The following is a 72,089-nucleotide window of genomic DNA, read 5'->3' on the forward strand; positions in this document are numbered from 1 at the left end:
TCGTTTTTCAAAGTTGCATTGAAAGGATTTCCTTCGAGAAAACCGCAGTCTGCTCTGCACTCATGCGGAAGAATAGGACACACCCCGCTGTGATATGATTGGCTCCTGGCTGCGTGGAGCACTGTCATTGTAAATGATGGCAACGAGGCTCTTGTCTTGTAACACGTTTTAATGGCGATACCACTCCAACAACTCCCCACTTGCATGAACAATCTCGCGAGACCCCTGCGAGACAATTGTGACACTCACTTACCGTAAAGATGCAACACAGTCGCAAAGACAAATTTAGCACCATTACATGACATCTCCCCTCATTTGTGTTATTTTCAATAACATCAAACAAGCACACATATTCCCCAACTGGGCTGCAAAATGCAAAAAAGTAAAGATGCCTCTCAGAAATCAAGTTAACCTGAAATATGCATCAATCAAACAAATCCCAACAGCATGAGAATTTTTTTCTTTTTCCATTTTTCCCATTTTTTTTTCTTTTCCTTTTCTCCCCAAAGACCATGAGTCTCATTCTCACAGGTCAAGCCTGTCGACTGGTTTGCACACCCGCCCAGAACAGGTCACCAACCGAGTAGGTGGGGAAGTCGAGGATGTCGACTCGCTCCGGCATACAGAACCGGTGTCGTCTATGCCGGTGTTGACAGGATGGACATCCGTCAGCTTGTAGTCTTCGGATGCCGCTGGGACTGACTGGGGAACTGGCCCAGGTTTGAGGTGACGGCGGTTCCGCCTCAGTTCTGCTCCTTGTGGTGTCCGGATGAGGAAAGACCTAGGTGTTGTGCACTCGCATGAAACCACAGCTGGCAAACACTATGACTTCTTGTGATCCAATTTGGAAAACACTTGGTCACCTGGATGTAAAGAAGGCAAAGTTCTGGCTCCATGGCGACGGTTGAAGTAGTGAGTCTGTTTAGCCTTTTCCTTCTTATCTGTCTCCTCCACATCTGTCCTGCTGGGCCACTTAGGTTTGAGGTTCTCCTCCAGCGTTGGAAGTGTCGTTCTATTTTTCCTCCCCATCCACAGCTCAGCTGGGCTGTAGCCTGTCGTGGAACAGGGAGTACCTCGATGACACATGAGAGCCATGACAGGGTCCTCCTGCTTCAGGATCCTTTTAGCTGTCTGCACTGCTCTTTCTGCATGTCCATTTCCTTTTGGATGATGAGGGCTGGACGTGTAGTGTTGGAAGCCGAGCTGTTTAGCGAACTGCTGGAATTCAGCACTTGTAAACTGGGGACCATTGTCACTCACTATCTCACTTGGAATGCCGAATCTAGGGAAAACGGTTTTCAAACTTTTATTATTTGTGCACTCGTTCTAGATGGAAGGTGTAATATTTCAATAAACCTTGAGTAGTAATCCGAGATTACAAGGTAGTTATGTTGTTTAAATTCACAGATGTCCATGGCTACTCTCTTCCAAGGTCGCTCCGGAAACGGTGTGGATAGGAGTGGCTCCTTTTGTTGACTTCTTCTCATTTCGTAGCACACTTGACATGATGCCACGAGCTTGCATATTTCCGATGAAAGTCCGGGCCACCACACGGATGAACCCGCTCTCTGTCTACATTTGATGAGGCCTTGATGTCCCTCATGAACTTTCTGAAGTACTTCCCCTCTCATTGATCGTGGCACAACAATCCTACACCCTCTCAGTATTAGGCCATCGTGCACTGACATATGCTCTAGCAACTACTGGCACTTTACTGATGTGCTCAGGCCATCCTCTCTCTATTAGTCTTGCAACACATTGAAGTTCGGGGTCAGCGGCTGTCACTACCCTAATTTCCTCCAACTTGCCTGTAGATGCCGGGATCCCTTCCACCACACTAGCCACATAACAGGCCACATCGCTATGCGTTTCGTTTACAGTGTTTGCGTTAGGTAGCGGGCTGCGTGACAGCGCGTCCGCAACAATCAGGGTTTTCCCAGGAGCATATTCTGCGATAGGGTTGAATCTCATTCGTATCATGAGAAGACGCTGGCAACGTAAAGGTACATTGTCCAAACTTCGATTGTTGATGAGAGGTACAAGTGGTTTGTGATCAGTTACCAACTTGAACTGTTCCAGTCCGTTAAGGTATCTGTCGAACTTCTCGCACGCCCAGACACCAGCCAATGCTTCCTTTTCTTATCTGTGCGTAGCGAGATTCTGCATCGCTTAGCCTTCGGGAGCAATAAGCTACGGGTTTCCAGTGATCTCCATGGAGTTGCAGTAACACACCACCCAGTCCATAACTGCTCGCATCAGCCGACACAGCAGTTGGCATCCCCACATTGTAGTAGGCAAGCGCCGGTGCAGTTGTTAGCAATTCCTTAATGTTCTCAAAAGCTGCTTGTTGAGCGTGACTCCAAGTCCAGACGGCATCATTCCTCAGGAGCTCATGCATTGGCTGACCCACCGTTGAGAGGTTTGGAATATACCTTCCTAGGTAATTGACCATTCCCAATATCCTCTTCAGCTCTTTCAAATCACCTGGTGGCGACAACTGCCGTATAGCTTCCACCTTCTCTGGGTCTGGCCGGATGCCAGACCTGTCGATGAGGTGTCCAAGGAATCGCACCTGGCTCTGTTGAATTGAACACTTATCTTTGTTGAGCTTCAGGTCAGCAGTGTTGATGCGTTGCATTACCTTCTCCAAGTTGTCGTCGTGCTCCTTCTCAGTAGCCCCGTACACCAGGATGTCATCCATGAAGACCTCAACCCCTTCAAGGCCCTGTAGAGTCTCCATCATCTTTCTCTGGAAGATCTCTGGTGTACTTGTAATTCCAAACGGGAGACGTTTAAAGTTGAAGCAGCCAAAACGAGTGATGAATGTTGTGAGCCTACAGCAGTCTGGATGGAGGGGTTTCTGGAAGAACCCGCTGGCTGCATCCAAGGAAGAAAAGACTGTAGCTCCGCTTAGTTTCGCTATGATGTCATCAGCTGTGGGCAAAATGTACCGTTCTCGTTTAACAGCCTCATTCAGCCTTTTGAGGTCGACACAGATGCGGGCTTTTCCTGTGCTTTTCTTCAGGACTGGCACCATGGGTGCACACCAGTCAGTGGGCTGCGTAACCCTCTCTATTATGCCATTTTGTTCCATCCTCTATAACTCTTCTTTCACCTTTTGCAGCATGGACAGAGGAACACGTCGCGCTGTGTGTACGGCTTATGGTTGAGCGTTGTCTTTTAATTGTATTCGCACCGGTTCAGACTGAGAAACAGTTTCTTTCCGAGAGCCATCTCCATTCTGAACTCTCACACACACACGAGAACACCCTTACCTTGCAGAACAGCATTGTGATGTGTTTTTATATACCCTATTCAGTACTGAATTCCTTTGCACTCTCTTATTTATTTATCTAATTTATATATTTGTCTGTATTATTGTTGTTTTGCACTGGAGAGGGGAGCCCTCTAATCTCGTTGCACACTTGAGTACAATGACAATAAAGGGATTTCTAATTCTAATTCTAATTTTCACAGACATTGGCAAGCTGAGGAGGTTATTCACCGTGCGACCACGAATAACATAAACTGCGAGAGGGTAGGTTTTGCCTTTATAGGTAACTGTGCTTTGGATCAGACCTAAGCACTGCAATTCACCACCTCGACTATCAAGTGGAATGTCAGCAGGCTGCAATTGTGTTTTGGGGCTGAGCGAGCGATAGGTCTGTTCGGAGATGACGTTCACGTCTCCCCCTGTGTCAATTTTAAATTCTGCTGGTGTAGATCCCAGCAACAACTTCACGGCCCATTGCTGTGAAGTCCCATTTGCTTTTCTCACTGACCCAAGGAAATACGGTTGCTGTTGCTCCGGTTGCTCTGTGACTTCACTCACCGCCGCTTTTTTATTCCTACACACTCTGCTCCAATGTCACACTTTGTTGCACGAGTTACATGTAGATTTCTTAGCAGGAAACATTTCATCCTTATTATTGCTTGGCTTTCCCACATTTTCCACATTGTCCATAACAGCTCTCCCTCTGCTTGAAGTGTTGCTTGGTACGCTTTTTAAACTTGTTGGTCACCTCATGTACCATCCCAGCTGCTTCTCCTTGCATGCTAATTTGGGACGTTACCTCCTCACACTGCCTGACCGTCTCAATCGTCCGCGCCAGTGTTAGGTCGTTCATCAGCTGCAGTTTACGTGAAACCTCCTTGTCCAATATTCCCACGACGATCCTGTCGTGAATGTTCTCCTCTCGGGTCGCGCCGAAGTAACAATGTTCGGAGAGCTCGTACAACACCCGAATGAAAGTCTCCGCCTTCTCGCCCGGCCGTTGTGCGCGCTGGTGGAAGCATGCGTGTTCATGTATCACATTCCGTCGTGGCACGAAATAGTCATCGAACTTGCAGAGTACTCGGTCAAAGTCATTTCTGTGTCCATCTTCGGCGAATGTAAACGACTTGTAGATGTTCTCGGACTCGCTACCCATGGCGTATATCAGGCTGCTCACCTGCACCGCGCCCTCTTCTCTGTCGAGTTTAGTGGCGGTCCTAAATCTCACAAATCGCTGCTTCCAGTCCGGCCACTCTCCTGGCTTATCAAAGGGGAAACCCGTCGGGGGATTAAACTTGGCCATTGTTTCGAGTTTACTTCTGTTAGGATATGTCACCAATTTTGTGTATTCATAATCATGTTTCATACACTATTTGTATCACTAATAACTGTATACACACAGACACTCATTTAGCACACATGAGCACAGCTTGAACACACACACACACACACACATTCGGTTTCAAGTTTCTGAATCTTCGAGCTGAAGTTTTAAACTGACTGTTGTGATTGGTTGTTTCCTGCCTGCCTGCTAGAATTCCAGAAGACAGCCCCCCTCTTTGTCTCTTTATGTCCGGAGGAGAGTCAGAGGAGGGGGTCAGATGAAGGGAGTGTGTGTTCGGCCTCCGGCTCTCTCTCTCTCACCAACTCGCAAATTGGAAAATAAAACTTTGCTTGATTGACTTTGGACATGCAGCCATCATTATTTAAATAATTCCCAGTGTAAAAAAGGCGTCAGGGCCGTTTTAAACCTGACATTTATTTGGTGGAGAATGCGGGCAGCCGCACTCGGACGGGCGTCGTCGTTGGATCTTTTGGACGCCATCGAATCTGACGTCAGCGCTTCAACATTGAGAAAGCGAGGCCTCCAAGTTCCTGCGACGGCGCACCGCCCGGATGCCGGTTGCCGATAGGACAAGGCTGATCCAGAGGAAATCAGGTACTGTTTTTCAAATTATTTTGTGCCACCATTTTAAAATTTAAAATATTAACACAATTCGTAAGGGGTGATTTATGTGGGTAAGACAGCGCGCGCAGAGGCCGGGCCTCGACCGTTTAGTCAGTACGGTAACAAAAACTGCATCGTGCTAGTCCAAGGAGTTATGTAAAAATAATCGGTAGCGAATTAGGCCATAACTCATTGGTAGCGAATTGACCATAACTCGTTGAAACTGAGCAAATTTTAGACACGGATAGCACGGTGAACAAATTGATTTGTTCCTCGGCGTCGATGGTAGCGAATTTGGCCATAAACTGAGCAAATTTTAGAGATTGATCCGCCTAGAGAAGGGAGACAAAGTTTCCGCGAAAATTAAAAGGTTCCCTCCGGTGTCGACAATGGAAAAGAGTGGCAATCAGGAGAAGGTCTTACTCACAATTTCACATTGAAATTCAGGGAATAATAAGGCATTATTTTCGGTGGTTTTTATTTGAAGTGTTTTGGGGGCTGTGCAGCTGTGTGTGTGTGAACAAAGGAACAAGGGTTGAGTCAGTGAGAAAGAGCGTGCGTGTGTGTGTGTGGGTTTGGAGAAGTAGCTGACCAGACAACAGCAAAAGAAGAGGTCTGGCTGGGCCAAGCCTGAAGGATCAGGTTTCAGGGTAGTGAGAGAAGAATTTGCAGAGAAGCTGAAGAAAAAAAAAAAAAAACCCACACACACACAACGTCAGATGTGGAATGATCGTTTTGCTTGTGGATGTTTGCGGAAAAACTGTTTGCAAAATGAATGAATGGTGTGATTGGGGATTACAAATACCATTTGGTATTTTATCCCATGTACTGCAGTAAGGGTAATAAACAGGACCAGTATTTGAGAATGACAGAGAAAGTTGTTGGCTGCCAGGATGGCCGAGTGGTCTAAGGCGCCGCGTTCAGGACCCAGTCTCCCCAGGAGGCCTGGGTTCGAATCTCGAATTTCCCCATTGTGGGACTAATAAAGGGCATCTTAAGAAGGTAAAGAAGGGGGAGGGGGGTTGCAACTGCCCCCTGTATCCTGAGAAACCCCCAAAAAAGACAGATAAACCAAAAAAGCGCTCACCACAATGTGCTGCGTGTATAAGTGGCAGTGTGCTTTTGTGGCAGAGGCTGCATTGGCCCTATAGGGCTGCACATACATAATTATGAGAGATATTAGTTGAATTAAAGGACTTATTATGGGCAAAAGATAAAGATGGATTGTGTTGCTGTTATTACTAACATGTTATTCTTGTTTGAAGTTGTTCAGTGTTGATAACTGTGTGTGTCGTTTTGTGGGCCCGTGTATATGTCTGTGTGTCTGTCTGTGTGTCTAAATATCAGGGAGAGTGATAAAAGTGGCTGGAATTATGCTAAAAGGATTGATGAAGTAGAGATAAAATGGAATCAAGGATTAGTAACCAACAAAAGGCTACTTATGAGTGACGAGATCTTATTGAGAAAAATAATTCCCAAATTTACAAAAGAAGTTAATAAAGAAGATGATTTGAGGAGATAAATTCATTTAAATTTGAAATTAAATAAAATAACTTATACAACGGGATAGGCTTAAAAGAAAAGAGAGAAATAGCCTGATGTGCGTTTTCTGAAAAATAAAAAAATTGAACCCAGATGCCTAGGATGGTTTAAAAAGATGAGTGAAGATAAGGAAGTTCATAAAAAAAAACAGGTTCCTGATAAAATTCAGTATTTAGACAAATGGATAGCTGAACATGGCTTTAATGGTCAGTTAAAAACACGAAAAATAGCCGCATTGCAGAAATCAATTCATAGCAAAGACAAAGAAAGACCCCAAAAAGATGAAGACAAATGGCTTTGAGGAAACAGAATATTGGATGAGGGTAGCCTTAAAAAGAGAAGAGGGTGACAAGAAACAGAAAAGATGAGACATTTGGGCAATACAAAGTGAGAATGACAGCTGTGTTTTAAAACCACAGCGGGCTGCAGGAAGATGGTGATGTGGATGGGGCATTTCAACAGCAGTTGAAGAATGCTTCACATGCAGGATCAAGAGAGGAAATTCATAAGTGGGTGAATAAACATAACATTTGCCTGCCAACAGGTACCCTGGAGGAGTATGTAAATCACGCCCTCCATGCTGAGAAGATAGAAAATAAAAAGAAACAGAGGTCTATAGACACTTTTTATCAAAATAAAGGTCAGAATGTCTTTTATCAAGGTGGAAGAGGCTGAGACAAGGATGCCTTCCCACCGGAGATGATATTTGTTACAATTGTGGCAGATCAGGACACTTTGCCAGAAACTGCCGTCAACCACACAGGAAGACCACACTAAAAGAAGGCCAGATAGCAAGAAATTGCCTTGAGAAGAAGCAGCCTTCAGCATGACTAAGTTTTTAAATGAAGAGGTTTTCCTAAATTTACAAAACATATTGGCTTTTGATTAAATGATTGAGTTGAAATAACCGTATTGGTAATGGGACACCAATTACCCTTTTTATGTGACATTGGTGCAGTTAGGATTGCTTATAATAAATCAATTTCAAATGACAGGGCAAGTGAGAAAGGGGCCATAGTCAGATTTGCAAGTGGAAAAATGGAACAGAGTAACAGAATTAGAACCTGTGTGGTTGAGGGACCCAGAAGGCCACTGAGTTGGTTGCATGAATTGAAATTAGTTTTATTTTTACAGAATAATGAGAGCCCAAGTTGTGGGGATGTGATTAATTTACAGAAAAAGTTTAGTGATGAGAGAATTTATACTTACATGATTCAATAGACAAGATATATCATTTTGATGATGGTTTTTACTTAATTGTATACTTGCGTCTCCTTCAGAAAGGGAGAAGTAGGTGTTATGAAATTTTAACAATTGGATGAAGCTTTTGAAAGTGAACATGAGGAATTTTTGCAAAAACATAGGTGTTTCTTGATTTTTTAAATTTTGATTCGAGACATTGGTAGGTTTGAGTGGTTGTGGAAAAACTACAGTGAATTTGGAAATTAGGAGCAGACTGTGGAGAGGCTCCTGTGAGGAGGAGGAAGAGAGAGAGTTCAGTGAGAGAAGGAGGATAGAAATTAGATTTTGCTTTTTGGTGAATTGAAGAAATAAATATTTTAGATTTCATATTCCAGTTGATGATGTTTATATTAAAGTAGGCCAGAGATGCAATGAAATGCAGAAATATAAATGATACAGGAAAAATTTGGCAAGGGCTATAATTTTCATTAAAGCAGAGAAGAAATTAGAAATTACAGATAACATTAATGTGTACTTGTCCACTTTAAGGTAGAGCTGGTTAAAGTGAAATAAGTCACAAGATTAGAAAATAGGAAATAAAATAGAATTAACAAGTTCACTTTTGTGATAAGAAATTTGTGATTAGGTGAAAAGGGGAAAAAGAGAATTACAGGCTTTTCAAATAAAACAACCTAATTTAAATTGGCCAACTTGTAAAATGGAAAAGAAGATTCTAAATTATGCACAAAAAGCTTGAACGTGTTGAGCAGAAGGAAGAAAAAGAGAAAACATTTAAAAAAAAAAAAAAAAAAAGAAGGAAGCAGAGAGTCTTGTGATAAACAATAACTTTTCAGGACGAAGAGAGAAGCAACAGAGGATCACATGGCGAAAGAAAAAAACTAACATAAAAAGTGTGTGTAGAAGGACTTCTACATCAACATGCGTTTTGCTTATTAAGCCGTGATACACTGACAATTGGACTTTAATATCAGAATCAATAAGCAAGGGCGAATTTAAACAAAAGTCAAAACTTTAAAAGGTCGCATTGTCAGTGATAAGCGGGAAGAAAAATAGTAATAAAACTTTGCCAGACCACTTTTGTGTAAACGCCTTCCTTGGGACTTTCATGACCTCCATTAAGTCCCTGACCTTTCATAGATAAAGTTGGAGCCCAAAGTCTCTCAGGGCTGTAATTTATGCGGCAGAGAAAGAGCCCAACAGGCTTAGGGTGAGTTTAAAACAACAGTATCATGGCCATAAAATGGGTTGTGTATGTTGGAACTTGTGGAGATACACTGCAAGATTGTATTTACAAAGCATCTTAATGCACTACCAAATTATTATTATAAGCCATTTGGGCAAACAGTGACTGCAAAAAAATGGCTTCATGGACTTGTGTTGCTGCAGAAACACAGGAAAGTGAACCCATTTGCATATTAGTCACAACAATTTGGATTTCGTGGCAGAGAACCACTTAAGAGTGTGATCAAGAGCTTTCACTGCTGCTTTAAGGAATGAAAAAATGACATTCCATCACACGACATTCACATTGCACGGCGATTTAATTGTAACATTACATTAATAAGGTGCGATGCATTTAAGCCCAGCGTCATTCTTTTTCCACGCACCATTTAGAAGGCGCCACACGACTGTGGAGCCGTCCAAATTTTCACCAAACCCAGGACTTGACTTTTTGACATTTTTTCCTCCCGACTGGAGGAGTTAAGACGTGTGAAGACATGAAGACCAGGTGCACCTTCCAGACTGATAAGAAAGTGTCTGATAACCAAGGTTGTAGGAAGAAATCACGCTGACTTTTATGCGATGGGAGTATTAGTAGTGTGATACCAACAGATAACTTGTAAAAGAGAGAAATTGTTAGGATAAGCAGGAAGAGCGTAGGCGGTTGTGAGCTAATTAAAATTTGGAGTTTCCCATCTTGTATGAGCTGTATGGTTACAATGGGAACTCACAGTCAAGATAACATGTTCTTGTGTTCTGTTGATTTTGGGCGAACGGGTGCTTTAAAAATCACAAAAGATAAAAGAAAAGTTGCGCATAAAGCACGTCTAAGTAAGTATTTGTAAATAAAAAAAAAATTATCTGAACAGAAAATGACACGATTACGATTGAATAAAGGCTGGAGCCAAGCCATAACCCCAGAGTCAACAAAGCACAAGAGGTTTAATGAAAGCACACACACACACACACACACACACACACACACACCCACACACGCACCCCCCCACACACACAGTAAATCAACTTGACAAGTTGATCTCAGGCCAGGGAAAAAGGCATCACTAATTGAACATGCACATGTGAGAACAAAGGTGCAAACATTGCTGAGGACAGGATCAGCAAATTGGCAGATGGCAAATCCTGGCTGCCTAATTCATTGATTAGAGGAATAAGATGATTGACACACGAGCAGATAGTCGTGTGTCAACAGGGGGAAGTATGATATGAAATTGTTCCCACATATAGACTTTTCAACAAAAAACTTTTTTTTTTAGACAAGGTGTTAGTTGTTTGGGTTGCAATATTGTTTGGTTATAATTAAAATGTTTTCAAAATGGATTAAGTTGTTTCCATCAACACATGCTGATGCTAAAAACGATTGGGAAAAGTGTTGTGTAATCAAATTATCCTGACATTTGGAATTTCAAGAAGTGATTTGAAGTGAAAATGATGCATTTTGTGAATGATGTTGTAACAAGTGGGACAGTTGTTAAAAAATGGACTCAAAGCGTCACTGTGCATACAGTCTGCAGGACTTGTGGAACGCACTAATTGAACTGTTATGGCCAGACTTATCAAGACAATGAAAAAAAAGAGACAATGGCCAGACTGTGTTTCAATCACAGCAATGAGGACAATGCCAGCCGAAGGAAGGACACTATCCCCTATAGACTCTCAGGTTCATCAGAACCACCAACGAAAAATATGTTTGACCGAAAAAGATCCAAAAGACGCCAATACTGGTCAAGTGTTGTTCTGATTTACAGAAATTACGTCCGTGTGGGAGACCAACTCTTCTTCAAGGTGTTGAAACGACTTCGTTGGGGGGAAGTGAATGCTGAGATGGCCCTCGCCAGATGATGGCGGTGACCCCGACGCAGCAAAGGTCGCGGGGCGTGGCAGCTGGATCCACCAGTTGCAGTACAAACTTCACCGGTTTCCAGCTAAAGGCCTAGCAACGCGAATCCCTCGAACAGGAGTCCACCTGAGTCACAATCTCGGACCACACGCACATCAGAACCACACCACCAGCCACAGATACGAATGTTGAAGCCACAGAATAAAAAGATTAGATATGGTTTGGAAATTAATGACGTACATAAAGAAATTTTAGCCTTGATTGAAGAACATAATTGCATTTAAAGTTTTAAAAATGAAACAATTATTGATATTATGACCACTATGAAGAATTTGAAAGACAATATATCGGGATAATTATGGTTTTCATTTTTGTTATGTGTAGACTGTTTTTGTTGCTTTATTTTTATGACAAAAATGATGATTAATTGCATGTTTGTTGTCCAAAAGTAACATTATAATCTGATTGATGTTGAGTATGACAAACTCGAACTGGACAATGACGGACTCGAACTGGACACTGAAACGTAAAAAGAATATGGACTTGTCGCTCAAGCCCCACACGTGCATACACATACACCACACACGAAGATCCGGGAGGTAAAGACGGCTGTCTCCTCCTACAGCGAGGCAAGGGGCCTGCATCAAGTCACCCCAGGGACAAGCTCTGCGTGGAGACAGTTTTGTTATTTTTCACTAGGCACATTGAAATGTATTTTTATATGTTTTATTCCCTGATGGTCATCAAATGATGAAGATCTCGTTCCACGTCGGAAGAGAGGAGAGGAATTTTTGTCCCTACTGAGGGTTTTTCGCCTCTCCACGGATGACCACACTGTTGTATGATTTCATAATGATGATCTGTCCTAAAGCCGTAGGGCCATGATTTTGAATTCACAACAGGGGGGAATGTTAGGATATGTCACCAATTTTGTGTATTCATAATCATGTTTCATACACTATTTGTATCACTAATAACTGTATACACACAGACACTCATTTAGCACACATGAGCACAGCTTGAACACACACACACACACACACATTCGGTTTCAAGTTTCTGAATCTTCGAGCTGAAGTTTTAAACTGACTGTTGTGATTGGTTGTTTCCTGCCTGCCTGCTAGAATTCCAGAAGACAGCCCCCCTCTTTGTCTCTTTATGTCCGGAGGAGAGTCAGAGGAGGGGGTCAGATGAAGGGAGTGTGGGAGGCCGAACAGGCCTGTTCGGCCTCCGGCTCTCTCTCTCTCACCAACTCGCAAATTGGAAAATAAAACTTTGCTTGATTGACTTTGGACATGCAGCCATCATTATTTAAATAATTCCCAGTGTAAAAAAGGCGTCAGGGCCGTTTTAAACCTGACAACTTCTGACACCATGTAAATGATGGCAACGAGGCTCTTGTCTTGTAACACGTTTTAATGGCGATACCACTCCAACAACTCCCCACTTGCATGAACAATCTCGCGAGACCCCTGCGAGACAATTGTGACACTCAGTTACCGTAAAGGTGCAACATAGTCGCAAATATAAATTTTGCACCATTACATGACACGCGCCTGCCTGAGAAGGTCAGCCTTGGACGTGGAACGTAGGAGCAAGGACAACCGATTCAACCTACATGACCCTTGACATAAAAAAACCTCCTATAAAATGTGAGGCTGGGCTGAGATCAGCGCGCCATTTTTCGACTGTGCTTGCCCGAGTGCAGTTTCTCGTGAGATTAAGAAAAAGCCGCCCAGATATCTGTCTTTGTACTATTTCCTGAACGCCAGAAATTGAAGAAACTAAAATATAGAAACTCTAATCAGTTGTTGTTGAGTCTTTATTTGACCCTATTCTTCTTGAGTACAAAAAACGAACACGCATTGGAGTAAGTTTGGCTTTTAAGGTTCATCAACTAAATGATTCTCAATTTCTCTGTGGCTCAACTCCAACAAACTCTCTCTGCGTGGGTTCCACAAAAAGAGCAACTCTTCCAGCTTCTCTCTCCTCTTCGGTACAAAGCAGTTTTACGCTTACAATGCAAACTATGCCCCAATTATTAACCAATCAGGAGTCGGAACCTTGGGCTGATTCTGATTGGCTGTTTACTGTCCAATCGCATCTTACAACAGTGCGACGTCCGGGAAGACTCAAACACAGTCGATAGAAGGGTCTACTGCATTCTAATATGCTGCCCTTATTGTTTTTGTAATAATTCAAAATATTTTTTTGTTTTCAAATATCATTGTTTGGTTCAATAACATTGTCCTTTGAGTTCTATATGCTTCTATAAACGTTTTTTGTTTGTTTTATTTATTTATTTATTTATTCTCATAAGCAAGCGCCACCACTCGGAGTTCTGCATTTGCGTCTTCGTCATGGCGCCATGGTAGTTTTTTTTCTAAAAATACATTTTAAAATATCCATATGCAAACAACTATGGTACATATTGGATACAAAATCTGCATAGTTGAACAAAACAATTAGGAAAGGAAGAAAAAAAAGAACAATTTGAGGATGAAGAATATATGAATAATATATTTATTTATGAGTGAAGGATTGTATTACGATTACTGGCATTATTTTAAACACATTCGGGACAGAATGTCGATTATTAAAGTTAGCAGGTTCATATTTACAGAGTATGTTAAACATTGATTAAACAAGAAGCAGTTATCAAATGAAGCTAGAGGCACCAGTCATGAGAATGACTGCGGTTGGAGTCCTGATGGTTACTGATCTATTATTATATTATCCTCATATGCTAAATTTAGAGTACTTAGTTTAAATGTGTGAACTTTATTGAAATTTTGGGTAGTGAGAACAAATTTGCACACATAGCATTTCCATGACTTGCATTCACATTCACAGCACTTCATGGTCAAAGATGACGAAGCACATTCTACACATTGGCTGTAGAGATGCAAACATATCAAATTGGGCACTGGAGGACGCACACAGACGCTATAAAAAACACATTCCGAAAGACATAACAATTGGAGATCGGAGCACATGCACATACACACGCACACATGCACACCGACAAGATTACAGAAGAATGCCAGCGGAGAGACGGAGGGATGGCCCGCTGGAGAAGGCCAGCCTTGGCGTGCCAGTCTTGGGGACCAGACGGGAATAAACTATCCAGACGATGACTAACCTGGGGAGGACCTTCCCTTGGACGTGGACCCGTGCTGTGGGAGGGAGCGAGGATGACTTATTCAACCTACATTACCCTTGACATAAAAAACTCCTATAAAAACTGAAGTTGGGATGAAAGATGGTGCGCATTTTTTGACTGTACTCGCGCGAATGCAGTTTTCTCGTGAGATTAAGAAAAAGCCGCCCAGATATCTGTCTTTGTACTATTTCCTGAACTCCAGAAATTGAAGAAACGAAATATAGGAACTCTAATCAGTTGTTGAGTCTTTATTTGACCCTTTTCTTCTTGAGTACAAAAAAACTAACACGCATTGGAGTAAGTTTGGCTTTTAAAGGTTGATTTACTAACTACTTCTCATTTCCACGGTGACTCAAGTCCAACATGACCCAAGGGATCTTTGGTAGACGAGTCGGCGTTGCAATGGCGTGGTGAGGGAGGCTGGAAAAGGAGCGCTTCCTGAATTTTCTGGAGGTCCGCACTGTGAGGGCGAAAGCAAAGGCAAGACAAGGGAAGTAGATCTTCAAAATACTTAATAGTGAGGACTGTAGTGTCAGCCGAGGTACCACTTTGAGAGCGGGAATCATCTGGCACCTGCATGATGGTCTGACTGGCTCTTAAACAGTGTTGATTTGAGGATCGCATGCACGTGCGAATGTGTGGCCTCCGGAAAGAGCCACGCCCATCCGGAAATGTGAAGCCCTACAAGACAGACAAGGTGGAGCACAGGAACCAGTCTCCGCCAAAATAAAACACCACAGGTAACCTCCTCAAATCATCTACTTCCTGTTTGCCCAAACAGTGCCTAAATGGTTGCAAAATGTGTGTAGTAATTATTGTGGGGCTATATTTGCAAGATTACATTATTAAAAAAAAATAATATTGTGAGAGAAATTGTCTTAATATTACAATTCTCAAGTTCATTACAGATTAATTGTCATGTTCTGTATTGGTTGCTTTTGGTTTAGTATTTAGTTTCATGTTTTGTCCTTATGATCCTGTGTCTTCTGTCCCGTCAAGTCGATTGTGTCCACCTGTGTTCGTTTACCCAAGCCCTTGTGTTAACCAATCAGGTCCTTCCAACCCTCTGTGTCTATTCCAGGTGCTCCTCGTTGTCTTGTTACTTTGTTAGTATTTAGTTCCCTGGTTGCTTTCATTTCTTGTTGGTCCATTGTCGCTTGTCCCTGTCGCTGTCGTAGTTGTCTGATGTTTATGTTCCTGGTTTCATACCTGTCTCGCAGTCAAGTTTAGTTTTGTCAAATCGTTATGTTTTGTTCGTGCCTGTTGTTTTATACTTTTTGATATTTTATTTTTTCCAAGTTCTAGGTTTGCCTTTTGTTTTTGTTTAATAAATACCCTTTAAGTTTCCCACTCTTCGCTTCCCTGCGTTTGGGTCCTCCTCAACCTCCAGCGCAACATGACAGAACCAACAACGGACCCAGCAGGAAGCACACGCCGACGAGTTCGCCGTCGCCGCTCTAGCTGGTACCCCCCTCAGCCTGCCGACCAACCCCAAACCCTTCACGTGCTTTTTATTCCACGCCTGTTTCTCCCTCTTCGGCTAGTTATGACTCACAGCACCCAGCCATTTCACCTCCCCACATTTTTGTAGATTCTGATTTTGAATACATTTACAACCTTCTAGACTCCCAGTGCGACACAGATTTTGTTAGGCCCAGTCAGTTTCCTACCCCCTATTAGTTTTTGTTACCGTTTTCTTTTGATTCCTTTGAGTCTAGCCCATCAGACCTTTACTTGGGCACACGTTTGGCCATCTATCCCGGACCTCCGCGGGGTGGTCAACGACGGTGCCCAAGTAAAGGAACTGCCACCAGTCATCGGAACACCCGCTTTTCACACCCTGAGGCACATTCTTCACAGCCACTTTGTTCACCTCGTCCACTATCATTTTCTGCACCTTGTCCCGTTCCACCCACATTTTGTAGATCACGTTCATCAGCACCTGTAGTCTCGGTCCCTCGTTCCCCTAAATCCCTATGGCGGCAGACTGATAGGGATGAGGCCCCCAGTGCCGTCTCCTCGGCAGCTGCAGTCTCCCGTTCCGGCTCCTCGACAGCTGCAGTCTCCCGTTCCGGCCCCTCGCCTGCTGCCGCCCCGAGTGCCAGCCCCTTGCCAGTTCCTCAAGCTCCTACTCCGGCGGTGCACGTTCTGTGCCACCCCCCCCTGAGTTGCCCAGGATCATTTATACATTTCAACAAACACAGCAAAGACATCCTACTACTCTCCTATTTGCTATGTGTCATCTGCAACTAACTTTAGCTTTCTCTTATTGGTTGTCTTCCCCGCAGGATGGCGTGTCGGCTCTTCCCATGTGCGCGCCAAGGCAGTTGTTTGTGCTCAACTGCCAATGAGCCACTGGATCTGTTATTCTGCTTTTGCGGTCGACCATTTTACCAATCTCACACAACAGCGCCTTGATGTCCTTGATGTCTGGAACATTCTGCGTCAGCACACCCAGTTCTCAGCAGTGCAGCTCGTCCTGTACAAAACATCTGCCACCTATGCATTTCACACAGCCTGTCCTGACCTTTTATTGTACGTTGAATTAATGCCCAGTCAGTAAATATCTTTATTGCATTAAACTGAATACATTTAACTTGTAGTCAATCGTATAAAATCCTTTATAGTCAAATGTATCAAATCCTTTACTATGCTGGCAGTTTACCAGGAAGGCACAAAACAGATGCACGTCTTGATCCGTTTTCGACAGGAAACCGTTTAGCTCGCATTTAACAGAAGTGTGACCCAAACATGTCTTGTAAGCTGAAACCGTTCGAACAACTGGAAGCGAGTGGACGGGTGTGATAAAGTCAAAGTGTTCATGTTTTTCCATTCTTCATGAGTTTGCATATTCAAATTGCTTTTGTTCCAGGCCCCAGGTTGGCAGGCGTGTTGACAGATAATAATCCTGCAAATGCAGGTAAAATGATGAGAACGGAGATCATTGTTGCCTTTTCAACGGATCTTGTCAGAATCACGAACTCATAGAAACTACGACACAACGCCACTTTACTGCAGCCTGTTGTGAAGATACAATCACATCGCTGGTACTGTGCTGTTCCTTTACTGCCCTCCGCTGTCGAAACACGCACATGTTTCAAATCAACCTGGAAAATGGATTTCCCTTCACATCAACCATCCCAAATGAACCGAACTGTGACCACATATTTCGTGGGTCACACTTTGCTGTGCTTCAATAAAACGCTGCACAGGAGTGGGAAAGCTTTTCTCTGGACCTTCTCACTGAGAGGTTTGGCGGACCACTCCTCGCAAGTGACAAAGACAATCTTGGCTGGTTGATTCAGTTGTACAGTCAGAGGCTAGTCCGGTTGTTTTGCAGAAACTTCTTTGACAGTTCCCAAATATGAATTTGAAAAACGTATTCAACTTAACTGCCTTTGAGAGAAACTGAGACGATTTGCGTTTCTCTGTCTTGTTCTTTTTATAGTTCAACTTCTAGTTCAGTTTTTCACCTTTTCACACAGCGTAATGAAGGCCAGTTGACCAAGTGGAACAAGTGATTTTATTGATTGTGGAAGGCAACGATTTCATAAGCACCATTTCTTCTCACACCTTTTCCATTAAGTACGATGAAAAAGACAACTGAAAAGCATAATGTTAAAAAATGTTGTTCCAGGCAAAGGCAATTTTATTCATAATGTTTGATGTAAACACCAAAACAAATCATCATCACTCAGACACATTGCTTCTTCTGACACTGATCACATTGGCTTAGTGTCAATAAAAGAGGTTTGCAAAATTAAATTTATATTTTATTCAAAATCACATTTACATCTTACCACAAAGAGTCAGTTCCTTCAGTTTTTTTGTCTTTTTTTTAAGCTTGAACGATCGCTGCAATTCTCACCAGCACAATTGTGTCTCTCAGCATTCTGTTGAGTGGAGAATTTTTTAGCACAAACGCTGCAACTGAATGGCTTTTCTCCACTGTGTGTTCTTGTGTGGATTGTTAAATTTTCCTTTCGAGAGAAACATTTACCACAAACCAAGCAGGAAAAAGGCTTTTCTCCACTGTGTGTTCTTGTGTGGCTTGTTAACTGTGAATTTTGAGAGAAGCTTTTACCACAAACTGAGCAGGAAGAAGGTTTTTCACCACTGTGTGTTCTTGTGTGAATTATTAAATGAGACCTTCGAGAGAAACTCTTGCCACAAACTGAGCAGGAAAAAGGTTTTTCACCACTGTGTGTTCTTGTGTGCCTTGTTAAATGACACTTTACAGAAAAGCTTTTGCCACAAACCGAGCAAGCAAAAGGTTTTTCACCACTGTGTGTTCTGGAGTGATTTACTAAATTAGACTTTTGAGAGAAACTTTTTCCGCAAACTGAGCAGGAAAAAGGTTTTTCACCACTGTGTATTCTTCTATGTGTTGTTAAATCTGGCTTTTGAGAGAAACTCTTGCCACAAACTGAGCAGGAAAAAGTTTTTTCTCCACTGTGTGTTCTTATGTGCCATTTTAAAGAGAATTTTGAAGTTAATGATTTCCCACAGTGAGAACATACCCAACTGTCAGTGTGACATGCCCTTTCACCTTTGGCTTGCCAATCATCAGCATCATCATCAGTATCATCATCATCGTCATGAGCATCTGATAATGTGTCCTCATTATGTGCTTGTGATGGCGCCCAGTGGTCGCCGTCACCTTCTGTTGTCACGTGATGACTTGAACTGCTGCTTGTAGGCTCCGCCCCTCTTTTGTCCTCACTCTCATCCTTGTTTTCAACTTCAGTCTTTATAGGGACAAAGTTCAGTGGTGACTTGTTGATCTCCTCCTCCTCCTTTTTGATGTGAGTCAAGTCTGGCTCCTCTTTCACAGAACGGAGATCGTTTTCACTGACGTCTGTAGGACACAGAAAGACAAATTTGGTTTGGTGAAGTCAAAGCTCATGCGGCGACTTTGTCTTATATTGTTTCTATCGTGCTACCTTGACTTGTGTCAGCTGCACACGGACCAATGCTTGGATGTGGTGAAACTATGCACATGTGCACAAAACTGTGCAGGGCCACCGGAGGTTCATTGACCGAGCCAGTACAAAGTTCATAAATAAGACGAATACGAACTTGATTTTTTAAAAAACGTAATAATTTGTGTTTTACTCACGAACATTGATCAACCTCCATTGATCTTATTGCCGCAGTGTGCAGTTTTTAGAGTCAGGTTGAATCATTCCATAAGGAATTGCTTGAACAAGATATGTCAGAGTGTTTGTCAAAAACGAGACAAGCCTTCATAAATGAATCACCCAGCCAAGATTGTCTTTGTCACTTGCAAGGAGCAGTCCGCCAAAGAGAAAAGCGTTCCCGCTCCTGTGCGGCGTTTTATTGAAGCACAGCAAAGCAATTTGAATATGCAAACTCATAAAGAATGGAAAAACATGAACACTTTGACTTCCGGTTCCGGCGCCGCGCGAGTGGCTGCCTGTTTACAGCAGCGTGGCTCACTATTGAGCCTTTTTCGTGTGTTTTTTCCCTTTATCCTTTTTTATTTTATTTTTACCTCACCTCAGCAATGGACATCCAACTTGCGGTGGTTTTACTGCTGTTGGGGGCTGTTTTTTGCGCGATCGTGTCCGGAGACGAAACTCGGAGCTACGGATCGATCGTGTACACAAGAGATCAGCTGTTAGCACTCCGTGCTAACCCCGCGTGTGCTCCCGGAGCGAGACCCGATATTCCCCGCGAGCTGAGGAGGAAGAGACGGGGATGCCGTGCGGGGGCTAAACGCCAGGCAAGGAGGAGACGATATCACCCCGTCCTCCCGTCCGTTATTATGGGGAATGTTCGATCCCTCCCCAACAAAATGGACGAGCTAACAGCGCTAACCCGGCACGAGAGGATTGTCCGGGAGGCTAGCTTGCTGGTGTTCACGGAGTCGTGGCTAACAGAGCTAACGCCGGACGCCGTCGTGGAATTGGACGGCTTCCAAATACTACGCGCGGACAGGACACTGGAGAGCGGTAAGAGAAAGGGGGGAGGGCTGGCTGTGTTTGTTAATGATAGATGGTGTAACCCTGGGCACATAACTGTTAAGGATCAACTTTGCAGTCGGGACATTGAGCTGATCGCTGTTAGCATGCGTCCGCTCTATTTACCGCGAGAGTTCAGTCATGTGATCGCGGTGGCGGCGTACGTGCCTCCCTCTGCTAACGGTGAGACAGCCTGTGATGTACTGAATGCAGCTGTGAGCAGGCTACAAACACAGCACCCAAATGCCTTGTTCCTTATCTCTGGTGACTTCAATCATGCTTCTCCTTCCTCCTCTCTGCCTTCATTCACACAATATGTAACATGCCAAACCAGAGACAATAAAATATTGGACCTCTTCTATGCCAACACCAAGGAGGCGTACACATCACTGACCCTCCCCTCGCTGGGCACAGATGATCACAACTTGGTTGCTCTCCTGCCTGTGTACAAACCTCTCGTCCGCAGGCAGCCAGCTGTGACAGGCACAGTTCAGAGATGGTCCGGAGAAGCCGAGGAGCCCTTGAAGGACTGTTTCAACACAACTGTGTGGGAGGTATTCAGCGAAGCTCACGGTGAGGACATTAATGGTCTAACAGACACAGTTACAGACTATATTAACTTCTGCATGGAGAACACCATTCCCACCAGGACTGTAAGATGTTTCTCCAACAACAAACCCTGGATCACACAGGACATTAAAGCTCTCCTGAAGGAGAAAAAGAGGGCTTTTGCGTCAGGTGACAAGGACGAGCTGAAGAGAGTGCAGCGTCAGCTGAGAAGGAGGATCCGAGAGGGGAAAAAGTCCTACAGGATGCGGATGGAAGAACAACTGCAGCGGAACAATGCCAGGGATGTCTGGAGGGGCCTGAAGACCATCTCAGGCCACGGACAAGCAGGTCAGACCCAGAAGGGTGGGGGGGGCTTCAGTGGGCAAATGAGTTTAACCTATTTTTCAATAGGTTTGATCAAATGTCTGACCCCGCTCAGGCTTCCCTGATGCAGCCCCCACCCACCCCTCCTGCCACTGCGAACAAGACCCTCTGTCCCCCTCTCTCGCCCCTCTCTCTCTCCACAGGCTCCAGTTCCCAGCCTCATCAGACAACCACCACTTCCTCCTGCTCAGCCTTGTTCCTCACAACATCTCAGGTGAAGAACCAGATGAGGAAGATGAAGGCGAGGAAGGCAGCAGGCCCAGATGGGATCAGCTCCCAGCTCCTCAAATCCTGCGCAGACCAGCTGTGTGGAATCGTCCAGCACATGTTCAACCTGAGCTTGAAGCTGGGCAGAGTCCCCCAGCTGTGGAAAACATCCTGCCTGGTTCCGGTTCCAAAGACACCCCATCCGAAGGAGCTCAACAACTTCAGACCAGTGGCGCTGACGTCTCATCTGATGAAGACCCTGGAGAGACTGGTCCTCGTCCATCTGCGCCCCCTGGTCAGCTCCTCAATGGACCCACTCCAGTTTGCATACCAGCCTGGCATCAGTGTGGATGATGCTATCATCTACCTGCTCCACACTTCATTCTCCCACCTGGAGAAGGCGGGGGGCACGGTGAGGATCATGTTCTTTGATTTCTCAAGTGCTTTCAACACCATCCAGCCCGCCTTATTGGGAGACAAGCTGGAGCAGGCGGGAGTGGCCCACCACCTCATCACATGGATCCACGACTACCTCACAAACCGGCCACAGTACGTGAGGACACAGGGCTGTGTGTCTGACGTGCTCCTCTGCAGCACGGGAGCGCCGCAGGGAACTGTTCTGGCTCCCTTCCTGTTCACCCTCTACACCTCGGACTAGAAATACAATTCCACAACCTGTCACCTGCAGAAGTTCTCTGATGACTCCGCGATTGTCGGCCTCATCACGGACGGTGACGATCGGGAGTACAGAGGGGTTACGCAGGGGTTCGTGGACTGGTGTCAGCAGAACCGCCTCCAAATCAACGCTGGGAAATCCAAAGAGCTGGTGGTGGATTTCCGCAAGCGTCGGCACTCTCCACCTGCACCAGTGAATATCCAGGGAACAGACGTTGAGAGGGTCTCAACTTACAAGTACCTGGGTGTTCATCTGAACAATAAACTGGACTGGAGCGACAACACAGACGCTCTCTATAGGAAGGGTCAGAGCAGACTCTTCCTACTCAGGCGGCTGAGGTCCTTTGGCGTTCGGGGAACACTCCTCAGGAACTTCTATGACTCTGTGGTTTCATCAGTCATCTTCTATGGAGTGGTCTCCTGGGCAGGAGGCATTTCGGGCCGGGACAAAAAGAGACTGGACAAACTAGTGAGGAGGGCCAGCTCTGTCCTGGGCTGCTCCCTGGACTCTGTGGGGGGCAGGAGGATGACGGCAAAACTGTCATCAATGCTGGACAAACCAGCCCACCCACTCAATGACACTCTGAGAACACTTTACAGCTCCTTCAGTGACAGACTTTTACACCCTCGCTGTACCAAAGAGAGATTTCGCCGCTCCTTCCTGCCGACTGCTGTCAGACTTTTTAACAAGAACATTGGGTCAGGCCTACAAACAGGAGGGCATTAGTGCAATTGTGCAGTCCTAGGATGCAATATTAACTACTACTGTACTTTCAGCCAAGGGTGTACTTAAACAACGACCAATGATGTATTTTGTTTACCATTACAGTATTCTTATTACAATACTTCTATCACTGTAGTATTTCTACCACTGCAGGATGTTCACTATTACAGTACTTTTATCATTGCAGTACTTTTACTATTACAGTACTTTTATCATTGCAGTATTTTCTATCATTGCAGTACTTTCCTGTCATTTCAGTACTCTCACCATTACAGTACTTTTATCATTGTAATATCTTTATCATTGCAGTATTTTCAATCATTCAGTAGTTTTTATCATTACAGTGTTTCCCCCTCTGTATAATGGACAGGCATTAGGAGTGTTTCCTTACACTAGATACGTTTATACTGTGTATATTTGCATGCTTTTTATGAATGTCTGCTGCTAATGTTACACATTAACGGCTACATTACGCCGCCGACTCTGTGTGATCTATATCTTTGCTGCTGTAACACTTCAAATTTCCCCATTGTGGGACTAATAAAGGACATCTTTATCTTTATTTACTGAGTTCCTATTAGGGCTGGGCGATAAACCGAAAATTTACCGTTACCGAAATTTATTAGAATGACCGACATCATTTTGCCCATGTCGGTAAATTCGGTGTCTAAAAAAAAAAAAAAAAAGTCTTTTCTGTCTGCGGCGATGCTCATGCCCCTTTAAGACGGCTCCAGCGCGTGTAGTCACGTGACTCCTCCCTTCTGAACAAGAATGTAAACAAGACGAGTTCGTAGCTGGCGATTCAAATCCTGAAGCGGCTGACACGGCTGCGGACGAAGGAACGTTAGTTGAAATTGTTCCTGTCGCACTTGTCCCGAAAATAAAGTGGACATCTGTCGTTTGGAAATGTTTTGGGTTCCATTAAGACGATGTTTAAGCAAAAAAACATGAACTACAAAGTGCATCGTAAGCACCTGAAACAGCGCGTCCAACCTTTTCTTTTTCACCACCCACAACACAACCATGCTGTTGACTTGGAGCTTGTGCTAAAAGTTCAAAGTGAGGAGCAAGTTTGGACAAGTGACAACAGCCCATAACGGAGGCGACACCATACGAGAGAACGTCTCAGAGGTGGACGCGATAGCCGAGCACATAGCTAAAGATAGAGCTCCTCTTGTTACAATGGAGCGGACAGGATTCAAACGCCTCATGAAAGTAGCCGACAAGAGGTACGAAAATATTTGTTGCAAACAGCACTTCCGACATGGACAACATCGGGACGGGAGCGGAGACATGTCGAGCATTTTGCATCCACATCCGACTTGTGGTCGAGTCGCAACATGGATCCCTGTTTGAGCCCGACTGTGCATTACATAGACGACAAGTGGCGACTGCGCACCGGAGTACTCGAGACGGCACATTTTCCTGATGAAGCACACTTGTTTATTTGGCACTGGCATTCCATTGACATTTTTTTCCATTTTATTTAGCATTTTGTTTACAGGCGACTAGCGCCTTTGCACCTGGCATTATTTAGATTGTTTACACGATACCTTTACACAAATCTAGGCCTTTGCAAATGGAATTACAGCATCTCGGCACAATATATTTACATAAAAAGATTTTGTGAGAGGTACCCTTTTTCTCCTGTTCTTTGTGACATTGTTCAAGTCACGCAAAGCAAGCTAGTTTGAATGTTTATTCAAATGATTTTTGTACTTCTATTTTTCATTGAAAGTAATGCGCACCAGTTGGTCAATAAAAAAAGCAGTTAATATGCATTTCCTGCATTTATTTTGATTTTGGTCCTCAGGGGGAATTTATCGCGCATTTATCGTTATCGAGGTAAAACTGCCTAATTTATCGCGATATTGATTTTAGGTCATATCGCCCAGCCCTAGTTCCTATCATATTTTTTTCATTTATTTATTTTTTCTAAATACTTTTTCTAATGTTCTTTCATAGTGCGGTTACTTTGACACATTTTAATGTCTTAATCATTATAGAGGCCTCTTGTTTAAACAATAATTGAAACTAACACAGGGACATTTTCCATGACCAATCAGCCAGCAGACCCACACGCACAAGCTCTCTTTAACGACCCCAAAAGCCCCGACCGCTTGGACACAGGCGCACAACACCCATTGTGAGTAAAAGCATCTCACCGAAAGTTCAGCCGGCCAGCTGTTGAACGCCTGCGCCCCAGCACCTTGAGACCCTCAATGGAGCAAAATGCAAAAAATGTGGTATATTTTGTTGTTGATGTGTGGGTCTGGCTCAGCTTCCCTCCGGACAAGTCGCCGAGCATGGCAGAATTGGTGATGGAAAAAGATTCTCTGACACAGTCATTTTGGTTAGAAAGAGATTTTATTCTCGTCACATGCTGATGTCAAAAGAAGTCTCCCCAAAAAGAAAAAAGGGAAAGGTGTCCCCTCTCTCCGGCCTTCCCTTCTTATCGGGAATGGCCACACCAGACATGAATATGCAAGGTTTGTATTACGATTGCTGGCATTATTTTAAACACTTACGGGACAGAAGGTCAATTATTTAATTTAGCCGGTTCATATTTACTGAATATGTTAAACATTGATTAAACAAAAAGCATTTATCAAATGAATGTAGAAGTACAGTGCATCGATAAGATTGACTGGGATTGTAGTCATGGTGTTCACTGATGCATTCATATGCTACATTTATACGACTTAGTTAAAATGTAAGACCTCAAAATTGCACACATAGTATTTTCACGACCCACACTCTCATTCAGAACAAACAGATTCAGTCTGCTCAGGTCAAACTGATGACAAACCAGATAGCACTTCATGGACAAATACGACAAAACACATTCTCCACATAGGCCATAGAAGATACAAACATCAAGTTGGGCAGGGGAGGAAGTCACAGGGACACTGTCAAGAACACCAAAAACATAATTTGATCTGTGAAAACATACACCACACAATCTGGACACTGACGAGATTACAGGGGAATGAGAGACGGAGAGACTGCCGCCTGCCTGAGAAGGTCAGCCTTGGACGTGGACTGGGGAGGGAGCAAGGACGACCGATTCAACCTACATGACCCTTGACATAAAAAACCTCCTAGAAAATGTGAGGCTGGGCTGAGATCAGCGCGCCATTTTTCGATTGTACTCGTCTGAGTTCAGTTTCTCGTCAGATTAAGAAAAAGTCGCCAAGATATCTGTCTTTGTACGATTCCCTGAACTCCAGAAATCGAAGAAACTAAAATATCGCAACCCTAATCAGCTGTTGTTGAGTCTTTATTTGGCCCTTTTCTTCTTGAGTACAAAAAACGAACACGCATTGGAGTAAGTTTGGCTTTGAAGATTCATTCACTAAATGTTTCTCATTTTCTCGGTGGCTCAACTCCAACAGTGGACAAACTTAATTTATTTCACACCATTTAAAAACCGGAATATGTAAAATGTTAAAAAATCAGTTCAAATTTTAAACTGGGGAAAAAAACATGGAGTTTACCCCCCACTAATGGTTATTCTTTGGCATCCATTTTCTGCACTGATTTCATTTGGCATAAACAAATGTTCAGCAAACCGGCAAGTAAAAGGCAATATTTAAAAATAAAGCGGCAATAACCTTGGACGCATTTCCCCAAACAACTTAATGTTGTGATGCATATTTCTAACGATAGAAAGTCGTTCTTTACAAAGCAAATGAGAGTAAAACGTGTACAAACCTGCTTTGTGTGGCACAACACGAAGCTGCTTGTAACCTTCGCCCAGCAGTTGAAGATGTTGCTCGTTCTCTTCTTTTATTCCACAAAGTTCTTCTTTGCACCTGGATGTCGTTCTAGCACACATTTTCAAATGATAATTCCAAAAAATCCGCACTTGGTCTTTGCTTGGCGATAACTCGTGTGCTTCTCTTTGTTCGACGAGATGAAAGAAAGTCCCACTGAAAGGATTTCCTGTTCCTCACGAAAGCGGAAGAACAGGCCACACCCCGCTGTGATTTGATTGGCTGCTGGCTTTGTGGAGCACTGTCACCAACTCACCGACAGATGTCACCATTTGCGATGCAAATCATCGTTATCTTCTAAACATAGAGAAAAACCCAAGATGCACATGAACAAACATATTAGTTCCCAAATATGAACTTGAGAGATGTATTGAATTTTACTTTTGTTGCTGGTTTTATTTATACATCTGACACCATGTTGTTGGTTGGATAGTATTCCAAATGTATTTCTCTATTATTAACAGTTGACATGATGAAGTGAAACTTTATGTCAACATGTTTGCCTTTTTACAGGGTTTTTCGCCAGCGACATGGTTGCGAATTTTAAATTAAAATACATCACTGTTTTATTCTCTAAATGTTAGAGTCTTAAAAAATGTTTTCAGTGTTTATAACTTAACTAACTTAAATATTTCATTATTCGTTTCAGTATTCATTAAACTACGGTGATTCATTATTTATTTCAAGATTCATTGAACTGTTTTAGTAATAATTTAGTATTCAATGTTTACTCGTTACTGTAGTTACTTTTTCAATATTTGTGTCACTATTTTGTTCAATCTTAATATTAATATTAATAAGGCTTTGGCCTTACAGCAAGCAAACCAACTTGGTGTCAGGCCTCAACCGCAGAGAGAAGAAAAATGGTCGTGGAGGAGGTGCGCCGCCAGGAAGAGGCTGAAAGGTCTGCAAAGGCTGTCTCGCTTGCCAAGCAGGGACAGTGGATGAGGTGGGAAGGCCTGGAGAAAAGAAAGCTTGGCTGGAGGGATCTCTGGGAGATGGAAGCTAGCAACATCAGCTTCATCATCAGAGCTACCAATGACTTGCTCCCATCCCCAAAAAACCTCCACCAGTGGTATGGCGAAGATCCAACCTGTGCCCTCTGCCCAACACCAGCAACTCTCAAACACATCCTGACTGGTTGTAAGACCAGCCTCACACAAGGCCGCTATACCTGGAGGCACAACCAGGTTCTCAAGAGCTTGGCAGCAGTGCTTGAAAGCAAGAGAATTACCATCAACTCCTTGCCCTTAAGAGCCACCACTACCATTACAGCACCAAAATTTGTCAGAGAGGGACAGAAAAAGCCCCACCATCCTTTTCTCAAGACAGAAGTTGGTCAGCTAACCAAAGGCCCGGGATTGGAAGATGCTGGTCGACATAGGTCAGCAACTAATCTTCCCAGCAGAGATTGCAGCCACCACCCTAAGGTCAGACTTAGTGCTGTGGTCCCCTTCACTGAAGGCTGTCTACATTGCAGAGCTGACAGTCCCGTGGGAAAATGCAGTTGAAGAGGCCTATGAGCGTAAGAAGTTGCGCTACACTGAACTGGCGGCGGACGCACAACAACGAGGGTGGAAAGCCAAGGTCTATCCCGTCGAAGTTGGATGCAGAGGGTTTGTGGCCTCATCAACCATCAAGCTGCTGAAAGACCTGGGCATCCATGGACAGGCTCTGCGGCACACAGTCAGATCACTCTCGAAAGCGGCTGAAAGAGGCAGCCAGTGGATCTGGATGAAGAGGAAGGACACCTCATGGGCTCATAGATCAGCAAAATGACCCCCGCACCCCCTCCCCATCCCACCACTAATCTCCGTCATCCCACTTGAGTACCCAGGGCAGAACCATCCACCACAGTTGATTGGGCATGGGGCACAAGCGCGGGCGTGATCAACCCGCCGCTGGCCACCATCGATGAGGGTGTCTAGTGATAAAGGCCGAAACACCCAGTGATTTGATGGAACACTACTGACGATGTGTCCCAAATTGACATCTCTCCCATCCCAACCATGAGACACAAGCCCCATGCCACTCTCAACAGCAAGCCTAACCTCATGCGAATACCATCTATCGGCACAATGGACAGTTTACCATCACGTGCAGTGTTTTATGATTCGATATATATATATATATATATATATATATTTTTATATATATATATATATATATATATATATATATAATTTTTGGGGGACGAAGAAATATATTTCAGAAATACGTGATTAAAGCGTGACATCATCAGAAGGCGCGAGGGCCACCGAAAAACCCTTTTTTATCTCATCTTTTGGCGGATCATATCAAATATAACGAACTAAGTGGTATCAACATTTTAGGCTCAGAGCTGACTATCACTCAGTTAGCAGACACGGGGAGGACATGCAAACTCCACAAAAGATGGCCGAAGCCGGGATCGAACCCGATAAGCTCCGGCCATCTTGTGTGGAGTTTGCATGTCCTCCCCGTGCCTGCGTGGGTTTCCTCCGGGTACTCCGGTTTCCTCCCACATTCGAAAAACATGCATGGCATGCCGATTGAACACTGTAAATTGCCCCTAGGTATGAGTGTGAGCGCGGATGGTTGTTCGTCTCTGTGTGCCCTGCAATTGGCTGGCAACCAGTTCAGGGTGTCCCCCGCCTACTGCCCGAAGATAGCTGGGATAGGCTCCAGCACTACCCCCACCACCCCCACCCCCGCGACCCTAGTGAGGAGAAGCGGTTCAGAAGATGGATGGATATATATATATATATATATATATATATATATATATCTGTATATATATATATATATATATATATATATAGATATATATTTAAAGACTGTACTCCCAGAGTTTCACCAGCATGTCAAGTGCCCGACGAGGGGAGACAACACTCTCGACCATGTGTACTCGAACATCAAGCACGCATACAGAGCCCTCCCACTCGCCCCCCTCGGCCAGTCAGACCACCTGTCCTTGCAGCTCGCACCTGCGTACACCCCTCTCAGGCGCAGATTCAGGCCTACCACAAAGACTGTGAAAACCTGGCGTGACGACGCCATGAGTGAATTACAGGACTGCTTTCATGACACAAACTGGGACCTCTTTGATCATCAGGACCTTGATGTCTACACGCATTGTGTACTGGACTACATCAAGTTCTGCATGGAAACTGTGTCCCAACAAAAGACTATACGGACCTTCCCAAATGCGAAGCCCTGGATGTCCAGCAGGGTTCGCGCTCTCCTCAAGGCCCGGGACGCTGCCTTCAGGTCAGGCGACAAAGCCCAGTACAGGGTGGCCCGTGCTGACCTGAGCAAAGGCATCAAGCTAGCCAAGGCAACCTACAAGGGGAGGCTGGAGGCCCACCTTGCCAGTAACAGACCACGGGAGGTGTGGCAGGGTCTACGGAGCATCACCAACTTCCGTGGCAGCAGCACGACCTCTGTAGACCCGAGTGCATCGCTGGCAGAGGAGCTTAACTGCTTCTTCGCTCGCTTTGACTCGCCCCAACCGTCACACCCCCGCACTTCAAGCTCCAACTCCCCCCCACTCATCGTAGAGGAACACGATGTGAGGCGCGCGCTCCTGGCGGTCAACCCCAGGAAAGCTACTGGACCCGACGGAATACCAGGCAAGGTCCTCAGAGCATGTGCCCACCAACTGTCACATGTTTTCTGCAGGATCTTCAACCGCTCCCTGGCTCAGGCAGTCATCCCCTCCTGCTTGAAAACTTCCACCATTATTCCTGTCCCCAAAAAGTCACCAGCCGTCCACCTGAATGACTACCGTCCTGTTGCTCTCACACCAGTCATTATGAAGTGCTTCGAGAGGCTGGTTCTCCAGCACATCAGGGACTGCCTTCCTCCCACTCTGGACCCCTACCAGTTTGCATACCGGGCTAACAGATCCACTGAGGACGCCATCGACACTGCTCTGCATGTTGTACTGGGCCACCTGGAACAACAGCAGAGCTATGCAAGGATGCTCTTTGTGGACTACAGCTCGGCATTCAACACGATCATCCCAGACATCCTCGTCGCCAAACTGGACACTCTCGGCCTCCCTGCCCTCACACGCATCTGGATTAAGGACTTTCTGACCAACAGACCCCAGACTGTGTTGCTCGGCCCCTACACGTCCTCCACCCTCATGCTGAGCACCGGTTCCCCCCAAGGATGCGTGCTGAGCCCTCTCCTGTACGCCCTCTACACCTACGACTGCAGCCCGGCCCACGGCAACAACACCATCGTCAAGTTTGCTGACGACACGACAGTGGTCAGTCTGATCTCGGAAGGTGACGAGACAGCCTACAGAGAGGAGGTAAAGAGACTGACAACTTGGTGCAAGGACAACAGACTGCACCTTAACTCTGCTAAAACAAAGGAGATTGTCGTCGACTTCAGGAGGAACAAGACGCTGCCACCCCCCCTCTGCATCGAAGGCGTGTGTGTAGAGAGGGTCCACACGTTCAAGTTCCTGGGAGTACAGATCTCCGATGACCTTTCTTGGAGTCACAACACCACAGCAGTGGTAAAGAAGGTCCGCCAACGTCTGCACTTCCTGAGAGTCCTCAGGAAATTCAACCTGGACAGGAAGCTGCTGCTGGCCTTCTACCACTCGTCCATCGAGAGCCTGCTGACGTACTGTGTCTCCACCTGGTACAGCGGCTGCACTGAGGCGGACAGAGTGAGGCTCCAGAGGACGGTCAAAACAGAGCAAAGGATTATTGGCTGCCCTCTCCCCTCACTGTCGGACATCAACACCGCCCGGTGCCTCAGAAGGGCTCTCAACATCGTCAAAGACAATACCCACCCAAACTCACACCTGTTCGACCTGTTGCCCTCTGGCAGGCGCTACAGATGCATCAAATCAAGGACCAATAGACTGAGAAACAGTTTCTTTCCGAGAGCCATCTCCATACTGAACTCTCACACACACACGAGACCACCCTAACCTCGCAAAACAGCATTGTGATGTGTTTCTATATGCCCTATTCAGTACTGAATTCCATTGCACTGTCTTATTTATTTATCTAATTTATATATTGTCTGTATTATTGTTGTATTGCACTGGAGAGGGGAGCCCTCTAATCTCGTTGCACACTTGAGTACAATGACAATAAAGGGATTTCTATTCTTTCTATTCTATTCTATATATATATATACATATATATATATATATATAAGTGGTGTCAGAAAAACGTGTTTAATCCAACACCCCTCTTTAACGGCGTCAATATTTTTAACGAGCGATTACGACCCATCTTGGCCTAATAAACAAAGTAGTCCTATGACGTAGCACTGACGCTTGCGAGACGGGAAAAAAAACATCAAGCACGCGAAATTTAGGACACGCCTGCATGGGCTTGCTGTGGGGATTTTTCGCCGGTTTATAGAACTAAAAGCATCATGGCGATTGGTAAAAATGACGCAAATTCAATTCTGAACGGCAATTTTTTTTTTAACTTACCTCATGGTGTCATTGATAAGAGCAAAGTCATTTATGTGTATTGCCATCGTGAACTGAACTCCTATCGCAGCACGTCCAGTTTAAAATACCATTTGATTGCCAAGTACACCGCTGATGCCAATTCTCCAGCCCCTTGTCAAACCCAGGCATCCATGGATAATTTGCAACTGAAACCGATGGATGGATCAACTAAATTGAGACTCACCAAAGCCATAGCGAAGTCGGTGGCCACTGCGTGTAAGCATCGTGGAGGACGAAGGTCTGTCTGAAATACTTCGCATTGCGTCTATCGATATCTTCATTGTAACCCTCATTCAAGATTTGCAGGAAGCGGGGAAGGCGGAAGCGGTCGCGCTCGCGCTCATCGTCAGGAGAACGTGATGATGTGACCTCATTATGTGCTTGTGACCCCCAGTGGTCTTCATCACCCTGTGATAACTTCAGCTGCTGCTTGGAGGCTCCGCCCCTTTGGCGCCCTTTGTTGTCCTCACTCTCACCCTTGTTTTCATCTTCAGTCTTTATAGGGACACAATTCAGTGGTGACTTGTTGATCTCCTCCTCCTCCTTTTTTATGTGAGTCAAGTCTGGCTCCTCTTTCACAGAACAGAGATAGTAGGATAGTAGGACACAAAAAGACAAAACACACATTTGGTTTGGTCAAGTCAAACCTCAGGCGGTGACTTAATTGTTTCTACACTGCTACCTTGACTTGTGCCTGCCTCACATAGAGCAATGCGTGCCACCCGGATTTGGACCGGTCCATGGGGTAGGGGGGAATTTCACCAAATTAAACCTCCCTTTCATAGCAGCACGGCAGTGATAATCGAGCATTTAAATACATAAACACCCAAAAAAGGCCAAAAAATGGACAAAGCTGCATAAGGGTGATTTTTTTTTTTTTTTTTTTTTACATATGCTTTAGGAATGTTTATATTTGAGAACGGTGTTTTTTTTGTGTCCACTGTGTGAAGGTTCATTTGTTCTGACATACCTTATGATTCTAGGATCTGGTTTTTAGGAGATGTTGATATGATTCATGTGGATTGTCACAAATGTAATTTGTTAGCCAGCACTGCTGGGAAAAAAATAGTACTCGTCAATTGGAAGTGTGAGAAGTCACCATCACAGAGTCACAGGTTGAATGAACTTTCTTCTTATTGTACGGCAGAAAATATTTTGTTTGGAGTTCGGAGGAAGCCCACAATCTTTGGAAAAATCTGGGGAAATTTCCTTTACATTATGCCAACGTTGTCTCCTACCGGGTAGCATTTCTGTACTTGACAGGGGTTGTTCAAATATTTTTGGTTTAGCGGTAATGTAGCATAATATTTATTTATTTATATTTTTCATCTTGACCCTTAGTTGGATTTTTATACTTGCAAAAAAGATGTTTGATTGGTTTGTGTGTATGCTGTTTTGATGTTAATAAAAGCTAAATAAAAAAAAGGCATTTTCCTCTAACAAATCGATGTGTTGATGCATATAGTTAACAATAGAAAGTTGTTCTTTACAAGCAACCAAACCTTGACCCAGAGAGTCTCAACAACTATAGGCCGGTTTCAAATCTTCCGTTTATTGCAAAAATTCTTGAAAAGGTCGTAGCGCAACAACTTAATGAATATATGACTGCTAATAATCAATTTGAACCTTTCCAATCGGGTTTTAGAGCCGACCACTCTACTGAGACGGCCCTTGCTAAAGTTACTAATGATCTTCTCATAGCTATGGACGCCGACACCTCATCAATATTACTCTTACTCGATCTTAGTGCCGCATTTGATACCGTTGATCATAACATATTATTAAAACGCCTTGAAACGTGTGTTGGTATTTCAGGTTCAGCGCTTTCTTGGTTTAATTCGTATCTGTCGGAGAGGACGCACCGTGTAATTCATGGCAATGCGACTTCGGATCTTTGTAAGATCACATGTGGAGTTCCGCAGGGATCGGTACTTGGACCTCTATTGTTTAGCATCTACATGCTACCGCTTGGTGATATTATACGGAAATATAACATTAGTTTTCATTGTTATGCTGATGATACGCAATTATCCATGCCGTTGGATATAACAAATCCACGTGATTGTGATAAATTAGAGGAATGTCTTGCCGAAATTAAACAATGGATGTCTTTCAATTTTTTGCGTCTTAACTCAGATAAAACCGAGATGCTCATCATTGGACCAGCGCGTCATCTGTACTTTTTCAAAGACACCACTCTGAGTATCGATAAATATAATATTGCCCAAAAGGATTCAACAAAAAATCTCGGTGTTATATTTGACGCAACTATGTCTTTTCAAATGCACATTAAAAATATTACTCGAACTGCGTTTTTTCATCTGCGTAACATTGCTAAAATTCGCCCAATTCTATCAACGTGTGACGCGGAAATCTTAATCCATGCGTTTGTTACGTCTCGCCTCGACTATTGTAACGCTTTGCTCTCGGGTCTCCCCATGTCGAGTATTAAAAGTCTGCAGTTAGTTCAAAATGCAGCAGCTAGACTCTTAACTAAGACGAGAAAGTTTGATCATATTACCCCGATATGAGCCAATTTGCATTGGCTTCCGGTCCACTTGAGATGTGATTTTAAAGTTCTGCTACTTGCTTTTAAAATATTGCACGGCTTAGCACCTTCCTATCTCGTTGACCTCGTGGTACCATATGTTCCGTCCCGAAACCTTCGCTCACAAAATGCTGGTCTTTTAGTGATCCCGCGAGCCAAAAAGAAGTCCGCAGGTTCTCGAGCGTTCTCTATTCGGGCACCAATGCTTTGGAATGCACTACCCTCAGATATTAGAGGCGCCACCTCAGTAGAAATGTTCAAAACACTATTAAAGACGCATTTATACTCTTGTGCATTTAGCTGAAATATTTGTTGGCCTGTTTACTGCCGCTTTTATTTTCTTTTGTTTTCTTTTCTGCCCCCTTTTCCCCCGGCTGGGGGATTAGGTGACGGTGACCCACTAGGAAGTTTAAGGCATTGACCAACTGGGCATGCACCTGTTCCAGTGATGTCGTCTTCTTGCAGCGCGACATTTGATCAATTTATTTATATACTTTAGCATCTAATTTAATTATTTGTTGGCCTGTTTACTGCCGCTTCTTCTCTTTTCTGCCCCCTCCTTCCCCTGCTTGGGAATTAGGTGATGGGGACATGCTTTGAAGATTACGGCACTGACGAACCGGGAAGGGACCTGCTCTGCCGAAGTCGTCTTCATGCAGCGCCTCTTCTGATTTCCTTATATTTCAGAACTTTGTTGAACTACTTGTTGGCCTGTTTACTGCTTCTGTTCTTTGTTTTTTTTTCTGTTCCCAATTCCCGGGCTTGGGAATTAGGTGATGGTGATTCACTTGGAAGTGGCTGTTCTGAATTTACACCAACTGACCGGTACAAGATCGAAGGCTCATCCTCGGATATGCTGCCATGGAGATTACGGCCCTGGATGAGGACCCACTCCACTGAAGTCATCTTCCTGCAGCACTTCTTTTGATTGACTCTCAGATTATTTCATCTAACATTGTATAGCATCATTTTATGTGTCAAATGTTGCCCAGTTGGCATCCATTGCAGCCTGGAAGGGGGATTCCCCCATCTGTGGTCCCTTCTCTAGGTTTCTCACTTTTCCCCTACTGAGGTTTTTGGAGTTTTTCCTTGCCCTCCTGGGGGTTAATATCAGTGGATGTCGATTGTGGTTATGTAAAGCCCTTTGAGACTGTCTCTGATTAAGGGCTATACAAATAAAATTGACTTGACGTGACGCATATGCATTCCCATCACGCTAGTCTTTGGGATTTCCCTCCAAAAGTCCCCCAGAGGGAGAGCAGATGCGTCTCCCCGTTGATACGACCAGTCTACTAGTGACCACCTTAAAATACTCTCATACCCTGGAAGGTCACTGACCTGGCGAGAGAATTGCCACCACCATAAACAATGCTCAGGCCTATTTTCTATCTCTTTTATTCAGAAAGTGAAATATTAAATGTATGTGAGGGGATATTTGAAGACTTTGAGTTTTGTTCAATGGACCATACCTATACGACCCAGCCAAACACACCGAGAAAACCAGCGCTGACTCCAGTCGCCATCATGTTGCCAACTCCTGACATACCAAAACCTTTGAGAGAAACTGAGCCGATTTGCGTTTCTCTTTCTGGTTCTTTTCATAGTTCAACTTCTAGTTTAGTTTTTCACCTTTTCACACTGCGTAATGAAGGCCAGTTGAGCAAGTGGAACAAGTGATTTTATTGATGACTGTGGAAGGTACCGATTTCATAAGCAGTTTCTTCTCACACCTTTTCCATTAAGTACGATTAAAAAGACAACTGAAAAGCATAACGTTAACAAATGTTATTCCAGGCAAAAGCAATTAATTTTATTTACATGTTTGAAGTAAACACACAAAAAAAAAAATCATCACTCAGACACAATGGTTCTTCTGGCAATGATCACATTGGCTTAGTGTCAATAAAAGAGCTATGCAAAACTAAATTTATCATATTTCATTCAAAATCACATTTACATCTTACCACAAAGAGTCAGTTCCTTCAGTTTTTTGTTTTCTTTTTTTAAGCTTCAAGGATCGCTGCTATTCTCACCAGCACAATCGTGTCTCTTAGCACTCCGTTTAGTGGAGAATTTTTTAGCACAAACGCTGCAACTGAATGGCTTGTCTCCACTGTGCGTTCTTGTGTGGATTCCTAAATTTGACTTTACAGAGAAGCTTTTGCCACAAACTGAGCAGGAAAAGGGTTTTTCTCCACTGTGTATTCTTCTATGTTTAGTTAAATCTTGCTTTTGAGAGAAACTCTTGCCACAAACTGAGCAGGAAAAAGGTTTTTCACCACTGTGTGTTCTTGTGTGTCTTGTTAAAGTTGACTTATTCAGGAAGCTTTGGCCACAAACTGAGCAGGGAAAAGGTTTTTCACCACTGTGTGTTCTTGTGTGTTCTGTTAAATATGTCTTTCTTGAGAAGCATTTTCCACAAAATGAGCAGGAAAAAGGTTTTTCACCACTGTGTGTTGTTGTGTGTTTTGTTAAACTTATCTTATGAGAGAAACTCTTGCCACAAACTGAGCAGGAAAAAGGTTTTTCTCCAGTGTGTGTTCTTGTGTGCCTTGTTAATTGTGCCTTTTGAGAGAAGCTTTTGCCACAAACTGAGCAGGAAAAAGGTTTTTCACCACTGTGTGTTCTTCTATGTTTTGTTAAAGTTGACTTATCAAAGAAGCTTCTGCCACAAACGGAGCAGGAAAAGGGTTTTTCTCCAGTGTGTATTCTTCTATGTTTAGTTAAATCTTGCTTTTGAGAGAAACTCTTGCCACAAACTGAGCAGGAAAAAGGTTTTTCACCACTGTGTGTTCTTGTGTGTCTTGTTAAAGTTGACTTATACAGGAAGCTTTGGCCACAAACTGAGCAGGAAAAAGTTTTTTCACCACTGTATGTTCTTGTGTGTTCTGTTAAATATGTCTTTCTTGAGAAGCATTTTCCACAAACTGAGCAGGAAAAAGGTTTTTCACCACTGTGTGTTGTTGTGTGTTTTGTTAAACTTATCTTATGAGAGAAACTCTTGCCACAAACTAAGCAGGAAAAATGTTTTTCTCCAGTGTGTGTTCTTGTGTGCCTTGTTAATTGTGCCTTTTGAGAGAAGCTTTTGCCACAAACTGAGCAGGAAAAAGGTTTTTCTCCAGTGTGTGTTCTTGTGTGCCTTACTAAAGACTTTGGAGAGAAGCATTTACTGCAAACTGAGCAAGAAAAAAGTTTTTCTCCACTGTGTGTTCTTGTGTGGTTTGTTAAATGCGACTTTTGAGAGAAACTCTTGCCACAAACTGAGCAGGAAAAGGGTTTTTCTCCAGTGTGTGTTTTTGTGTGCCCTTTTAAAGACAACTTTGAAGTTAATGAGTCTGTGTGACATGCCCTTTCACCTTTGGCTTGCCCATCATCATCATCATCATCATTTTCATCATCATCATAAGTATCATCATCGTGATGAGCATCTGATAATGTGTCCTCATTATGTACTTGTGATGGTCCCCATTGGTCTTCATCACCTTCTGTTGTCACGTGACTACTTGAGATGCTGCTTGGAGGCTCCGCCCCTCTGTTGTCCTCACTCTCATCCTTGTTTTCATCTTCAGTCTTGATTGGGACACCGTTCACTGGTGACTTGTTGATCTCCTCCTCCTCCTCCTCCTTTTTGATGTGAGTCAAGTCTGGCTCCTCTTTCACAGAACAGAGATTGTATTCACTGACGTCTGTCGGACACAAAAAGACAAACACACATTTGGTTTGGTCAAGTCAAAGCTCATGCGGTGACTTTGTCTTATATTGTTTCTACTGTGCTACCTTGACTTGTGCCTGCCGCATTAATGTTGTGATGCATGCAATGCGTGCGACCCCAACTTGGACCGGACTATGGGGGCATTTTACAAAATTACGTCCGACGATGTAAACCTCCTTTTAGCAGCACAACAGTGATAAACGAGCATTTAAAAAGGAAGCACGTTGCGGCTGATGCCCTATTTCATTCCTGACATAGTCACAGACGTTTCTGGAAGCGAGCTGAAGTTAGCACACACAGGCTATTGTGTGCGTCTGATGGAACACCTGTTGTGGGACCCTAACATATTGATGCAGACCACTGGGGGCCATCGCAACATAATGTCATTGATAAAATAGGAATCCTTCAAGTGAAATATGTTTACAAGTATTTCATTTTGCATTTAGAGATAGTTTCATCGTGGGTACTTTTTGCTTCCATTATAATCTGGATCCGTAAAAGAATTAAAGGGGCCCTGGAATCAGAGTGGCTATTTATTGCATGATTTACGTTTGTTTGTTTTTTTTTTTTTACCCAAAATGACATTTATCCTGCTAGTACATTCCGACATTCCCCTTTTTTTAAATAAAATTTCTGTTTCGCAATCAAATTTAAAACAAAATTATGTTTGAAGAGACAAAATCCCTTCACATAAGCATTAAGCAACAACACTTTCACTCTGACTTTCATGTTGACATATTTGAATAATGACTGTTTATATTAAAGTTATCCAATACATATTCAAATTAGACTAAGATACACCATAATATTTTAAGAGTTCACTAAATTATTTTGGAACTGCAATGATGCTTAACTGCCAAAGGGTGTCAGGAATGAGTAACAAAGTAACACAACACCTCCCACTGTTCCGTCATCGTTGTCTTTTGCATAAATTATCAAGAACTATTAGTTGCAGTCGAGATGCAAACCACCTGGGCCACAGGAACTTTATTACCAGGAACTAAATGTTCCTGGACTTGTTGGTGGAAAAGGGGGTTGTGACGTTCTCCCTTTTTAAGCCCATAGTAAGCCAAAGATGCAGATGCATTCCTTGCAGCATGCGCTTGTTCACTGATGAGATCCGTGCAACCCTGGATGGATGCATTAAATGTATTTTAAATGTTTGGATGAAGTGAAACTATGCACACGTGCACAAAACAGTGCAGAGCCACCCGAGGTTCATTGACTCTCATTCGACGAAGCCAGTACAAAGTTAATAAATAAATAAGACCAATACGTACTTGATTTTTTTTTTAAAAACGTAATATTTATTTAATTTATCCACTAAAATTGATCAACCGCCATTGATGTTTTCGCCGCAGTGTGCACATTTTTTAGAGTCGGGCAGAATTCCTTCCGTAAGGAATTGCTTGAACAAGATATCAAAACCAGAAAATGTAAAATGTTAAACGAGTTCAAATTTTATCCTGGGAAAAACATGGAGTTCACCCCTCACTATTGGTTATTCTTTGGCATATATTTTCTGCACTGATTACATTTGACATAAAAAATTGCTCAGCAGACCTGCAAGTAAAAGGCAATATTTAAAAATAAAACGGCAATAACCTTGAACGATTTCCCCAAACAACTTAATGTTGTGATGCATATTTCTAATGAAAGAAAGTCGTTCGAAACAAAGCAAATGAGAGTAAGACGTGTACAAACCTGCTTTGAGTGGCACAACACGAGGCTGTTTGCAAACTTCGTCCAGCAGTTGATGATGTTGCTCGTTCTCTTCTTTTATTCCACAAAGTTCCTCTTTGTACTTGGGTGTCGTTATTTCACACATTTTCAAATGATAATTCCAAAAAATCCGCACTCGATCTCTGCTTGGCGATGAGTCATGTGCCTCTTTTCGTTAGCGGCTAGCTAGCTAACAAGCTAAGCTAACTACGCCGAAAAGCATCAACGCGCGAAGATGAGGTTATCGGGACACAAAGACTTAATGAATTATGTCGTAGTCCTTTAGAGTAGCACTGGACATCCTTTGAGAAAATTACAGTCAGTTCCACACTAAATCAGAAGAATTTAGCGGTGGGTGTTTTTGTTCCGGTGTGGACGGGTCGGTGGATGTGGTCGAGGTCCTTCGGAAGCTGCGCGCTTGCTAATGACGTCATGCTTTAGCACGTATTTTTCAAATATATTTCTTTGCCTCTGTGTTTGTTTTAACACCTGGCTGTTCTCTTTTAATATATATTCTATGTAATATTTTAATTCGGTTGATAAAAAAATGTAACAAAATAATTAAAATAACGCCACAAAAGCGAGTCAGCTCCGACGTCACTTCCTCCCTATGCCCGGAGAAGCCGCTGCTGGAACAGCAGTGGGAAGGTTACGTTTCTCCTACGGAACGAAGCAACAATGCTGTGGTTCAATCGGGCTGCAAGATTGTATGGATATAATGTCTGCATATACTAGCAGTGCTTCTCAATTATTTCACGCCCGCCCCTACCAAGAAGAAAAAGATTCGCGCCCCCCCACCACCAATTTTTTTTCTGTCTTTGTATATTGAGATTAGATTGTCAATAAAATATCCCTTAACTAACCTACATTGATAAGAAATATAGTTTCGAGAACTATTATCGTGAGGATCTCGAAGCTCAGTACTCTGTTGTGCAAATATTGATGAGATGACAAATATTTGTCATGTCATGTCATTGTCCTCACCGCTTATCCTGTGCAGGGTCGCGGGAGAGTGCTGGAGCCAATTCCAGCTGACTACGGGCGAATGGCGCACTACACCCTGAACTGGTCGCCAGCCAGTCACAGGGCAGACATAGACACCGTCACTGAGTGGGAACTGAACCCACGTTGCCTGCACACAACTCAGGCGAGTGTACCACTCCACCATCAGTGACATGATAAATATTTACTAATACGTTTTTTGTCAAAAACTTTATTAACATTAACAAACAGTTATTAATACGTACATAATATAGAAAAGACAAAAAGAAGAGCCAGGGGGATTTTAAACAAAAATTCTATATGAATAACATAAAGCAACAGCTTTAGTATTGTTGGAGTTGAGTCACCGTGGAAATGAGAAGTATTTAGTAAATCAACTTTTAAAAGCCAAACGTACGCCAATGCGTGTTCGGTTTTTGTACTCAAGAAGAAAAGGGTCAAATAAAGACTCAACAACTGATTAGAGTTCCGATATTTAGTTTCTTCCATTTCTGGAGTTCAGGAAATAGTACAAAGACAGATATCTGGGTGGCTTTTTCTTAATCTCACGAGAAACTGCACTCGGGTGAGCACAGTCAAAAAATGTGCACCATCTTTCAGCCCAGCTTCAGTTTTTAGAGGAGTTTTTTATGTCAAGAGTAATGTAGGTTGAATCGGTTGAATCGGTCGTCCTCGCTCCCACGGCACGGGTCAACGTCCAAGGGAAGGTCCTCCCCAGGTTAGTCTGGATAGTTGATTCCCGTCTGGTCCCCAAGACTGGCACGCCAAGGCTGGCCTTCTCCGGCGGGCAGTCTCTCTGTCTCTCTCCCCGCTGGCATTCCTCTGTAATCTTGTCGGTGTGCATGTGTGCATGCGTATGTGCATGTGCTCCGATCTCCAATTGTTATGTCTTTCGGAATGTGTTTTTTTTATAGCGTCAGTGTGAGTCCTCCAGTGCCCAATTTGGTATGTTTGCATATCTACAGCCAATGTGGAGAATGAGCTTCGTGGTATTTGTCCATGAAGTGCTGTGAATGCAAGTCATGGAAATGCTATGTGTGCAAATTTGTTCTCACTACCCAAAATTTCAATAAAGTTCACACATTTAAACTAAGTACTATAAATTTAGCATATGAGAATAATATAATAAATCATTAAACATCAGGCCTACCACCCAGTCATTCTTGTGACCCGTGCTTCTACTTTCATCTGATAAATGCTTTTTGTTTCATCAATGTTTAACATATTCCGTAAATAAGAACCTGCTAACTTTAATAATCGACATTCTGTCCCGTATGTGTTTAAAATAATGCCAGCAATCGTAATACAATCCTTCATTTACCATTCCAGCACTTTTATCATTGCAGTATTTTTTATCATTGCAGCATTTTTATTAATTTCCCCTCTGTACCATGGACAGACATTCGGAGTGTTTCCTTACACTTGTATATGTTGTGGGATGTAAGTGTGTATATACACATGGGGATTTGTGTATTTACGAATATACTGTGTATCTTCGCATAGGTTTGCTTTTTCTGAATGTCTGCTGCTAATGTCATACATTAACGGCTACATTGCAACACCGCCTCTGTGTGATCTATTTCTTTGCTGCTGTAACACTGCAAATTTCCCCATTGTGGGAATATGAAAGGACATCTTTATCTTTATCTTTAAAAACCTTGTGTTGGTGCTTGTTAAATAATTTTCCATAAGATTAAGATTGAACAAAATGGTGAAACAAAAATTTAAAAAGTATATACTGTAACAATTAAACATTGAATACTAAATTATTCCTAAAACAGTTCAATGAATGTTGAAATTAATAGTGAATTATTGTAGTTTAATGAATACTGAAACGAATAATGAAATATTAAAGTACTTAAATAAACACCGAAATCATTTTCGAACACAATAACAGTTAAGTAATAAAAGAGTGACATATTTTAATTTAAAATTTGCAACCACATCGCAACCTGTCGAAAAAAACTGTAAAAAGGCAAAGGTGCAAATATGTTGACATAAAGTATCACTTTATCATGTCAACTGTTAATAATAGGGAAATACATTTGGAATACTGTCCAACCGACGACATGGTGTCAGATGTATAAACAAAACCAGCAACAAAAGTAAAATTCAATACATCTCTCAAGTTCATATTTGGGAACAAAAATGTTTGTTCATGTGCATACGGTTTAAATCTTACGTTTTTTCTGTTTCGAAGAAGATAACAATGATTTGCATCGCAAATGGCGACATCTGTCGGTGAGTTGGTGACAGTGCTCCACACAGCCAGCAGCCAATCAAATCACAGCGGGGTGTGTCCTGTTCTTCCGCTTTCGTGACGAACAGACTGCCATTTTCTCGGAGGAAAAAAACGACGCCATCTTTCATTCGTCTCGTCTCGAGAAGCACACGAGTTATCGCCAAGCAGAGAACAAGTGCGGATTATTTACTCCAATGCGTGTTTGTTTTTTGTACTCAAAAAGAAAAGGGTCAAATAAAGACTCAACAACAGCTGATTAGAGTTCCGATATTTTAGTTTCTTTGATTTCTGGAGTTCAGGAAATAGTACAAATACAGATATCTGGGCGTCTTTTTTTAATCTCACGAGAAACTATAATCAGACGAGTTCAATCGAAAAATGTCGCTCTGATCTCAGCCCAGCCTCAAATTTTATAGGAGGTTTTCTATGTCAAGGGTCATGTTGGTTGAATCGATCGTCTTTGCTCCTTCCCCCGGTCCACGTCCAAGGCTGACCTTCTCAGACAGGCGGCAGTCTCTCCTGCTCACATTCCCCTGTAATCTCGTCAGTGTACAGATTGTGTGGTGTATGTTTTCCCAGATCAAATTATGTTTTTGCGTGTTCTTGATCGCGTCAGAGATAGGAGAATGTGGCTTTCTTAATTATTCATGACGTCATAGCCCCGCCTACAGAATGTGGCTTCTGTCAAAATTGGCCCCGCCTAGAGAATGTGGCTTCTGTCAAAAATGTCAAATTTCCCCGCCCCCTGTGTTAAAAACTATCCAATCTCCAGCCTCCTATTTTAAAAAATTTACATTTTCCCCGCCCCTTGAAACGTTAATCCCTCCCTACAGAATGTGGTTTCTGTCAAAAATGTCCCCGCCTACAGAATGTGGCTTCTGTCAAAAATGTCAAATTTCCCGCCCCCCCTGTGTTAAAAACTATCCATTTTCCAGCCTCCTCTTTTAAAAAAATTACATTTTCCCCGCCCCCTTGAAACGTAAATCCCACCCTACAAAATGTGGTTTCTGTCAAAAATGTCAAATTTCCCAGCCTCCTTGAAGTGTCAACCCCTCCCTACAGAATGCGGTTTCTGTCAAAAAAAAAAATGATGTGTCCCCAATCCCCCTCCCAAACTGTACTTATGTCATCAATATTTTAATATTTGAAATATAGTGTTATATAAAGTAGCTAATTAAATAAGTGAAATATATATCATTGAATTAAATAATTGAGATATATAAAACCTAATTAAATAATTGAAATAATATGAGTTGAAAGGGGTCGGCGTTGTTTTTACCTTTCAATAAGGTGTTGACCAGGTATATGTTCGGTTGATAAAAGCTCCCGTTTTCTTTTTGCAAACATGTCTAGACATATTCCCAGGGACATAAGTTTAAACATGGCAATGTGCATGCATGGGGGGTTGTCTGTGCAAGTCCCGGCGCCTTGAACCGACACCCCCCAAGCCTGTCACATCCTACATCTGATAAGAGCCTTAAGGTGTTTGAAAAGATAGCGAGGGGCAGGCAACTGTCGACATCCGGTCGACAGACCCCTTTACTTTTTGCAAACATGCCTAGACATGTTTGCACCGACACAAATCTGAACATGTATTTGTTGCGGCTGCCTACATTTGGACAGTCAAACGCCGTCATTTATCCCGCCCCGGGCGAGAAAAATGAAGGGCGATGTCTCCACCCCTCCCGCCCGTCGCACCCTCCTATTTCCCTGTACGTCACATCCTTCCTACTTCCCCATGTTTGTAGTCCTTTTTTGTAGTCCATACACTGAGTAAAATAGCAACCAGCCAGGTTAAGAAATAGAATACAGCTAGGTTAAGAAAATAGCACACAGCTAGGCAACCCCCATGTTTGTAGTTTATACAGGTAAGCAAAGAAATATTAGATATTAGAATATTATTATAGATATATATTATAGTATATATATATATATATATATATATACATATATATATATATATAAAATAAATAGCATGCAGCTAAGAAACAGCGTACAGCTAAGAAATAGTATGTAGTTCGGTTAAGAAACAATATACATTTAGGTTAAGAAAATAGAATACAGCTAAGAAACAACATGCGTTTAGGTTAAGAAATAGCAGCTAAGCTAAGATATCATTAAGGTTGTTTTACCAATTATTTTACCTTTCAAGGAGGAACATCATCTTGTCTGTAGACATCCCCAAGTCATCTTTGCAACAAGCTTTGACATGTTTTCACGTATTTCTTATCTATAGTTGGACAGACAGACGACCACCAAGTTGTGGTCGTGTTTGTAAGCATAAACAACACCGCCCGCCCCCCAGAATCACGCTTCTGTCAAAAATAAGCACATCCCCTACTATCATATTCCGACCCCAGTCTCAATACAGCCAAAGCCCAAGTCACGCTCTGCACAGACAAACCAATTTTTCCGGCTGAAGAGCCAGACCTACTCTAAAAATGAAGACGCTCAGAACAAGACGCCGCATGGTCAGGGACATCACACAGAGAAGGGTGACAACCATCGTTGCACCTGATCAGGTTTCTAACAACATTGCAGAACGTTCGTCAGGTAAACGATGCAACTATTAACTAACTATGTAGCTATATAATATTTAAGCAAAGTATCTTTGTATTACAGATAGCGGTGTGGATGAACCTACAAGCAACCGTGACATGACTATGGTTGAAAACGTTGTTGGTGTAGAAACCCTGACAACTGCAAACATGGAACAGGTTGACGCCTGTACAAATGTAGACCAGGATGGAACCCCTACAAAAACAGACGAGGACCAGGCAGGACCATCATACTCTTTATGGGTGGGCGGTACGGGAATCTTACCAACCCCTGTTGTAGCCTCGTACAACACTGGCGAGCCATCATATTCAGGGTGGAGCCGTCCCGTTTCAATGACGCCGCCGTCGACACCTCCGATGACCCCCACCTCGTCGGCAGAATCTTCACAAAACGAGAAGGTACAACAGCCCAGTTGGTCCCACCAGGCTGAATCTCCACAAATCAAGGAGGTACGAGTACCTAGTTGGTCCGAACAAGAGTTCTCAAACCGTTCGCTTGAGCCCTCTAAGGTTCAGACCGTCAACGACCCTGACCCCGCACCTGCACCTATTTCCAAGGATGATGTACAACATATGTCATGGGTTGATCCTCCTAAGGGATGGGTTGATATGGATGTCGTAATAGTTGTTAAAGCGGCGATTCTTTACATGGTCAGACGCTTTTTGATAAAGTATCACAAAAAACGGGGTTGTTTGCATAGCTTGTTATGTACGGGCATATGCGGGGACAGCCCTTGAAGAGGGTTGGGTACAGTGGACCCCGGAAGTGGGTGTGTTTTGTGGTGACGTGGCGTTGTTGTGGTCCGTGATGGAAATAAAACGAGTCGATCATCACGTCGTAGTCTGAGAGTAATTCCGACACAACATTGGCGACGAGGATAATGGATTCCCTTCTAGCACCTCTTTCCCCGTTCCTCGCCCTCCCGGGAGACCCGCCAATTCCATGGGTACGTTGGCTGGAGTCTTTTGAAACGTTCATAACGGCCGCCGGGCTGGCAGACGCTAGCGACGCTCGGAGGAAAGCCCTTCTGATTCACTCGCTCGGTAGCGAAGGGCAGCGGATTTTTCGGACTCTCGGTGCCGCGCCTGCATACGACAACTGTGTCAGGCTGCTAAAGGACCATTTTTCGGCCCCTCAGAATGTCATGCTACGGCAAATTGTTTTCCGCCAACGGAAGCAGCAGGCGGGCGAATCCATTCATCACTACGTGGCTGATCTAAAAGGGCTAGCCAGCCTGTGTAAATTTGGTGTGCTGGAGGACGAGCTGATACGCGATCAGCTAGCGGAACACACTAATAACCCGAAGCTCAGGGAGAAGCTGCTGACGATGCCGGATGACCTTATTCTGTCCAAAGCAGTGGATTTAGCGTTTCACCTGGAGTCAGCAGCAGCGCTGACAGCTCAGCTGACGCCCGCCTCTAATTCCCTTTTCCCCAGACCAATGCAATTAGCTCAAACAGTGGCACCACATACGGACGCTCCAGACTCTGACTATGCTGATGACAACCTGGAAGTGAACTTTACAGCACGCCACGGTGCTACAGCACGCAAAGCCTGTAGTAACTGTGGCTCACCATCACATCAGAGGGGGGCCCCGAACTGCCCCGCTAAGGGACAGAAGTGTCAACGCTGTGGGAAGCAGAATCATTTCGCCCGCGTCTGTCGCTCTTCCTCTGCGTCAGGCAGCCAAGCTACACAACGTGTGCCGGGGAGGCCAGCGCCAACGATCATCCATACAGTAGCCACCGAAACCCGATCAGCTAAATGGTGTACAGTGGAGCTGGATGGGGCCTGCCTCCCACTGCTGGTGGATGCGGGGGCTTCCAGGTCACTGTTGAACGCTACAACAGTCCGTCGTCTTTTCCCACACTGGACGCGCACTGGTAGCGCCGAGGATCTGTATGGCTATGGACACTCAAAGATTAAGATGGCTGGCACGATCACGGTGGCTGTTCGTTACGGGACGAAGACTCTTCCCGCATTCACCTTTCAAGTGTCTCGACAGGGGGCCAATCTCATGGGTTGGGATTTGTTTAGCGAGCTGGGTTTCGCCATCTTGGACAGTGTGGGAGGCACCATCCTTTCTGTCATCTCACCGTGGCGCCAGAACAGGCCAGATCTGTTCAGCGGTGTGGGCTGCCTCACCGCCTTCAACCATCAGCCTCTCCTCCGACCGGGGGTGCGCCCGGTGATTCAGCCCCTGCGCCGACTGCCCCTCGCCCTGCGCGACCAAGTAACTGCCGAGCTGCAGAAACTCTCCGATGCGGGCATCATAGAGCGCATTGATGCCTCTCCCTGGATCTCAAACCTGGTGGTGGCGAAGAGGAAGTCTGGGGGCCTGCGTCCGTGTGTTGACCTCAGAGCGGTGAATAAGGCAGTAGTCCCGGACCGCTACCCGCTACCCACGGTGGAGGAATTAGCAGCACAGTTCTACAACTCGTCCGTCTTCATGAAGCTGGATCTCCGCCAAGGCTACCTGCAGGTCCCTTTACACCCAGACAGCCGCAACCTGACAGCTTTCGTGACACACGATGGGGTGTTCCGCTACACCAGGATGCCCTTCGGCCTCAGCTCAGCCCTGAGCTGTTTTCAAAAAATTATGTCAATGATTTTCCTGGCATCCCGGGCGTGGTGGTCTTCTTGGATGACATTGTGGTCCATGGGGCGACACCAACCATCCATGACGGGCGACTGGCGAGGGTTTTGGAGGTCCTCAGCAGCCACGGCCTCACTCTGAACGAAGATAAGTGCACGTTTGTAGCCCCTGTCATCGAGTTTGTTGGGTTCCGGTTGTCCGCCGCGGGCCTCAGCCCGCTACAGTCCAATGTGGAGGCCGTCCTGCGCCTGGCAGAGCCGTCGTGTCCAGCCCAACTGTCGTCTTTTCTGGGGATGACGGCGTACTACTTGCGTTTCCTTCCCCGGTACTCTGAGACTACATCGCCGCTGCGCGAGCTCCTGAAACAGGACGCGGTCTGGCAGTGGACTCCGGCCTGCTCCGCAGCCGTCCGCCAACTCAAGACCCAGCTCACCTCACCACCGGTGCTGGCATTCTTCGACCTGGAGAGTCCGACATTCGTCACATGCGATGCGTCTAACACAGCAGTCGGGGCGGTGCTCTCCCAGATCCAAGGAGGCACGGAGCGCCCGGTAGCGTTCGCTTCTAGGTCACTCAACACGGCCGAACAGAAGTACTCAGTGGGCGAGCGCGAAGCGCTGGCCTGCGTCTGGGCGTGTGAGCGATGGCATATATATTTATACGGACGCCATTTCACTCTGAGAACCGACCACCAGGCTCTCACTGCCCTGCTCGCCACATCGGGATCGGGTCGCAAGCCGCTGAGGATCTACCGCTGGTCGGAGAGGCTCCAGCCATACGACTTCACCACTCTGTTCACTCCTGGCAAGGAAAACGTCGTGGCGGACCTGCTCTCTCGCGCCAACCCTGTCCCAGCACTCGATTCCCCAAACCCTGACCCAAAGTCCGACTCAAGCCGGGACGCGATGGAGTCCGAATTCATCCTCATGCTCCACGGCCCACTCCAGGCCTCTGTCTCCTTGGAGGACCTACAGATGGCGTCAGAGAAGGACCCTGCACTTTGCCAGCTCCGTACTTACATCCGGGAAGGGTGGCCTGCCAAGGTCCCGGAGCAGTTGGCACCCTTTCACAGGGTCCGGGATGACTTGACCTGTTGGAACGGCGTCTGCGTGGCTCGGGGGTTGCGCACAGTCATTCCCAGTGACCTCAGGCTACGTGTCCTGGCCATGGCACACGAGGGCCATCTGGGGATTGTCAAGGTGAAGTGCCGCTGCAGGGACCTGGTGTGGTGGCCTGGCATAGATCGTGATATAGAAACAATGGTAAAGGACTGCACAGCCTGCCTGGTTAGTGGGAAGACGGGACCACCGCCCACGCCACCCCTGCAGCCCTTGCAGTGGCCTGCCGCACCATTGGAACACATTCAGCTTGACATCGGCGGCGAGCTTCACGGTGTCCCGCACCATCAACGATTCCTCCTAGTGGCATATGACCTCCATTCGAAGTGGCCGGAGGTGGTTGCCACAGGGTCTGTCACAACTCGGGTGGTCATAGACTTTCTCTCATCTGTGTTTTCTCGGTGGGGCCATCCGAACGCTATCACCACGGATAACGGCCCACAGTTCGCTTCGGCGGAGTTTGCCGCCTTCCTGGAGGAGAAAGGGATCAGACACATCCGCACATCTTTTTACCATCCGGAAGCAAACGGAGGGGTCGAGCGTCTGAACCAGTCCTTAAAGAACGGGATCAGGGCTCACCTAGCAGATGGACTACAGTTTTCAGCTGCGCTGCTCCGCACCCTCCTCCACTACCGAGCAACGCCACACTCGACTACCGGCAGTTCCCCAGCGCTCCTGATGATAGGCCGGGAACTTCAGCTCCCTCTGAACCGGCTGCGGGCCCCAACGGTCACCACACCAGGGGCGACGCCCGGCTGCAGCGCCAGAGTCACGGAGATGCAGCGTCAGATGAAACGGCGGTTCGACAGGAGACGGAGGGTGAGGACACCTGCACTCACAACGGGGGACTGGGTCCGGATTCGCCGGCCTAACCGAGACCACAAACTACTCACATTCTGGTCCGCACCAATGCAGATCGCCATCCAACTCGGGCCGGCCACTTTCAAGCTCACTGACGGGTCACGGTGGCATGCCAGTCGCCTTCGGAAGGTGGCACCGCCCTCGAGCGCCGACGCAGGTTTGGAGGACACAGCATCCATGTTTGAGGACTGCACCTTCCCTGATGAACAGCGGCAGGATGCAGCCGGCCACCCACCTGAACAGCTGGAGGCCTGCCCTGGCCCAGAGGCCCGCCCAACTCGTGTGCGGATGAAGCCGAGGCATTTGAGAGACTATGTTTTGGAGTAATGTCCGTTTCGAGTATCGCCGGTTGGTGACAGTATTTTGCATGCGTTGTGATGGGAGCCAGCATTGACTTCATCCGGTTCGTTTGGGTTTGATTCTTTTGATACATACGCTCCTCAAGGGTTTTTCAAAAGGGGGGGGTAAATGTTATGTACGGGCATATGCGGGGACAGCCCGTGAAGAGGGTTGGGTACAGTGGACCCCGGAAGTGGGTGTGTTTTGTGGTGACGTGGCGTTGTTGTGGTCCGTGATGGAAATAAAACGAGTCGATCATCACGTCGTAGTCTGAGAGTAATTCCGACACAACATAGCTATAAATACTTAGGGCATAATTATTATCTAAGACAGCAATATGAGCGCATCATGCCAATCCTTTGCGATAAAAAGTTTTTACCCTGTATTCACTACTTGTTGGATTTGTGTTCTGTAAAAACGGATAAAGAAACAGTCAAGCGAGTTGCAGAGATCCTAATGGTGGATTTAGCACTCGTAAAGGACTTACCGGACCGCCTTAAAGTGGATGAGAGCGTATGTTGTATGATATATCGTGATCAACTTGATATTTTCGAAGAATATCTTATAGAAAATATTAACTTTGACTAAAAATGGGTAATGTGTTGAGAAAATTATCGCTTTTTGGCTATAGAAGCTACTTTGAGTCGCTCGGGTTCGATCGACACGTTTCAAAATATTTTGGAAAATTGGGAAAATGAGATAAGTGACTTAGCATACTCACGTTGTTTAACGATGTGATAAGATACCGTCTCCGTCATCAACAACCTGCGGATCTCGCGCACGAATTGAAGATGTTTGAAGACCTGTTAGAATCAAAAGTTAATCCATCTGTTTTAACCCTGACCTATAGACTTTTTACGTCTTAGAGAATCCTTATCATGTATAACCAGACTTAACCTTGTCATATTTTTGTATTTCATTCAATTAAAAATGGATGTTTTTAAAAATATGCTTTTGCGTCTGTGTGTTTAGACAAATAACAATGTGACGTTTGTCACTAAATCATAAACCGTCATGAGCGTTAAGCGTTGGTTGAAAAAATTGTACTACGATCCCATTCAACCAGCCAGTTTTGGAGGTGCAGATCGCCTTCATTTAGCTGCGAGGGAGAAAATGGGTCAAAAAGTGACGCGTCATAAAGTCAAGGATTTTTTTATCATCGCAAGATGCATACACCTACGAAAATAGGAGCACAGAAAGGTTTAAAGGGAAGTCTCTGCTTTGAAGCTTGCCCCACAGAGTAATAAAATTGCACTTGGTAACAAATAAATTACCGCAAAAGTCGGCCAGCCAGGATGAAATAGTTAAAGACAGAGAGTTTCCAGAGTTAACAAGTATCATTAAGCGTTCACTGTATCGCGTACCATCGCTATTTAGAATTTATTGTCATTGTGCCCGCAGGTGGTCAAAAGTAAAGACGGCTGCCGCCAGCACAAACGGCCCTAAAACCTTAAAATAATATTGAAGAGAGATAGAAAAAAAATCTGCCAATATGCAAATCCACTCGTGCCGGACTACGAGTCCATCATAAAACATAAGCATTATTCGTTAAATAAATTAAGGGTGAATGATTTAGAATAATAACATAAATTAAGCTGCTTTATGTTTTGATGTAAAATCATAAGAGCTCCTTTCAGAGCGCATTCTCGCATTTAGTACGAGGGATTGTGTACATTATTTAAGAAATGAGACATTAAGTGATAAAGACTGCGTAAACCTCATTTAAGAAATAATAAAAGCCTCGTTCTTCTGAACTGTCAGTAAAACACCGGACTTAATAGCTCTCGGGTGGTGCTTTATGTTTAGTGGAAAACACCAAAATTTGTTTAATACCATTTATGCTTGCATACTCTTACGCTGATATATTGTGTTTTCAGTAAGTCGATGTCAGATATACAGAATGGAATGGTGTTTATCTACTTCTTTGAAAAGGTAAATATTTTACGAATCCAATAAGAAATGTAGCAATTTTTGTAATGTTAGCAAAGTCGAGTAAGTTTTGCTGCAGATATGACTTGACACCGATTTGACAGTCTTTTTCATCCTTAATCTACTTTTCTTTTTTTTTTAATTTGACTTGATGATTTATTATCCTGACAAAATTCTGACTAATAGCTACTGTTAACATCTTTGGCAGCGAGACTCCAGCAAACTATTAAAACAATAACAATAATATGCTTATTCTCTTCCTTTGTTTTTTGTTTCTTTTGTAGGAGACATGACTGTGATATATTAACAAAAAAGATGGCAGGAATTTGTTCATATTCATTTTTTTTGTCTTGGCGTGTTTAATTTTTTTTAAAAAGGAAAACAGGCAACATAAAAGATAGCCGCATTTTCGCAAATAAACCTCATTCTCATTTTCTGTATTTTGATTATTTGAAAAATATCTCTCGGGTTGTTGGGAGCGTGTCTTAAATTTCACAATGTATTATTTACCAGTGATGCACGATAATATTACCATTGTTTTTAACACGCTGGCCATCGATCATGTGGTATTGGCATTAATTTCACAGTTTGCGCCGTGACTTTTGACCGTAGGTCAGTCAAATGGTCCAGGCTGACTTTCTAGACACTGAGCATGAACTGTAAAATAGTCCCGCTTTTTCCATGCATTGTAAATGATTCACTTTGTGACTAGTAACATGTCAGAAAATAGTCAGAAATGTTTATCATTGTTTTCCAAAGTAAATGCCGGTGTTTGCCCGTCTTATTCTGAGTCACAAATCAGAGAAAATTAACTTTCGAGAGGCTGAAGTCAGGACTTGGGCAATTTGAATTTTAAGTAGTGTCTCTCAATGATTAACCGATTATCAAAATACTTAATATTTGATTCCAGATTAATTATAGCGGTCACTGAAGGTGTAGTGGTACACTCGACTCGACCGAGTTGTGTTTTTTACCCTTCACCTGTGCAAACCAGAACACTAAGAGCAGAGTTGTTGAACTTACATGTCCGTAGTTGAGGAACCCTTGTTTAATGGCAATTTGTTCTGCTTCCTCCCGACCTCCTGGTATGTGGACAGCTCATGTGTTGGTGTAGACCCTCTGACCCGTTGTTGGTTGCAAACTACACCAGTGTGAGCTTTCGGTTGCTCGCAGAGGGAGATGGTGGGCCCGCAGCCATGGGGTCTCCAGAAGCAGCACAGTTTACGAGTACTGCCCCTTTCCGCCAGGCTAGGACTGCCCGCGGTACTTGCCAGTGTATGGAGTGACAAAGACAGGAAAGGTCACAGCTTACCTGATGGAAAACACAGGGGGAAGGTGGAAGAATAAATACAAGAGTGCATAGTTACAAGTTTGAAAAGTAGCACGCAATAAAACGGTCGTCATCAGGCAAGAAAAGGTGCAACAATTGAATGATTAGGCTATCGTTAATGTCATGTCATTATCCTGTACAGGGTCGCGGGAGGGTGCTGGAGCCTATCCCCGCTGACTACGGGCGAAAAGCGCACAACACCCTAAGCTGGTTGCCAGCTAGTCACAGGACGGACATAGACACCGTCACTGAGTGGAAACTGAACCCACGCTGCCCACACAGCACACAACTCGGTCGAGTCTATCCATTAGTCACAAATAATTACAGTGGAACCTCGGTTCTCGAACGACTCTGAGTTCGAACAAATCGGAGTCCGAACAAAAAAATAGAGAAATTCTTGCTTCGCAGTTCGAACAAACATCAGAGTTCGAACGCCGGTATGACGCGTGAGTGCGTACGCGAGGGTGGGATGCTGAGCGGCGTACGGGTGTAGATCGCTCTCTTGCTCTCTTCGTGATCAACTGTTGTCGCGTGCGGACGTGCTGCGTTTTGCTCTCGCGTTTTATAGAGGTGTACGAAGTGTTTTAGCCCCTAATCATGCCTCCAAAGAAAGTCAGTGCAAGCAGTAAAGGAATGGTTTCGGTGTTCGAACAATTCGCTTTTCGAACAGGGTTCAGGAACGGATTATGGTCGAGAACCGAGGTTCCACTGTATATTGAAATTAGAGGACACTGCAGGGAATGTCATGGCCATCTTGACATCAATTGCGACAGAGAGCCTGAACTCGACGGTCCAATGATGCTCAACTATTTACATCAAGAACATTGATGACTCTCATTACACTGGCAGCTCAAAGCGATTCCTGTCTGGGCAGTTGCATGTGAAGATAGCCAAGGAACTTGTTGAGGGCAGGATGGAACCACATGTATGGCGGGCACCGCAAGCAACAACACTAATGAACTTCGGAGATCCTGAGCCAAGCCACCTCCCAAATTTGGCCACCCTGCGCAAGGCAAAACAAGAGAGAAATGATTTGGCATTGGGCGATAAAAATCCAATTTTGTCGTTGCAGCTGTTAAAGTACAGTACACCTCACAGTGGGAGCATCAAAGACATTCGACTTGACAAATTCTTCTGTCATTACTGGAGTCAAACACAAATGCATGTGTACAAGACATTGTCAAAAAAAACCTCATCCAACTGTATGCTTTGATGCTACTGGCTCAGTAGTTAAGAAACTGGTGAGACCGAATGGCTCGTCCGGCCACATCTTCCTTTATCAGGGTGTTCTGATGGGAAATAACAGCTGTAGTGTCCCAGTGGTGCAGATGTTATCAGAGAAGCATGATGTTAGCGCTATCACAGGGTGGCTAAAAGAATGGATACATGCAGGTGCACCGGTCCCAAAAGAAGCTGTAAGTGATTTCTCTCTCGCAATTCTTGGATCTCTGGTCAAAGCTTTTACCCCACATCCCGATTTGAAGAGCTACATTAATGAGTGCTTTAAAGTCTTACTTGGGAATCAGCATGCAAACCTGCCGCCATGCTTTGTCAGGGTAGATGTTGCACACTGCATCAAAATGATCTGCCAGTGGGACTGCCTGAAAAATAAAAGACATCGTGTTAAAGAGTTTTATGTGAGATCATTAGCACAACTACTCAAGTCACAATGTGTGGAACATTCAACAGAACTTCTACGTGCCATCACTATTGTGGCACTGAGTGAGTCCGAAGGTAATGACAGTTCTGCAACCCCTCTCCCATCAGAAAAGTGGAAGAAATACCTAAAAGCTCAAATTGCACAAGAAGACTGTATCAGCATGCCAGACACAGAGGTTCAGGCACAGGAACCCGTCGAGGCGCATCAACAGATCCACACTAATGCTCGACAGTGGGTGACTGAATTATGCGAGGAGAGCAGGTCACTTGCCATGGCTGAGGGAGACAGAGATAACATCCACTTCCTCCCTGAGATTATTCCCCACATCATCAGACTGGGAAGTTACTTACCACTCTGGACAGGAGTAATGAATGGTCCCTCTCTTCCGAAGCACCACCATCACTGCAAGTTCGGCAGCTGTTGAAGCAGAGTTTAAAAACATAAAAAATGGGCTTTTCAAGCATGAAAGCCTTCCCATTCGTGTCGACCGGTTTGTTGCTCGTCATCTTGCCTTCATTGACGGAAACGTGCGGATTTCTGCTGCAAAACAAAAAAGAGAAAAGGCTGATGTAGGTGATGCTACGACTGTCTTAAGACCTGACGATGTCTCTACTTCCCAGAGTGGGAAAAAAAATGTAAAAAAGGATGCTGACCTTGGTGATGAATCTGATGCTGCTGCAAACAATCTTCAAATTACCGAAGTTGAGAACTGGAGAGGCTTAGTAGTTCCACCCAAAAAAGGAAGATGAGTTCATATCTCTCTCCTTGTCCTGAGTGGCTGCATGTGGATTCATCCGTGGAACGTAAATAAGTCAAGGTGCAATTGTTGAAAAATGGAAACCAACAACAGCCTGTTAAACTTTCCAAATTGAAAGTCGCTGTGCTCAACATTTGTGCATTTGATGCCGTGTTTGAGTGTCTTTCTTGCTCTTATTGTGACAGCTTTTCATTTGAAAAGGTTGTAAGCAGCAAGACCTGTGACAATCCATTCCTCCACTTGGTAAAAACCATCGCAACACGAGTTGTGACACAACACGTGTATTCCAAGAGGGCAGAACTCCTGAAAGAAATATTCAAGCCTGTACACCTAACCTCTGGTGCTCTCCAAATAGATGCACAATGCCACATCTCGACAGTGATTGAGAGAGCCATGAGGAATCTTCCAAGTGTATACTTGAAAAAACAATGTTCCTCACCGTACTGCAGCCTAAGCACTCAAGTAATAAGGGAAGTTCCGCTTGTGTGTACCAACATTGCCGTCCTGCAGACCTGTGGCATGACTCATCTTCAGACTGCTGCTGAAGAAGGACTGAGCCTTCCTGACTCTACTTGCCTCCGACCAATCCAAAATGCATCTCAGTGTCCATCTACATTTAAAAAGCAAGACAACAGTACAGGAAAGGCTCTGTGTTCGGCAAATGTTTCCCACAGCTACAGTCTGGGAGAATGTTTGTGGATTGACACCGACCTTGGTACGAGTGGGACAGAAGTTGCCCTGCTTGAAATTCCCTCTAGTCTGGTGCTGCAAGAGAATATGTTTACTTTGAGAGCAGTCATAGGATTTCAAAGAGGCTTGACCCAGGATTCTCTTGGACATTATGTGGCATACTGTGGGAGGGCTGCTTTTTCCTGGGAGATGCACAATGACCTGGAAAGTGGAGTGAAAGCAGCATCAGAAAAGACAAAGATCTTCCCACATGCTTTGTTCTTCACAAAGCAGTGATTGCTTAATTGTTGCAATGTAAATAGTTTGGTGTTTTGTTTGTTGCTGTTTGTTTTTACATATAAAGCTTTCTCTGCAGGCTCTCATCAATTACGCATGGACTGTTTTTATATTAATTCAGTTGTTCTCAAATGAGGGAATGCTACATCGAGGGGTGTGTTTATGTTGTTTTTATTTCAAAATAGATCAAGGGATATGTTTCGGCCTCACGTCTGCTATAATTTAAGAAATAATCACATAGCTTTAATGACTACTGATGAAATAAACACGTGAGCAGCAGAACAACATATTAAAAGAAATAAGATCGAATTTAAAGTAATGGACAGCAGTGAAAACAGGAAGATTTTAAGATTATTGCATGCTAGCAAAAAAAAGCTACAACAGTGAGTGTGACATGTTTACCTGAAGTTCGTCCGGCAACAGTTGCTTTCCAGGATCATGAAGAATGTAAAATGCGCAGAAACATGCAAAACATCGGTTCATTCCAGGAACTAGTTTATAACCTGGAATTAATAACAAATACGAGTGATTCAAGTGATTAGCTGAACGCGGTAGCGCGATACCTAGCTCCTTGTTCGACAGCATCCAAAACAAAATAGACTGACGCCGGAGCGTTAGTGTTTGTGACATCACCGCGTGAATTAAAACGTGTAATATCTATCGAACCGGAGCAACACAAACGAAACTTTTAACAGCACAAACAAGCACAAACGAAGCACAAACGAATGGCACCATTCCCGACCCATTTGGATGAAAGTGGGGGGCTGGGTGACGTCACCACTCGAAATAAAAAAGTGTAATATCTCTGGAACCGAAGCAGCACAAACGGAAATTTTAACAGCACAAACGAGCACAGATGCACTCTTAACTATTTCACCCTATTTTTGCAAGAAATGGAGCGCCAACTTCACGCTGATGGACTAGGCGCGCGCCGTTGACCAGTACGGTGTGATAAACTGGATCGTGCTAGTCTAAAGAGTTATATCAATGGAATTAGGCCATAACTCATTGAGAAACTGGGTTTCTCGGGAAACTGGGTTTCCCCTGCGGATAGCACGGTAGTGTAAATTAAGGGTTCTGCGGTCCCTCTAAAACCGAATCGTGTTATTCAAGGAGTTATATAAATGGTATTAGGTCGTAACTCGTTTAGAAACATGTTTTCTCTGTGCGTAAAACTGTCTCGTGTCCGAGATCTTACACAGTGGAAACAAAGGATGGACAAAGAGTGAGGGGGAACTGGAGGAGTCTTCTGAAGGTTCCCGAGGACTAGTGATGGGTCCAGCGACACTGAGGCGCCGTTGCGTGCGCCGAGCTTCCAGGGCAAGAAAGTCACGTGACCACTACCAGAACCGTGTCGACACAGCGGTCGCGCACCAAACTGTGTTTATAAGGATGCACATCTGTCAACAGGATGCACGCTCAAAACAAGCATCGAGTTATTGGCGCATTACTCTGCGTTAAATATCCGCAAGATGGAAGACGTCACTGGTAAACGCAAGTTTTCTGCCTTGTGCGCACTCAGAGGTGCAGCGCTATATGTCAGCAGGACACGTTGCACGTACGGAAGACCCGCTCTTATACTGGAAGTCCATGGAGGCAACGTTCCCTCATCTATTTCTATTAGCCACACAGGCGTTGTGCACACCGGCATCTTCAGTGCCTTGTGGGAGGATCTTCTCAAAGGCGGGGGAAATTGCCTAAAAAAAAAAAGATATAAATAGACTGAATAACAAAACGCTGGAGAAACTATTTTTTTTAATAAAAATCTTTAATTACAATGAGTCCATTGTCATTCACAACACTTTTACTTAGGCATTCAGACAGATGTTCACTTAATTTATCAACTGCGTCTTGAATATCAACGATTTTTTTATGAAAGTACGTATATGTAAAAATAATGTGAATGCAAATGCCTAATCAATGGAATTGGATAAAATTAGTTTGACAGATCAGAGTCTGATGACCCGGTCAAATTTTTCCTGCAAGTCCACCAGGTGTCAGTATTCAGCAACACAGTGTCAACACAGTGTCAATACAGTGTGTCACTGTGTCAAAACGATACAAGATGCCTCATCTACCCATCACTACCGAGGACTGCAAGAAATCTTCTGATAAGGCTGAGGCTGCAAAGCAGGCGGATACATCGAAGGAGCACAGACCTCAACCACCAGCAATTTCTGGGATTACTGAACCTCTTCGAAGATCAACAAGAGTTAGACGACAACCGGACAGGCTGATTGAAAATGTTTAATGTTGTGTTATTGTTCCTAAAATTGTTGTAGAGCTGCTTGTTGTCATCAAAAAATGGATAGATATTGATAAGAAGTGAAAATAATTGATAACAAAACAAAATTATTATTATTATAATAATAATATTTTTAAAAAAATAATTAAAAAAGTCATAGGCATTGTTTAACGTTTGAAAGGGAGATGTAATGATAGCAGTTATGTCATTAGTCACTAATTGGCAGAATTGCCTGACGTGTGTTTGGTTACCAGACGAACAAGTGTTTACGCACATAGACGAGAAGTCAATAAATAAAGAGGCACAAGCTTGCAGCATCACGTTACCTGCGTGACTTCTTAAGATAGAAGACAAAACTTTACAGTAACCATAAAAAAAACGTATAGTCACCATAAAATTAAAAAAAAAACGTATCGTAAACATACTAAAGCTGTTGCTTTATGTTATTTACAAAGAATTGGTGTTTAAAATCCCCCTCGCTCTTCTTTTTGTCATTTCAATATTATGTACGTATTAATAACTGTGTTTGGTTTGCTAATGTCAATAAAGTTTTTTTTTTTTTTTTACCAAAACGTGAAATAATTGAGAAGCACTGCTAGTATATGCAGACATTATATTCATAGAATCTTGCAGCCCGATTGAACCACAGCATTGTTGCAAGTTCGGTAGGAGAAACTTGAACGTCCCACTGCTGTTCCAGCAGCGGCTGCTCGGGGCATAGGCGGAAGTGACGTAGAAGCTGACTCGCCAATGGGGTGTTAATTTAGTTTTTTTTTTATCAACCGATTTAAAATATTATATAAAATACATATTAAAATAGAACAGTCAGGGTTAAAAAACAAACGCAGAGGCAAAGAAATATATTTGAAAAATACGTGCTTAAAGCATGACGTCATTAGAAAGCGCGCAGCTTCCGAAGGACCTCGACCACATGCACCGACCCGTCCACACCGAAATAAAAACAAACACCGCTAAATTCTTCTGATTTAGTGTGGAACTGGCTGTAATTTTCTCACAGGATTTCCAGTGCTACTCTAAAGGACTACGACATAATTCATTAAGTCTTTGTGTCCGATAACCTCATCTTCGCGCGTTGATGCTTTTCGGTGTAGTTAGCTTAGCTTGTTAGCTAGCTAGCCGCTAACGACTCATCGCCAAGCAGAGATCAAGTGCAGATTTTTTGGAGTTATCATTTGAAAATGTGTGAAAGAACGACACCCAAGTACAAAGAGGAACTTTGTGGAATAAAAGAAGAGAACGAGCAACATCTTCAACTGCTGGACGAAGTTTGCAACCAGCCTCGTGTTGTGCCACTCAAAGCAGGTTTGTACACGTTTTACTCTCATTTGCTTTGTAAAGAACGACATTGCATGCATCACAACATTAAGTTGTTTGGGGAAATGCGTTCAAGGTTATTGCCGTTTTATTTTTAAATATTGCTTGTCGGTTTGCCAAACATTTGTTTATGTCAAATGTAATCAGTGCAGAAAATATATGCCAAAGAATAACCAATAGTGGGGGGTGAACTCCATGTTTTCCCAGTATAAAATTTGAACTGATTATTTTACATTTTCAATTTTCTGGTTTTTATATCTTGTTTAAGCAATTCGTTACGGAAGGAATTCTGCCTAACTTACAAAATGTGCACACTGCGGCGAAAACATCAATGGCGGTTGATCAATTTTAGTGGATAAAACACAAAATATTAAGTTTGTTTTTTTAAATCAAGTACGTATTGGTCTTATTTATTTATGAACTTTGTACTGGCTTGGTCGGGTGAGAGTCAATGAACTTCGGGTGGCCCTGCACAGTTTTGTGCACGTGTGCATAGTTTCACCTCATCCAAACATTTAAAATACATTGAATGCATCCATCCAAGGTTGCACGGATCTAATCAGTGAACAAGCGCATGCTGCAAGGAATGCATCTGCATCTTTGGCTTACTATGAGCTTAAAAAGGGAGAACGTCACAACCCCCTTTTATACCAACAAGCCCAGGAACATTTAGTTCCTGATAATAAAGTTCCTGTGGCCCAGGAGGTTTGCATCTCCCCCACAACTCAAAGTTCTTGATAATTTATGCAAATGAAAATGATGACGGAACAATGGGAGGTGTTGTGTTACTTTGTTACTCATTACTGACACCCTATGGCTGTTAAGCATCATTGCAGTTACAAAATAATTCAGTGAACTCTAATAATATTATGGTGTATCTTAGTCTAATTTTAATACATATTGGATAACTTTAAAATATACAGTCATTATTCAAATATGTCAACATGAAAGTGTTGTTGCTTAATTTATGTGTAGGGATTTTGATTCTTCACACGTAATTTTGTTTTAAAATTTATTTAGAAACAGAAATTTTATTTAAAAAAAAATCAAAAGGGGAATGTTGGAACGTACTAGCAGGCTAAATGTCATTTTGGGAAAAAACAAAAAAAACCCAAAAAAACAAACATAAATCATGCAATAAATCGCGACTCTGATTCCAGGGCCCCTTTAATTCTTTTAGGCATACAGATTAGAATGGAAGCAAAAAGTACCCACGATGAAACTATCTATAAATGCAAAATGAAAAATTTGTAAACATATTTCACTTGAAGGATTTCTATTCTATTAATGACATAATGTTGCGATGGCCCCCAGTGGTCTGCATCAATATGTTAGGGTCCCACAACAGGTGTTCCATCAGACGCACACAAGAGCCTGTGTGTGCTAACTTCAGCTTAGCTTCCAGAAACGTCTGTGACTATGTCAGGAATGAAATAGGGCATCAGCCGCAACGTGCTTCCATTTTAAATACTCGTTTATCACTGTTGTGCTGCTAAAGGGAGGTTTACATCGTAGGACGTAATTTTGTGAAATGCCCCCATGGTCTGGTCCAAATCGGGGTCACACGCATTGCTCCGTATGCGGCAGGCACAAGTCAAGGTAGCACGCTAGAAACAATATCAGACAAAGTCGCCGCATGAGCTTTGACTTGACCAAACAAAATGTGTGTTTGTCTTTGTGTCCTTCAGACGTCAGTGAAAACGATCTCCGTTCTGTGAAAGAGGAGCCAGACTTGACTCACATCAAAAAGGAGGAGGAGGAGGAGGAGATCTACAAGTCACCAGTGAACGTTGTCCCTATAAAGACTGAAGATGTAATCAAGGATGAGAGTGAGGACAAGAGAGGGGCGGAGCCTCCAAGCAGCAGTTCAAGTCATCACGTGACAACAGAAGGTGATGAAGACCACTGGGGGCCATCACAAGCACATAATGAGGACACATTATCAGACGCTCATGACAATGATGATGATACTAATGATGATGATAATGGGCAAGCTCAAGGTGAAAGGGCATGTCACACTGACTCATTAACTTCAAAGCTGTCTTTAAAACCGCACACAAGAACACACAGTGGAGAAAAACAGTTTTCTTGCTCGGTTTGTGGCAAAAGCTTCCTGCATAAGTCAATGTTAACAATCCACACAAGAACACACAGTGGAGATAAACCTTTTTCATGCTCAGTTTGTGGAAAATGCTACTCCCAAAAGGGAAATTTAACAGAACACACAAGAACACACACTGGAGAAAAACCTTTTTCCTGCTCAGTTTGTGGCAAAAGCTTCTCTGGAAAGTCTAATTTAAGAAAACACACAACAACACATAGTGGAGAAAAACCTCTTTCTTGCTTCGTTTGTGGTAAAAGCTTCTCCCAAAAGCCTCATTTAACAAGCCACACAAGAACACACAGTGGGGAAAAATATTTTTACTGCTCAGTTTGTGGCAGAAGCTTCTCTCATAAGTCAACTTTAACAAAACATAGAAGAACTCACAGTGGAGAAAAACCGTTTTCCTGCTCAGTTTGTGGAAAATGTTTCTCTGCAAAGTCAACGTTAACAAGCCACACAAGAACACACAGTGGAGAAAAACCTTTTTCCTGCTCAGTTTGTGGTAAATGCTTCTCTGAAAAGTCTAATTTAATTAAACACACAACAACACATGGTGGAGACAAGCCATTCAGTTGCAGCGTTTGTGCTAAGAAATAAAGATAAAGATAAAGATAAAGATGTCCTTTATTAGTCCCACAATGGGGAAATTTGAAGTGTTACAGCAGCAAAGATATAGATCACACAGAGTCGGCGGCGTAATGTAGCCGTTAATGTGTAACATTAGCAGCAGACATTCATAAAAAGCATGCAAATATACACAGTATAAACGTATCTAGTGTAAGGAAACACTCCTAATGCCTGTCCATTATACAGAGGGGGAAACACTGTAATGATAAAAGCTACTGAATGATTGAAAATACTGCAATGATAAAGATATTACACTGATAAAAGTACTGTAATGGTGAGAGTACTGAAATGACAGGAAAGTACTGCAATGATAGAGAATACTGCAATGATAAAAGTACTGTAATGGTAAAAGTACTGCAATGATAAAATTTACTGCAATGATAAAAGTACTATAATGGTAGAAGTACTGCAACGATGGAAAAATACTGCAATGATGAAGTATTGTAATAGTAAAAGTACCGCAATGATAGGAAATACCGTAATTATAAAAGTACTGCAATGATAAAAGTACTGTAATAGTGAACATCCTGCAGTGGTAGAAATACTACAGTGATAGAAGTATTGTAATAAGAATACTGTAATGGTAAACAAAATACATCATTGGTCGATGTTTAAGTACACCCTTTGCTGAAAGTAAAGTAGTAGTGTATATTGCATTCTAGGACTGCACAATTGCACTAATGCCCTCCTGTTTGTAGGCCTGACCCAATGTTCTTGTTAAAAAGTCTGACAGCAGTCGGCAGGAAGGAGCGGCGAAATCTCTCTTTGGTACAGCGAGGGTGTAAAAGTCTGTCACTGAAGGAGCTGTAAAGTGTTCTCAGAGTGTCATTGAATGGGTGGGCTGGGTTGTCCAGCATTGATGACAGTTTTGCCGTCATCCTCCTGCCCCCCACTGAGTCCACAGAGTACAGGGAGCAGCCCAGGACAGAGCTGGCCCTCCTCACCAGTTTGTCCAGTCTCTTTTTGTCTCGGCCCGAGATGCCTCCTGCCCAGGAGACCCCTCCATAGAAGATGACTGATGAAACCACAGAGTCATAGAAGTTCCTGAGGAGTGTTCCCCGAACGCCAAAGGACCTCAGCCGCCTGAGTAGGAAGAGTCTGCTCTGACCCTTCCTATAGAGAGCGTCTGTGTTGTCGCTCCAGTCCAGTTTATTGTTCAGATGAACACCCAGGTACTTGTAAGTTGAGACCCTCTCAACGTCTGTTCCCTGGATATTCACTGGTGCAGGTGGAGAGTGCCGACGCTTGCGGAAATCCACCACCAGCTCTTTGGATTTCCCAGCGTTGATTTGGAGGCGGTTCTGCTGACACCAGTCCACGAACCCCTGCGTAACCCCTCTGTACTCCCGATCGTCATCGTCAGTGATGAGGCCGACAATCGCAGAGTCATCAGAGAACTTCTGCAGGTGACAGGTTGTGGAATTGTATTTGTAGTCCGAGGTGTAGAGGGTGAACAGGAAGGGAGCCAGCACAGTTCCCTGCGGCGCTCCCGTGCTGCAGAGGAGCACGTCAGACACACAGTCCTGTGTTCTCACGTACTGTGGCCGGTTTGTGAGGTAGTTGTGAATCCATGTGATGAGGTGGTGGGCCAGTCCCGCCTGCTCCAGCTTGTCTCCCAATAAGGCGGGCTGGATGGTGTTGAAAGCACTTGAGAAATCCAAGAACATGATCCTCACCGTGCCCCCCGCCTTCTCCAGGTGGAAGAGTGAAGTGTGGAGCAGGTAGATGATGGCATCATCCACACTGATGCCAGGCTGGTATGCGAACTGGAGTGGGTCCATTGAGGAGCTGACCAGGGGGCGCAGATGGACGAGGACCAGTCTCTCCAGGGTCTTCATCAGATGAGACGTCAGCGCCACTGGTCTGAAGTTGTTGAGCTCCTTCGGATGGGGTGTCTTTGGAACCGGAACCAGGCAGGATGTTTTCCACAGCTGGGGGACTCTGCCCAGCTTCAAGCTCAGGTTGAACATGTGCTGGACGATTCCACACAGCTGGTCTGCGCAGGATTTGAGGAGCTGGGAGCTGATCCCATCTGGGCCTGCCGCCTTCCTCGCCTTCATCTTCCTCAGCTGGTTCTTCACCTGAGATGTTGTGAGGAACAAGGCTGAGCAGGAGGAAGTGGTGGTTGTCTGATGAGGCTGGGAACTGGAGCCTGTGGAGAGAGAGAGGGGCGAGAGAGGGGGAGAGAGGTTCTGTCCTGTTGCGCCCTATTTCGTCCTCATTGTTTTGTTATTTTGTCCCTAGTACCTTGTTGCCTTTTGGTTTCGTTTTGTTGAATAAATTCCCTTTAAGTTACCCTAATCCCGGCTTCCTCGCATTTTGGGTCCACCCCCTCCTCGCCGACCGGCGAACCTAACAGAAATACTTGTAAACATATTTTACTTGAAGGATTCCCATTTTATCAATGACATTATGTTGCGGTGGCCCCCATTAATAAATTAGGGTTCCACAACAGGTGTTCCATCAGACGCACACAATAGCCTGTGTGTGCGAACTTCAGCTCGTTTCCAGAAACGTCTGTGACTATGTCAGGAATGAAATCGGGCATCAACCGCAACGTGCTTCCTTTTTAAATGCTCGTTTATCACAGTTGTGCTGCTAAAAGGAGGTTTACATCGTAGGACGTAATTTTGTGAAATGCCCCCATGGTCCGGTCCAAGTTGGGGTCGCACACATTGCTCCGTGTGTGGCAGGCACAAGTCAAGGTAGCACGGTAGAAAATAAGACAAAGTCGCCGCCTGAGATTTGACTTGACCAAACCAAATTTGTCTTTTTGTGTCCTGCAGACGTCAGACAAAATGATCTCTGTTCTGTGAAAGAGGAGCCAGATTTGACTCACATCAAAAAGGAGGAGGAGGAGGAGATCAACAAGTCACCAGTGAATGTAGTCCCTATAAAGACTGAAGATGAAAAAAAGAATGTGAGTGAGGACAACAGAGGGGCGGAGCCTCCAAGCAGCAGCTCAAGTCATCACGTGACAACAGAAGGTGATGAAGACCACTGGAGGCCATCACAAGTACATAATGAGGACACATCAGACGCTCATGACGATGATGACGTTGACGGTGGGCAAGCCAAAGGTGAAAGGGCATGTCACACTGACTCATTCACTTCAAAGCTGTCTTTAAAAGGGCACAGAAAAACACACAGTGGTGAAAACCCTTTTTCCTGCTCGGTTTGTGGCAAAAGCTTCTCTCGAAAGTCTCATTTTGTAAGGCACACAAGAACACACAGTGGAGATAAACATTTTTCCTGCTCATTTTGCGGAAAAGGTTTCTCTGAAAAGGCAAGGTTAATAGCACACAAAAGAATACACAGTGGAGAAAAACCTTTTTCCTGCTCAGTTTGTGGTAGACGCTTCTCTGTAAAGTCAAATTTAACTTGTCACACAAGAACACACAATGGAGAAAAACCTTTTTCCTGCTCAGTTTGTGGCAAGAGTTTCTCTCAAAAGTCTCAATTAATAATTCACACAAGAACACACAGTGGAGATAAACCTTTTTCCTGCTCAGTTTGTGGAAAATGCTTCTCTCATAAGGCAAATTTAACAAGCCACACAAGAACACACACTGGAGAAAAAACATTTTCCTGCTTGGTTTGTGGTAAAAACTTTTCTCTAAAATCAAGTTTAAAATACCACACAAGAACACACACTGGAGAAAACCCTTTTTCCTGCTCAGTTTGTGGCCAAGGATTCTCTCGAAAGTCTCATTTAATAATTCACACAAGAACACACACTGGAGAAAAACCATTTTCCTGCTTGGTTTGTGGTAAAAGCTTTTCTCGAAAATCAAGTTTAAAATGCCACACAGGCACACACACTGGAGAAAACCCTTTTTCCTGCTCAGTTTGTGGCCAAGGATTCTCTCAAAAGTCTCATTTAATAATTCACACAAGAACACACACTGGAGAAAAACCATTTTCCTGCTCAGTTTGTGGCAAGAGTTTCTCTGGAAAGTTTCAATTAACAATCCACACAAGAACACACAGTGGTGAAAAATCTTTTTCCTGCTCAGTTTGTGGAAAATGCTTCTCTCATAAGGCAAATTTAACAAGCCACACAAGAACACACAGTGGTGAAAAACCTTTTTCTTGCCCAGTTTGTGGCAAAAGCTTCTCTCAAAAGTTTGATTTAACAATCCACACAAGAACTCACAGTGGAGAAAAACCTTTTTCATGCTCAGTTTGTGGCAAGAGTTGCTCTCGAAAGTCTCATTTAATAACTCACACAAGAACACACACTGGAGAAAAAACATTTTCCTGCTTGGTTTGTGGAAAAAGCTTTGATCTAAAATCAAGTTTAAAATACCACACAAGAACTCACAGTGGCGAAAACCCTTTTTCCTGCTCAGTTTGTGGCAAGAGTTGCTCTCGAAAGTCTCATTTGATAATTCACACAAGAACACACACTGGAGAAAAACCATTTTCCTGCTTGGTTTGTGGTAAAAACTTTTCTCTAAAATCAAATTTAACAAGTCACACAAGAAAGCACAGTGGCGAAAAACCTTTTTCCTGCTCAGTTTGTGGCAAAAGCTTCTCTCAAAATTCAACTTTAACAAACCATAGAAGAACACACAGTGATGAAAAACCTTTTTCCTGCTCAGTTTGTGGCAAGAGTTTCTCTCGAAAGTCTCATTTAATAATTCACACAAGAACACACAGTGGTGAAAAATCTTTTTCCTGCTCAGTTTGTGGAAAATGCTTCTCTCAAAAGGAAGGTTTAACACGCCACACAAGAACACACACTGGAGAAAAAACATTTTCCTGCTTGGTTTGTGGTAAAAACTTTTCTCTAAAATCAAGTTTAACAAGTCACACAAGAATACACAGTGGTGAAAAACCTTTTTCCTGCTCAGTTTGTGGAAAAAGTTTCTCTCAAAAGTCGCATTTACGAAACCACACAAGAACACACACTGGAGAAAACCCTTTTTCTTGCTCAGTTTGTGCCAAGAGTTTCTCTCAAAAGTGGCATTTACAAAGCCACACCAGAACACACAATGGAGACAAGCCATTCAGTTGCAGCGTTTGTGCTCAAAAATTCTCCACTAAACAGCATGCGGAGAGTCACAATTGTGCTGGTGAGAAAAGCAGCGATCCTTGAAGCTTAAAAAAAAGAAAACAAAAAACTGAAGGAACTGACTCTTTGTGGTAAGATATAAATGTGATTTTAAATAAAATATGATATTGAATTTTGCAAAGCTTTTTTATTGACATTAAGCGTGTGATCCGTGCCAGAAGAACCATTGTGTCTGCGTATTTGTATTTGTTTTTATTTTCGAAAGTATACAGGGACTGTGCATATTAATCAAACTGTTTCCTGTAAATATGCCAGATTATAGCCAATGGCTAATTTGCATCCGTTGTCCCTGAGTGATGATTTTTTTTTGTTTTCATATCAAACATTATTAATGAAATTAATTGTCTTTGCCTGGAACAACATTTGTTAACATTATGCTTTTTCAGTTGTCTTTTTAATCGTACTTAATGGAAAAGTTGTGAGAAGAAACGGTGCTTCTGAAATCGGTGCCTTCCACTATCATCAATAAAATCACTTGTTCCACTTGCTCAACTGGCTTTCATTACGCTGTGTGAAAAGGTGAAAAAGAGAACAATAAGTTGAACTATAAAAAGAGCCAGAAGGAGAAACGCAAATAGTCTCAGTTTCTCTCAAAGGTTTTGGAATGTCAGGAGTTGGCAACTTGATGGCGACTGGAGTCAGCGCTGGTTTTCTCGCTGTGTTTGGCTGGCTCGTATATGTATGGTCCATTGAACAAAACTCAAACTCTTCAAATATCCCCTCACATACATTTAATAATTACGGTTTCTGAATAAATTTCTGACTGCCCAAATACACTTTCTAGGTTGAGCTCTATCAATTGTTTGGGGTTTGTTGCGAAGCAGAATCTCACTTCGGAAAAAAACTATAATTTTGTCAAATATACCAAATATTTTTGTTCATGCTTTATTATATTTTTTATACATTGGATTATTTATATAGTGAAATAGGTAAATATTAAAATGTAAAATTGGAAATCACATACAGACTTAATTCAATTAATAACAAATATAGAAACATTTTATAAATATTGAACTCATTGAGAAGAATCCTGATCTTGAAATAAATCTTGAATTATAAAAAATACAAAAAAATTAATTCAATAACCCGACCCTGGATGAGCGGCAGAAAATGGCTGGATGGATGGAATAATTTAAATTGCATACATATTCAAATGAACAAATATGTTAAGAAATATTCAAGTGTGAAATAAAAAGGTTTAATTTAATATTGATATAATTTTGCATATTAAAATAATTGAATAAATATTGTAGTATTGTATAAGCAAGCTTAAATATACATTGAAATAAATAAAAACAAAAGTTGTGTATTTTTAAATGGCCTAATATAGATATGGGAAGTAATTCTCTTTATGAAACTATGAAGGGATTTGAGCTCACAGAAGTGACCAGTCTTGGTGCTGAAGTTCCGATGTAACCAGATACTGCCCTGAGAGAAAATAGGCCTGAGCATTGTTTATGGTGGGGGCAATTCTCTCGCCAGGTCAGTGACCTTCCAGGGTATGAGAGTAATTTAAGGTGGTCACGAGTAGACTGGTCGTATCAAAGGGGAGACGCATCTGCTCTCCCTCTGGGGGACTTTTGGAGGGAAATCCCGAAGACTAGCGGGATGGGAATGCATACGCAACAAGGGAAAATGAGATATTCATGTCCTATTTGGATATTCCCTATAAGAAGGGAATGTCTGAGAGGGGGCTCGCACGTTTTTGGGGAGACTTCTTTTGACATCAGCATGTGACGAGAATAAAATCTTTCTTCTTTCTTTTGTTCTTTTCCATCACCAATCCAGCCTTGCTCGGCTGCCTCTCCGGAAGGCAGCAAGGACCCACACTTCAAAGACAAAATATACGACATATTGAAAGAAAAATAATACTCAAATATTGAAATAAGTATAGAATTGAATGAATCAACAACAAAGAAATAAATACCTCCTGGAAAATATCATTATTTTCAAAATTTGTCAAAGCACAAAATTTCGATCAGATTGAGTTCTTTCTTGCACATTCTTAAACAATCATAATTTTTTTACTTTTACTTTTTAAGTTACTTCAGTGCATTTCACACCTGAGCCTTCAGGGAATTCCTACTTCGTCCTACTTGAATGAATCCACATCAAAATATCATCATTTATGACACCACGGCTGGACAAATAATATCCAGAAACACACTCCCGCACCACTGAGTGAGTGTTGGACGATATAGCTTCTCTTGAAAGGTCCGACTTGAAAATGTCCTTGCAAGTGGATCTGAAATTAAATCCACACTTTTCCCTCCTTCGGCCATTGTGGTTTAAAAAAATCAAGAATATAGTGTATTAGTCACGGTCAATTGTAAGCATGGACAACTCACTCTTTGCCCAGCAGGATGTGCTAACATGCACTCGCAACAGCCCGTTGATGACAAGAGCTGATGGTCGTGAGTGATACTTTGTCCATTTAATGAGCGTATCGCCTGACAAGTCGCTTTGTTTGTTTCGGAAAAAAATTGCGACTTTAAAGTGCGCCTTATGACTGCGAAAATACGGTCATTTTAGTTGTCCAACTTGTAAAATGGAAAAGAAAATTATGCACAAAAAGCATGAACGTGTTGAGCAGAAGGAAGAAAAAAAAGTGTCAGGTTTCGCCGTTCGGCGAAGAGGTGGGTGGACCCAAAGAGCGAGGAAGCAGGAGAAGGGTAAACTAAGGGAGTTTATTAAATAAATCTAACGAGGACAAACAACGGGCCGTGGACAAACAAACGTGGCAGGATGAAAAATAACAAGGACGCAACCAAAACGTGACTAACAGAAAAGGAAGACGAGGAACATAAGCCGGGGGCAAAACGCTGAGGGGCGTGACGGGAACGAGGACGGGAACGAGGACGTGAACAAGAGCATGAACTTGACAGGAACAACCGTGGTCGTGGAAGTCCGGAAAGTGCGGCAGCAATTGCATAGGGCAGGCGTAGCAGGGGCAATGTTCCGACACTGAGTTGTTGGGATGAGGTGTTTATATAGTCCAGTCATTAGGAGTGCGGATGGGCATCAGGTGTGTGAGCTGACGGGGAACAGGTGCGTGGCTGGTGAGGGCGAGGTGCTGAGGTGAAACGCCCCTACTCAGCAGATCAAAACAATAACAAGTGCACATGGCCGGGAGGTGAAGAAAACAATAACAAAACCGCATGAACATGAAAACAATAACAAAACCCCGGTCATGTCCGACGCGGATCATGACAAAAAGGGAGAAAGCAGTAAGTCTTGTTACAAACATTACTTTTTCAGGACGAGTTGTGGTAGCAACGGAGGATCACGTGACGTAAAAAACAAACATAAAAAGTGTGTGTAGAAGGAGTTCTACATCAACATGCGTTTTACTTATTAGTCCGCGATACACTGACACAATTGG

General features: G+C 43.6%; 2 protein-coding genes and 1 long non-coding RNA gene across 3 annotated transcripts; 1 reads left to right on the forward strand and 2 right to left on the reverse strand.

The window, feature by feature from the left end:
- The first annotated feature begins 15,358 nt into the window (after nt 1–15,358).
- LOC148341631 (uncharacterized) lies at nt 15,359–16,811 on the forward strand. The gene is made up of 2 exons (XR_015842087.1): nt 15,359–15,673; nt 16,498–16,811. It is a non-coding gene; the product is annotated as an uncharacterized LOC148341631 (long non-coding RNA).
- Nucleotides 16,812–17,851: 1,040 nt separating this feature from the next.
- On the reverse strand, nt 17,852–26,698 carry LOC148341632 (uncharacterized). Its single transcript, XM_088287053.1, has 2 exons — nt 26,447–26,698; nt 17,852–19,067 (listed from the first exon to the last, which is right to left on the reverse strand). The coding sequence occupies exons 1-2, from the start codon at nt 26,568–26,570 to the stop codon at nt 18,028–18,030; spliced, it is 1,164 nt and encodes a 387-aa protein (XP_088143179.1). The 5' UTR covers nt 26,571–26,698; the 3' UTR covers nt 17,852–18,027.
- A 9,536-nt stretch (nt 26,699–36,234) lies between these two features.
- LOC148341633 (uncharacterized) lies at nt 36,235–40,066 on the reverse strand. Its single transcript, XM_088287902.1, has 2 exons — nt 39,943–40,066; nt 36,235–38,212 (listed from the first exon to the last, which is right to left on the reverse strand). The coding sequence occupies exons 1-2, from the start codon at nt 40,064–40,066 to the stop codon at nt 36,537–36,539; spliced, it is 1,800 nt and encodes a 599-aa protein (XP_088144028.1). The 3' UTR covers nt 36,235–36,536.
- Nucleotides 40,067–72,089: the final 32,023 nt, after the last annotated feature.

The sequence above is a fragment of the Idiotropiscis lumnitzeri genome, chromosome 2 (assembly GCF_059441095.1).
Source record: "Idiotropiscis lumnitzeri isolate Australia: NSW breed Sydney's pygmy pipehorse chromosome 2, RoL_Ilum_1.0, whole genome shotgun sequence".
Classification (NCBI taxonomy): domain Eukaryota; kingdom Metazoa; phylum Chordata; class Actinopteri; order Syngnathiformes; family Syngnathidae; genus Idiotropiscis; species Idiotropiscis lumnitzeri.

Bases quoted from the DNA above. Each gene is read 5' to 3' on its own strand.
- LOC148341632 (XM_088287053.1), bottom strand. From the start codon at position 26,570: ATGTGTGCTAGAACGACATCCAGGTGCAAAGAAGAACTTTGTGGAATA. The intron at 19,068-26,446 runs GTTTGTACACGT...TGTGTCCTACAG, and splicing joins TGTTGTGCCACACAAAGCAG to ACGTCAGTGAAAACGATCTC.
- LOC148341633 (XM_088287902.1), bottom strand. From the start codon at position 40,066: ATGTGTGAAATAACGACACCCAAGTACAAAGAGGAACTTTGTGGAATA. The intron at 38,213-39,942 runs GTTTGTACACGT...TGTGTCCGACAG, and splicing joins TGTTGTGCCACTCAAAGCAG to ACGTCAGTGAATACAATCTC.